At 39.2% G+C, this 68,728-nt stretch overlaps 8 protein-coding genes and 1 long non-coding RNA gene across 16 annotated transcripts; 4 read left to right on the top strand and 5 right to left on the bottom strand.

Annotated features, from left to right (window-relative positions):
- Window positions 1-10,167: 10,167 nt before the first annotated feature.
- On the bottom strand, window positions 10,168-14,885 carry LOC133735427 (uncharacterized). 5 transcript variants are annotated; one of them, XR_009859001.1, is made up of 5 exons: window positions 14,077-14,727; window positions 13,799-13,894; window positions 13,650-13,711; window positions 11,468-12,921; window positions 10,168-10,516 (listed from the first exon to the last, which is right to left on the bottom strand). It is a non-coding gene; the product is annotated as an uncharacterized LOC133735427 (long non-coding RNA). The 5 variants fall into 5 exon arrangements; XR_009859000.1 differs by lacking the exon at window positions 10,168-10,516 and adding an exon at window positions 14,734-14,885 and having other exon boundaries at window positions 11,057-12,921; window positions 14,077-14,537; XR_009859002.1 differs by lacking the exon at window positions 10,168-10,516 and having other exon boundaries at window positions 11,057-12,921; window positions 14,077-14,183; window positions 14,405-14,727.
- A 1,005-nt stretch (window positions 14,886-15,890) lies between these two features.
- Window positions 15,891-18,886, bottom strand: LOC133738547 (probable sodium/metabolite cotransporter BASS3, chloroplastic). The gene is made up of 5 exons (XM_062166106.1): window positions 18,270-18,886; window positions 17,722-17,817; window positions 17,305-17,611; window positions 16,957-17,204; window positions 15,891-16,382 (listed from the first exon to the last, which is right to left on the bottom strand). Exons 1-5 carry the CDS (start codon window positions 18,644-18,646, stop codon window positions 16,142-16,144), a joined length of 1,269 nt encoding a protein of 422 aa, XP_062022090.1. The 5' UTR covers window positions 18,647-18,886; the 3' UTR covers window positions 15,891-16,141.
- Window positions 18,887-23,065: 4,179 nt separating this feature from the next.
- Window positions 23,066-24,626, bottom strand: LOC133738258 (uncharacterized). Of its 4 annotated transcripts, none has more exons than XR_009860047.1 (3): window positions 23,879-24,626; window positions 23,265-23,787; window positions 23,066-23,151 (listed from the first exon to the last, which is right to left on the bottom strand). XR_009860047.1 is itself a non-coding variant. In XM_062165755.1 (2 exons), exons 1-2 carry the CDS (start codon window positions 24,386-24,388, stop codon window positions 23,722-23,724), a joined length of 576 nt encoding a protein of 191 aa, XP_062021739.1. In that variant the 5' UTR covers window positions 24,389-24,626; the 3' UTR covers window positions 23,066-23,721. The 4 variants fall into 4 exon arrangements, 1 of the variants encoding a protein (XP_062021739.1); XR_009860049.1 differs by having other exon boundaries at window positions 23,066-23,412; window positions 23,536-23,787; XR_009860048.1 differs by having other exon boundaries at window positions 23,066-23,264; window positions 23,536-23,787.
- Window positions 24,627-42,298: 17,672 nt separating this feature from the next.
- On the top strand, window positions 42,299-46,304 carry LOC133741023 (monocopper oxidase-like protein SKU5). The gene is made up of 9 exons (XM_062168955.1): window positions 42,299-42,643; window positions 43,086-43,195; window positions 43,269-43,539; window positions 43,626-43,764; window positions 44,078-44,441; window positions 44,798-45,163; window positions 45,252-45,330; window positions 45,674-45,870; window positions 46,004-46,304. The coding sequence occupies exons 1-9, from the start codon at window positions 42,509-42,511 to the stop codon at window positions 46,107-46,109; spliced, it is 1,767 nt and encodes a 588-aa protein (XP_062024939.1). The 5' UTR covers window positions 42,299-42,508; the 3' UTR covers window positions 46,110-46,304.
- Window positions 46,305-47,991: 1,687 nt separating this feature from the next.
- On the top strand, window positions 47,992-51,550 carry LOC133736579 (serine carboxypeptidase-like 20). The gene is made up of 14 exons (XM_062164119.1): window positions 47,992-48,330; window positions 48,414-48,559; window positions 48,831-48,907; window positions 49,030-49,152; window positions 49,260-49,362; window positions 49,443-49,480; window positions 49,557-49,658; window positions 49,748-49,828; window positions 49,915-50,157; window positions 50,315-50,380; window positions 50,478-50,599; window positions 50,960-51,073; window positions 51,180-51,225; window positions 51,337-51,550. Exons 1-14 carry the CDS (start codon window positions 48,170-48,172, stop codon window positions 51,418-51,420), a joined length of 1,506 nt encoding a protein of 501 aa, XP_062020103.1. The 5' UTR covers window positions 47,992-48,169; the 3' UTR covers window positions 51,421-51,550.
- A 183-nt stretch (window positions 51,551-51,733) lies between these two features.
- On the bottom strand, window positions 51,734-54,754 carry LOC133736578 (uncharacterized). The gene is made up of 2 exons (XM_062164118.1): window positions 54,588-54,754; window positions 51,734-54,195 (listed from the first exon to the last, which is right to left on the bottom strand). The coding sequence occupies exon 2, from the start codon at window positions 54,102-54,104 to the stop codon at window positions 52,134-52,136; it is 1,971 nt and encodes a 656-aa protein (XP_062020102.1). The 5' UTR covers window positions 54,105-54,195; window positions 54,588-54,754; the 3' UTR covers window positions 51,734-52,133.
- Window positions 54,755-54,883: 129 nt separating this feature from the next.
- Window positions 54,884-58,022, top strand: LOC133736577 (poly(A)-specific ribonuclease PARN-like). The gene is made up of 8 exons (XM_062164117.1): window positions 54,884-55,254; window positions 55,348-55,478; window positions 55,783-55,971; window positions 56,070-56,182; window positions 56,279-56,395; window positions 56,478-56,592; window positions 56,696-56,911; window positions 57,224-58,022. The coding sequence occupies exons 1-8, from the start codon at window positions 54,941-54,943 to the stop codon at window positions 57,865-57,867; spliced, it is 1,839 nt and encodes a 612-aa protein (XP_062020101.1). The 5' UTR covers window positions 54,884-54,940; the 3' UTR covers window positions 57,868-58,022.
- A 134-nt stretch (window positions 58,023-58,156) lies between these two features.
- LOC133736581 (uncharacterized) lies at window positions 58,157-61,374 on the top strand. Its single transcript, XM_062164120.1, has 9 exons — window positions 58,157-58,543; window positions 58,626-58,775; window positions 58,870-59,084; window positions 59,232-59,302; window positions 59,403-59,565; window positions 59,785-59,968; window positions 60,229-60,387; window positions 60,512-60,600; window positions 61,039-61,374. The coding sequence occupies exons 1-9, from the start codon at window positions 58,204-58,206 to the stop codon at window positions 61,129-61,131; spliced, it is 1,464 nt and encodes a 487-aa protein (XP_062020104.1). The 5' UTR covers window positions 58,157-58,203; the 3' UTR covers window positions 61,132-61,374.
- Window positions 61,375-61,495: 121 nt separating this feature from the next.
- On the bottom strand, window positions 61,496-65,176 carry LOC133736576 (linoleate 9S-lipoxygenase 5-like). Its single transcript, XM_062164116.1, has 9 exons — window positions 64,764-65,176; window positions 64,386-64,669; window positions 64,053-64,293; window positions 63,601-63,924; window positions 63,430-63,515; window positions 63,233-63,322; window positions 62,746-63,044; window positions 62,384-62,647; window positions 61,496-62,273 (listed from the first exon to the last, which is right to left on the bottom strand). The coding sequence occupies exons 1-9, from the start codon at window positions 64,942-64,944 to the stop codon at window positions 61,499-61,501; spliced, it is 2,544 nt and encodes an 847-aa protein (XP_062020100.1). The 5' UTR covers window positions 64,945-65,176; the 3' UTR covers window positions 61,496-61,498.
- Window positions 65,177-68,728: the final 3,552 nt, after the last annotated feature.

Genomic DNA, 68,728 nt, shown 5'->3' with positions numbered 1-68,728 from the left:
CTCTCTCTCTCTCTCTCAGATCTGCAAGCCCAAAAATCGAAATCAAAAGCCAACAAGATCGACTCCTCCGCAGCCCTAACCGGAGCCTCAACGACCTCCCATAAGAGATCCCCCTCCACATCCTGTCCTTCCTCCCCACCCTCAACGCCGTCAACACCTCTCTCATCTTCTGCAAATGGCGACCCCTCTGGTCCTTCATTCCTTCCTTGAACTTCTCCTACTACCTCTTCCCTCCGGCCCCCGAATCAGATCTCAACCCGACCCAGGCCTAGGCCCAATTCTTCTCCGACTTCGTCAATTGCGCTCTCTTTCTCCACCACGACTTTCCCATTCGAACCTTCCGCCTCTCCTTCATCTTCCACCAAGGCTACCACATCCACGTCGACTCTTGGATCCGCTGCGCCGTCACGCGCCTCAAGGCGCGTCAGCCCCACCTTGAGTTCTTCATCGATGATAACTACCATGAAGGAGACACTTGGTTTCATGATTTTCATTTCTCGTTGCTCAGAAGTGGATGTGTAGAAGTCTTGAGGCTCACGCATTGCTTCCTCACATTGCTGGCGAACATGTCCGCCATGAATCTCTGCTCGCTGAGATTTTTATCGAACGAATTGATCTGACGGATTAGATGGTCCGAGATTTGATTTCGGGGTGTCCGAATCTCGAGGACTTGGAGCTCCGGAGCTGTGTGGGATTGAATAATTTGAATATATGTAGCAGTAGGATTAAGAAGCTAGCGCTTGGGTATGATTATGATAGTGAATCCAAGCAGAGCATTGAGATTGATTGCCCAAATCTTTGTTCGTTGAGTTTTAGTGACCGTAATTTTGCTCAGTTTCTCCTTAAGGAAGCTCCTCAGGGGGGTGAGGAAGAAGAAAAGTTTTTTTTTTTTTTTTTTTTGCCATGGGGTTTTTTTTTTTAATGTTGAAATTACCCTTTTAGCCCTTGAAATGGGTTTGATCGTCAGAGTTAGGGGTCATCATGGGCCGGGCTAGGGCCGGCCCTACCCTAAATTTTAGGGCTTAGGGTCGGGCTGGGTCGGGCCTAGTCAAAGTCAACAAAATTTAGGGCCGGGTAGGGTCGAGCCGGGGCTTAAATATGTTAACTCTTACCCGCCCGAAAGGCCCGAGCCACTAGGGCCGAAAGGGCCGGCCTTCCGAATAGGGCCAAAATGGGCCTTAATTTGTTTAACAAAAAGAAATATATTATTTTTATTTTTTTATCTCAAAATGTTGCTCATGTTTAAGGAAAACTGAATTGGGAGAGAATTGAGTCGTGCTTTCATTGATAATAGGGACCTCTTTATATAGAGGATTACAAGCATAGAGATAGAGTTGTACATGGAAACATAATCGTACATTGATTGGATATCTCCTAAGATTCTCCGAGAATAACTCTAATATAAGCCCTATTTCAACTAGAGCAAGTAACCTCGAGTTTGGGCCAGACACATATTCTGGATTTAATTGAACACTCCCCCTTGTGTTGCCCAAACATGGTGCTCCTCTCGTTGCCTCATTAAAAACCTTGCTGAGTAACAAAAACCCAGTGGGACAAAAATAACCTCGGCCGAAGGGGAAAAAGAGCACAACACACCCTTCACGTTTCGAGACCATACATGTAGACACCTCCCATTGATGTCTGCATCTCCCCTTGACGACTACGGTCATTGGAGTTCGGATAACTTCAGCAAACGATGCTACCAACATGTTTCTCGAAAGTGGAATTTAGGCAATGACTTAGTGACCAAGCCTGCCGCACTGTCCTCATATTGAACCTAGTTCACTTTGATCTTAAGGAGAGATTGTTGTTGCTGATTATACTTGGTGTGGTCGCTTTTGATGTAGCTTTGCTTCAAAACAAGCAGCATTATCCTATATGCTTGTAGGCTCATCTGTGGTAGACTTCAAACCACAATTGTTTCGAACATGCATAATTATGGATCCAATCCATATACATTCACGAACCACTTTGTGAATAGCAATAATCTCTGCATTGTTCAAAGATATAGCAACTAGGGTCTGTTCTGCAGACCTCCAAGATATCACGGTCTTTACCCATGGTGAACACTTAACCAGTTTGAGAATGACCTTTGTATGGGTCAGAGAGATACCCAACATCAGCAAAACCTTCCAAAACACATGTCGTTTTGGGATGGGGATTGTGGACGCAGGCCAGTGTTGGCGGCGTTCCTGGTGTGTGATGGGTCCGAATCCATCATCTCTTTGTAGGGATAGAACAAGTCCATATCAATCATACATCTCAAGTATCAAAAGATATCTTTTACATCAATCCAATGGCGTCGCGTTGGCGCAGAGCTATATCTAGCTAACAAGTTCATGGCAAATGAGATGTCCGGTCTTGTGCATTGAGCTAAGTACAATAATGCGCCTATTGTACTCAAGTAAGGCACTCCTGCCTCTAGCACATCTTCATTATCATCCTTTCAACGAAGAGGATCATTTTCAGGATCAAGACTACGGACGATCATGGGGGTGCTTGAAGGCTTGACCTTGTCAAAATGCCTAAGCATCTATCGACACGATGCTAAAGTTCCAAACCGAGACATAATCGTGTTCTCCCATAATCCTTCATCTCAAAATAGGATTTCAAGTGTTCAGCGGTTTCCCTTAACTCTTTCAGGGCTTCTAATGAAGATCATGTCCAACATGAACCGCGATAGAATCCGAAACTTGTTATGGAAACGCGTGGGCATATCCCTTCCCAATCAAGTAGTCACTTTAGTGAGCTTTCCAACCTTATTATAAACGCGCTCCGTGGTCTAGAGCCACTTGACTTGGGTAAATGAAGTTCACCATGAACCTTCATGTATATTCCGTATCTAGATCCCCATATAGATACGTAGTGACCACATTTGTAAGCTGCATGTTCAGTTATTCGGAAACTACCAAACTGACAAGGTAGTGGAGTGCAATGACATCCACTACCATTACGAGGTAGTGGACCACATTTGTGAGAAGCCTTGCGCCATAAGGCGAGTGTAGATACCTCTCACTATGCATGGAGGATTGGTTACATCACCAAGCATAAGTAACACCCTCTTTGGGACACCCACAAGCCATGGTGAGGCCCAACCGAGACATGCATCCCATAGCCCTATGTTCAGGCTACGCCACGGTATCCGGAAGTGGCAAATATGTCGCCGGGAAGCCACATTTCCGGCCTTGCCAAGTTGCCCTCACAACATAGCTTTTCTATACTAGAATAGTGGGTTCTTGTCCCACATCTAAGAAAATGTAAAGGAGATGGCTTCCTTCACCTATAAAAGGAATGCCTCCTCCCACAACTCAACACACTCCATTACATCTCATGTAATCCCCTTGGGCCGCAAGGCCCAAACACACTAGTTAAACATTCAAGTGGACGTAGTTTCCCGTTAAGGCGGGAAACTAACCACTATACTTCTTGTCGTTCTCTCTCTCTCTCTTTACTTATCGTTAATTAGACCCCTCGGTCACAAACATTAACCGCGAGATTGCCATCTCTTTTTCTCATCACGCTTTCTAACGAAGACCCATTAGTCAATAGGTTTTATGTTAGGAGGTGTTGGCATCACTGGCTCAAAAACCTTCCTCTTCGTTAGAGAATCCAAATTAACCTGGATCGCATCTTTCCATATAGGCCAAATCTCTCTACGTTGGCATTCATTCATCAAAGGAGCGTGGTTCGATATCATCTGACTCAACAAACTCATGCGCAACGAAATACGCAACTACATCATCAATTATGATGGAGTTTCTATCCCATGTCTCATGTACACTAGTGTAAGTTTCATAGAGCTCTATATTCTCAGGAATAGGTTCTGATGTTGAGGCGTCCCCCAACGATAACCATAACCCGAAAGATTCTCATGAGACGGATTTTGAGTGTCGTTGATCAAAGGATTGGAGTGTGCCAAAACATTCTTCGAACCCACGGGCCTCCCACACATCCTAGCTGGGGCCATGGCCTATAACGCCAGAGTGCCACTCTCTTTGGCGTTGGCGCCATGCCTACCTCCGTGTAGAGTGGCGCTACGTCCTCTTGTAGGGACGTACTTCCTTGAATGCATATTTGCAGCAGATGTGTGATCTCGTCACTTTAGTAGGGATCGAGATGAGACATAGTGGGGACAGGCCACGACAATTCCTGTCGTTCCTGCTAAACATCCGTGTTCTTATCTCCCCCTAACGACGGGAAGACTGTCTCATCAAAGTGACAACCCACAAATCTAGCGGTTAGGAGATCGCCTTGCAAGGGCATTAAGTGCCGGACGATTATTGGAGTCTCAAATCCAACGTAGTTGCCCATTCGTCTGTACGAACCCATCATAGAGCGTTGTGGCGGCGCAATTGGCACATAAATGGCACACTCAAAGATGTGTAAGTACGATACTTGTACCCAGTCACTAGCTGTAACGCAGAGGTAGATTGAGTGGCGGTGGGTCGTAGACGAATTAGCATAGCTGCATGCGATATTGCATCACCCCAAGCGGATATAAGGAGATTGGTGCGCATTACCAATGTCCGGACTACCATCGTAGACATTTCCCCGATACCATTTGGGTGTGTTCATGGGAATGTGATGTCCAACATCAGTTCCAATGCAATAATCATCGAAAGTCTTCGATGTAAACTCGCTAGCATCGTCAAGTCCAATTGACGGAATAGGATGATCCGGGGAGTGAGCCCCTTGTCATACAATATTTGCTAGGATTGTAGCATAAGCAGCATTACAAGTGGACAATGGCAAAACACATGACCAGCGTGTTTGCGTATCAACCAATATCATGAGATATTTAAACGTCCGCAAGTTGGTTGAATCAATCCATAGAATCCCTATGGATTCTGTGTAAGAACATAATGAGTATTTTCATATCCTTTGCATAGAACGGTCATTCCTAATTTCTCTAAGGAACGGGCTTTGTAAAACAAGCGAGAGGCTTTAGAAGCAACCAATGAGAATTTTGGTTGGGCCTGAGCGTCTGAAACGCTATTTGAAGCAAGTTGGTGATTGCAACATCACCTAGGGCACCATCACCATGATGGACGCCATCCATGGCATCATGGATAGGGACTGCGCCAGCCCTAGGCTGGTGGTGGACGGAGGCGGTGCCCTAGGCAGCTGCATCGGTCACACTTAGTCCAGAAATCAACTTTTGATTCATGCTTCGTTTCGCTCGAAAGAAATGATGTCCATGTGAAGTCTTTAGTAGACGGATCATCATATCATGACTAGGATGATCTATCCTGTCGTGACAAAGCCAATATGTGTCTAAATCCAAGAGATCTTCTCTCATAACTTTATTGGATTAATAGCTCGAATAGTGACATAGAATCCACTAGAAAGACACATAAACTTCTCTAAGATGCGTATTTGTTCGCAATCATTAGAGGTATTGCAAAGGAACTCATTTCCTTCTCTACATGCGTTTTCGCATGGAATCCGTTGGCTATTCATAGGTGCGATTGGCCCTAGGAGCGTAGAAAGTTTTTGTGACAGTAATTAAGGTGCCATTTGTCAAGTGGAACTTGGGCTATTCCATGTCCTTGAATTAATACTGATGGCCCAACCATCGTAGTCACAAAAGTCATATGCTCAGAATCAAAATGGAGTCATAAAGAACTCGAAATTTTATTCATAAGCCAACGGAGTTACATCATTGTCTCTTTGACTAAACAAAATCTAATCCAAAATGATAGCTAATGCAAAACAATAGTAGTCGTCTAACTTCTTTCGGTAATTCCAAAATAAATGTGACCAGGTGAGTAGAGAGATGTCCGTGGAGCAAGGCTCGCTTAAGTACCACTAATCTCAGAACCTTCCTAGACATCACACTTACTTTGGGTGAGCCTACTTTGAAGAAAGACTAAACCATTGGCATTTACTACAAAAATATATGGCAATTGCCTATTACATCTCTTGGAAAAATAAAGGCTTAAACAGAATTGGCGATCTATTGATCCCAGCCATATTTGTAGTCTTCAATCCTTCACTCTAGATCATCTTCTTGATCTTCTTGTTTCATATAGTGAGCTTCTCTTGCTTCACAATATGCTTTGTAGGCGGTGACGATTTCTTCACGAGCTCTACAAATGTGTGCTCACTGATCAGACACTCCACATCGAGAACATACATCTCTTTGCTCAAACTCCATTGATTGAGGCGCTTTGAAAGCGTCATTTAGATGGCTCTTAGTGTTGGTGGCGCCACCAACATGGCCAGAGGCGTTTCCTCCCTCTCTCTTTCCACGTTTACCTCTTCGGTTCCGTGTTCGCCTATTTTGGCGGTTACCTTCCCAAGTAGAGCGATTATATAGACCAAAACGTCCAGAAGTATCCCTAAGATTAGGGTTTCGCTCTTGGCGCCTTCTCTTAGGGGGCGCGACTATAATTGGATTCCTGAATATGCTCTATTTCCATGGATCTCGAATTATAGTTCTTCACAAGGATGTTGTCATGCTTTTCAGCGACATTCATAGCTCCAATGAGCTCATGAAACCTTGTGATCCGTCCTGCAACAATATCGATTCGATAGTTCTTAGCAACCATCAATGCAGAGACGGGGAAGGTAGAGAGAGTCTTCTCAATCAACATCGCATCTGTGATCTCTTTACCACAGAATTCCATTAAGGATTTAATGCGAAGTGCTTCCGAGTTGTAGTCAAGAACTGACTTGAAATCACAGAAGCGGAGGCGATGCCATCTCACTTCTAGGTCAGGAAGCAGGGAGTCACGGACGTTGCCAAATCTTTCTTCGAGTGAGACCCACAGCCTTCTGGGGTCTTCTTCATTCATACACTCGTACTGGAACGAATCATCCAAATGACGAGTCATTAGGATGATGGCTTTCGCCTTATTTGCCTCTAAGGCTGCTCTATTTGCTTCCAAATCTTGAGCTTGCTCAACAGTTAGCACGTCCTGGCTAGGCTCGAGAATCGTATCCAGGATTCCATCGGCCTTGAGATGCTGGCGGACATCACGAACCCACCTGTGATATTCAGAGCCAGTTGTTCCCAATGGAGCAAAGTCCAATTTGTTCAGGTTACTCATCCTGAAAGAGAACAAGAAATTAGGGTTAGTTTCGGAGCGAAAAAGGCTACCACGAAAACAAATAAAATTTCTGAGCGTAGTCGCTTCCAAGAAATTCAATTCCAAGAGGGGTTGGATTAGATCGAAACAATGATGTTTGCGGTCGATCGTTTTATCTCAACAAACTCTAAGTTTGGAGAACTCTACAAGCTCCAAGCTTGGAGTGAGCACGAACCCCCACAGTTCGGCTTAATTTGGTCTCCCCTATGATAAAGAAATGGGGTAGAAGAAGGGAGGTTGCAAGTCCCCGAAAAGAAGAGAAATTAAATGTAAAAACTCTAAAAAAACGGAAACTTTTAGAAAAAAATACCTCGAAATAGGTCGCCTGAAAATTTGGCAGGAAAAAATGGTCGGAAAATTCCCCGGAAAACTGTCGGAAAGTTGCCGGAAAAGTGACCGGAAAGTCGCCGGAAAAGTCATTGACCTGGAGGTTGACCGGCGTTGACCGGAGAGTTGACGTGGCAGTGGTCCTGTGCTGACGTGACAGTGGTCCCTGTGCTGACGTGGCAGCGGGTCCTAGGGCTGACGTCAGCAGGCTTCTGGGCTTGGGTCGATGGGCTTCTGGGCCTGTTCCTTTCTTCTTCTGGGCTGGGCCTTCCTTTCTTCTCTCTTTTTTCTTCTTTTCTTTCTTTTCTGCCGGTTCAAGATGCAGCTGCTCAGGTGGCCGGTTCACGTCTTTTTAGGCCGGTTTTTGGACGTTTTATTCCGGTTCCTGAAACTTCAGATCAACGGGCTTCTGCTACCAAAATTTGGTGGAAATTGGAGGTCCGCAAGATGGTGAACCGGTGGAATATTTGCTGCGAGTTGTATGGAGCTTCCGGTGGCCAGTTCGGTAGGTTTCCGACAGGATCTTGGGGTGCCGCCGCCGGTTCTGGACTCCTGGAATCGAGTTCTTCAAGGTGTGAGGTGGAGGCAGAAAAGGCTTCAAGGTTTTGTATTCGGATTCAAGGTTTTTAGCTTCTTGAATCAGGATTTGGCTATTTGTTTCAGGGTTAGGGCTTCGTGCTGATAACGTGTTTAAGGAAAACTGAATTGGGAGAGAATTGAGTCGTGCTTTCATTGATAATAGGAGCCTCTTTATATAGAGGATTACAAGCATAGAGATAGAGTTGTACATGGAAACATAATCGTACATTGATTGAATATCTCCTAAGATTCTCCGAAAATATCTCTAATATAAACCCTATTTGAACTAGAGCAAGTAACCTCGAGTTTGGGCCAGACACATATTCTGGATTTACTTGAACAGCTCAATGGTTATATAGGTAATACAAGACTCATTGTTTTTTGTTGATCATATTTAATATAAATATATATATTGGAATTAACTTATAAGTTATAACATTTATAAATATTTGTTAAGATGGTTATATTCAATTAACTATCTCTCTAAATCTCCCAAAATTAATTGTTGTTTAACAAAGGAAACAAAAATTAAAGAAAATAAAGATTAGGAAATCAATTACAAAAATGAGATAAGTTGGATGTTATAGACTAAAGAGAAACATATTTAAAAAATAGAAAATTGTTAGGGCTTAATTGGGCGGGCTTAAAGGGTCGGGCCGGGCTTGGCCCTAACAGGCTTAAACGGGTCGGGCCGTAGGGTAGGGTCGGGTTTCATTTGCATGACCCTTACCCTACCCTATTTGAGAAAGGGTAGGGCCAGCCCGCCCTAATGCAAGGGCCGGGTAGGGCTTCGGCCCTACGGGCCGGGCGGACCTAGGGCGGGTTTAGGGCCGAAGGGCTAAATGATGAGGCCTAGTCAGAGTTAACGTCCAATTTAGACGAAATCTGAGAAATATGACACGGCTGACTGAAATTGGAAAGCTTGGGGGGTAAAATTTCAAAATTGAGAGTAGAAGGGTGAAAGGATGACACCCTCAAACCTCATGGGGGTAAAATGAAATTAATCCTTATAATTTCGAGATTGATGCGTGCGTGGGAACTTTTAGATGATAATGTTACTGCGATGCAATGAACGTTAATTGACAAGATCTATCTTTTAGAATGTAATCTATTGATATTGCTTTAATAACTTGATTGACTTGAAAAAAAAAAAAGCCCTTTCTCCGACTTAAATTCTATACATGCTGCATGACAATCTCCTCGGAGACGTGTGTATATAGCATGCAAATGTGTATATAGAATGGTGCATGTGTACTCCTATATAGCAAGTCATGTCATCTACTATTTTCTTGGAATGTATACTCAGAATTCATCATCTCGTCTGCGAAATTGTGAATTCCTTTCTACGAGAACCATGATCGACTATGTAACTCGATGCCCCTAAAAGGCTTAATGAATGATGATAAGACAAATTTCTTTGGAAGTTAACCATCACAAAACACTTTCCTCTCTGCGAAATAAAGCTTCCTTGCAGGACCTTTATAGATCTTATTAAAATCTGGCAACTTAATATCTGAGCATAATTTAAAGGATTGAACAGATTAACTGTAAAATTTTGTTTCTGTTGAGGTACAGTAATGAGCCAACCTAGAGAGGAATAACATAGCTTTCCCTTAGCTTCTGGCAGATCAAGATGGTAAGTCTTCTCTTTTTGAAGTTGTAAAACTCACGGATGCCATCCTTGTTGTTCCCTGGAAGTCTAAGGAATGGAACTTGATGTGTTAATCGACTAGTCTTTATAGTTGCTAATCTCCATTGTTTTCGTACGCCAGCAAGAGCAATAAAATCTTCCAAGCTAGGTAACCTCCAATCGTTTTACAAGAGAGCTAATAAGATCTTGAGCAATATCTGACCAGTCAGCTTCCATGACGCTGCTCCTTTCTTTTTTGGATCATGAAAATAAAGAAAGATAGTTAATTTGCCTTTCTATTTTGATATATACAAGCTAATGATGTAATACTTTGTATAGCAAATTACCACTACCTACACTTTTAGTCCATAAATTACCATTAGCAGGCCTGTTTTTTCATGGCCCATGCGGTACTGTTCATGACCCTTTTTGAATTATTTCTATTAGTAAGTAATTTACGAATCTGCCCTTGTGAGTTTGATAATGTGAATTAACACTGCTGAATGTCAGTAGTATTGTGAAGAAATAATATTTCTATATTCCATCTTTGTTTTTCTTAGAAACAACTCATTTATTTAATAATTCCAAAAACTATTTATAAATATTACAATATGAAACTTGAACAATATATCATTTATTTCTGGCTTTGCTGCTTGCACATACAAGTTGCATTGAATTTCACCTCTTCTCATGGTGAAGAAGTTTCTCCAGCAGGATTTCCTGGAGTACTGACCCTCAGTAGTATATTGACCTCCAGTAGTATACTAGCCCCAGTAGTATACTGACCCTCAGTAGTGTATTGATCCCCAGTAGTATACTGACCCCAGTAGTATATTAGCCTGGCCTTCTTGCGTTTGCTCACATCAGCATTGCTTTCATTAGCTCCATCCTGCAAGTCAATCGGCAACACAGAGCATAAGGGATGACAAAGTGTGCCCAAAAATGCTTTGGCGATTACAACTGTAATCATTTCACTTCAAAAATCACAACATTCAAACACATAAAAACTGTCACTAAACTTAGAGCCTAATCTCTATAGTTTCTTCTATTTCTTTCCAAGACAAAAATTGGAAAAGAAAAAAACGAAAGGAAGTAGAAGATACAAGCAGCAAAATTTGCAACTGATCCATGAACTTGCAAGAACAAAGAACCATAAGAAACTAACATAAACACAAACTAAAGCTACTAACCCTCAATACAAAACTAATAATCATACTATAAAGGGTAATAGGCACATTACTCATAAAGGGTAAAATGCACTGCAATTTTCAACCCAACATGAATATACAGAATAATGCAAGTCGACCACTACTTGTTTATGCAGTAATTTCTCATAACGCATTTTATACAAAAACCCTTTTATATAATATAGTATAATTCCATAGCTCAGTATCATATGGAGAGAACAGAACATGCGAGCTGAAACAAAGAAGAAAGAGAAGCACCCTACTCAAGTAATCAAAATCTAAGGTGCCACCTTTTGTTCCAAACGATTTAGCTGCAAAGCTATTAATATACCAAACAAGTTCGTATGATGGAAAAACAAAACTTTAGGCAGGTTCAACCGAAGTGATCATTTCATACAACTACTTGTGCATAGAATCTAACAGTTTGAGAGCTCAAACTGTTGGGATGGTTTTCCACAGAAAATCCAAACAAAATCAAGCTAAAAAAAACAAGAGCAGCACAGAAACCAAATCCGCAGCCATAAAACCAATCAAATTCAATAGATCTCATCAAATTCAACGTCAAAAATCACAAAACCATGCACAAAATCCAAAACGAAGATAAACCGAAATCAATCCCAAAGCCAAGTGAAAGATCCGAAGCGGAGCAATACCTTTTTGCACCAAATCGAAGGGATCCATGAGCTGGTATAAGCCAAGCTTAGAAATATAGTGAAAGGAAAGCGAAAGAGAATCAGAGATTTGATGCTCCCTTCGCAGCCTCCTTTCGCTGGCTTTGTAGCCTCGTCTCGCCGGCTTCGCAGCCTCCCTTCGCCGGTTGCTTCGCCGCCTCAATCCGCCAGCTGCTTCGTCCTCTACCTTCGTCGGAGCCCTAGATCGATTTAGGGAGGATTTGGATTTTGGGATGGTTTCGATTTCGGATCCGTTCTGATTTTGGGAGAAATAGGTTATGTGACAGTGGCATGTTTCGTAATTTTCTTAATATTTGAGTGTTTTTTCTATAAAATGGGCTGACGGCTGACAGCTTGTTTCAATTATTGGCCGCATGAGCTATTGATTTTGGAGTCTGCTATTGGTAAATAGTAGTGTCGATCATTTTGTAGTTATTGGTAAAAAGCTATTACGGTAGATTGGTAGGGCGGGTTTGGTTTCCTTAATTTGGCATAGGTTTTTTTTTTTTTTTTTTTTTTTTTAAAGGGGTTTGGAACCTAGCCTTGCTGGGAGGCTCAGCCCCACGCCCGGTTCCATTTATTATATTAATATTAGAGTTTTGCATCGAGGGGGACATAAAACCTGAACTCCGAGCTACATAGAAACAGTTACATTGATCCTCGTAAAGAATATCCTGAATAATTGCAGGCATCTCATCTAACCACAAATCATCAATATCACATCCACTAGCAAGGTGAGCAAGCCTATCCGCTATACCGTTTGCTTCACGGTAAATATGTCGAACTCTAACTGATTGAAAATCACACATATACTCTTTACAATCATCTAAAACTCGACTTACCTCATACAAGAAGTAATGACCCAAAAGTATAAATGTGGCAATTATGTTTGACAATTGACATGTTTGATGTTGAATACATTGTTACATGAATCACGTAGTGCATGTTGGAGTGAATTGATAAGGTGAAAAAGATATGTGAATATATCAATTGTTGTAGACTATTAATGGTGGTAGTATTATTTTTTTTTTCTCTTTTTTTTTTTTTTTTATTGAAAAAAGAGGATCAAATGATTTCACTCCTACTCCCATGGTGACTCGAACTCATGACTTCGTCATTAGGTAATGGGCCACGTTATTCACAATATGGGAAGCTAATAAATTATAAATAAGAACTTCCCTGAAAGCTCACATCGTCGAACATGTGAGTCAACTTTTCGAAGATCAAATCATCTTGAATATCTCAAGAGTTTCCTTCATCTGAGAAAATTAGAATAACATAATTTTGTGGCAAATGCCCTTGCCTCCATAGGCCATGGATCCGACGAGCTCATTTCTTGGACCAGTCACTTTCCCTCATTTCTTGGACAATTACTATACAAAATTGTAATTTGCCTTTTGGAGTTTTGCAAGCTTCACTTCATCCAAATACAAAGACTGCAAATTGATATCTAAATTAGATAGACATTGATCTCTAAATCAGTAATAAAACATGGATATGTTAGGCCTCCAAATATTGAATAATCACCAAACTTATGCATTGCAGGTCCTTCTCTAATTAATTCTTCTACATAAATCAGTTGCCAAAAACAGAGTTTTTAGCACAGAAGTAATTAGTCCATGATTACTATTTGCTATCAGTTAATAATCACTGTCATAGTAATATTCAAAGAGTGGAATTACTATACAAACTGATTCCAACGTCAAAAACTATACACGAGTATGTAACTTACAAATCTTTACATCAATATCAATGAAAAAGTGCAGCTGCCTTGAAGAATTGATATGTACAATACCACTTTACACATCTGCTTTCAAGTAACCAAATATGCATAACCATATATGCTTTTAGTCCAAAAATTCATCTAACAAATCTCAACACAAATCCATGGTGGTCATACGGTTCAAAAAGATTGCTATACTTCCATGTTTGGCTAGCAATTCTCTCAATAGCATATCCTATAGTTGAAATTAGCTCTAGAAAATCTTGACTTCTACTTTTGGAAAGGTAAAGAATATATGATTCTTGATTGATTTGGTACAATCAAATATAGTAGCACAGGTATTATCCAAAAAAATAAAATTATATATATATATATATATATATATATATATATATATATATATATATATATATATATAGTAGCACAGGTATTACAAATTACCAACGATGCAAGTTATCCATCAAGCCAATGCACAAATTTTAGAACGTCCTCAATATCATATCCTGCTATTAAAGGAAACTCGTGTTTAGTGTGAGATTAATAGCACATAAATGTAATAGCACAGTGTATACGAAATCAATGCCCTTTACCTTGTAGACTGTGGGATCAAGGATGTTTCAATGTGAAACAAACCTTCTCTCATTCAATGAACCCTGTTTGTCTCATATCATACCGTCTAAACGCAGCTGCAAAAGGATTTCCACCATAAATTAGCAGATGATTGTAGATTTAATAGGATAGTCTCAACTCTCAAAGTTCATTTTTTTCAACTTTCCAACAAAAGACATTGCAGTTTGACATAGAGAGGAAACTAAAACTGGAAAAACATAAGTATCATTACCCCATTGTAAGAAAAAAGTAAACTTACATGCAATTGTTTTGTACAGGTGCATTGGGGTGATAGATACCTAATGATCGAACAAATTCTCCAAACTCAATAACCCTATTGCGCTTGACATCAAGTAAGTCAAAAATCTAACATAAATCGAATTCAGTATGTAAACTATTTTGTAAAAAAAAAAAAAAAAGATGGATATGGAACACAACATATAGCTTGGATGCAGATTGAATTAATAGACCAAACTATTGCTTTAAGAGATCCTGCACTATAGTAGTATTTGTTTGTCAATTTATTCCAAGTTACATCTAAGAACCATTGATTAAGAAAACAAAAGCAAAACTACAAAACCAATTACCCAGATTTCTCTTCTCCTGCCTCAGCCCAAAACACATTAATGAAGAACGAAGCTCTTCCTCCTCACATCAAAAACCCAATAAACCAGAATCGCTTCCCTCCTCCTTGCTGATGACAAACCCAATATCACAACCCTAAACCCCCGCATCATCGAAACCCCAAATCAGTCACATAACCAAGATATCTACATAACTTGAAAATCTAGATAGAAATTGAACACAGCAGCGCACACAATCACCCACAAAACCAAATTCAAATGCCAAAAAAATCCAGATACATTCATATGCACCACCCAGAATTGCATGCACCGAAATTCAAAACCCAATCAACCTTCCCTTTTCTGTCTTCTTTCCCTTCTTCCTCTGCTCTCTTCGCTCTCTCTGTCTGTCAAAACTCCACAGAGCAGTACGGCAGGTGTCGAGGCAAGAGACGGGAAGGAAGGGGCAAAATCGTCTTTTCACAATGTCGGCTCGGCTTGAGCTGGCACTCCATGAACAGTTAACTGAGAATTAGTATATAGTAAATTTTGGCTATGTAAAAATATTTTTTAATCTAATTAATTACCTTTCTCATTTTCAACCACAAGATGGTCAGGACTTGAGACTGATAAGAATTCTAGATCTGAGTTTGCAAAGCACACAAGTTTGCTTTGAACTCTGCTATTGTTCTTACTGCTTCATTTGCTACTCCAAATTAAAAAAAAAGCATGTATGTTGTGTTGTTGAAGCTCAAATTCTAACACAAACTTGTTGCAGTAAGTTCTTTCAATTCCACAACTTTGTCTGACATCTCTGAAATACTCTTTTCAAGAAAAAGTTTCCCTACAATTCAGTGATCCATTGACCTACAAATACAAACAAAATGTATTTATAACATAATTATGATACTCAAAATTTTTACAATCCCTTCAAAGTAATTAACAAGGAAATAAGTACTCGAGGATTTTGACTGATTATGAGTGCAGTTATGAAGACTGAATTTTAGTTTTTTACTGTTTTGGGACTGAGAGATGCTGTTGACAGAGGCATATACATAACCATGCATTATTATCTTCTTTAAGTGAACATAAATCAGTTAAAAGTAACTTCACATGCTTTGAAAAATTCGGCTATACAAATGCTTGTTTCATGAGGAACTTCAAGCTGCAGAGTTATGCCGTTTACGGTAAAGACTAGTCGACTAGATGCAATGCTTAATTGATTAAGTCCAGGCAAGCAGAGTATGGAAGGGGTCAAATATGCTATGTTGAACAGAAATAAAAATGTGGTTTAATAGACAAGTAATTGAATTATCTAGTTTGTCGCTGGTTTGTTCCTTCTTGTGGGAAGGCTGTTTGCTTTGTTCTTGTTCCTGCTGTTACAGAAAACAATTGAAAACCATAAAGCATTCATGTGCTCAGGTTAGGTTGGATTGGGTGTAATCATGTGATTCTGCGAAGTGTCAAACTCAAAAGCACTGCAAGCTATTGTGAAATTAATGGAAGTGGATGAGAGTTGCAAACCTTTATATATACCTTAATGAGGGCCTATACAAAGTAGCAACATCAACATGTAGCTGTAGTGTAGAAAGCTTTACAACTTTACAAGTAGTCTACGCCTAAACTATGTTTCCCGTTGTCTATTTGGTTCCTTATCCTCTGTATGCACTATTCTTTCCAACCCAGTTGAGGTGTGTTCCACACAAACACCCCGGATCTCTTTCTATTGCACTGAATTAACTTTCTCTGGTTGTTGCTTCACTACGAAGCCTTCATGGTAGAACTGGTTTGAGGCATTAGTAGGGAAGAAAGGTCTCGAATTCGAGCACCCGTGCCCCAGAAAGAGGCAAGAAAAAGGCCCATGATGGCCATGGCAACAACCGAACATGCTGGAGGAACGGCTTGACTGCTCCCAAGGAACTGGCTTGCAAGGAGACCCGCCAGGGTGGAGCTTTGCATTCCTGTGCATAATGAAAGTGTTCTGCTAACTTCTTCTTCTTGCCTGTCACAGCAATAAAATTGTCTATTAAGCGGATTTGGGTTTATCAAATCACCTAACTTCTTACACAATTTAAACTGGCTTGATTGGACTCCACAAAATTTGTTATATTCTTTCACACGCTGGCTTGCAAGACTTGAATGATATCTGAGGTTAACACTAAGGGATTCAAAGCTGGTATATAGGGAAAGAATAATACCCTGCTAAGAATTTAAGCTGCAGCAAGGAAACTAAATAACTCTGTTATAATGATTCTAGAAGCTCTTTATAATAACAGAACCACAATAATAAACAAAGCTGAGTTACTAGATAACTATGTAATTGCAAGGTGGTCGGGCATGGAAGTAAAAGATAGATGTTTGCTGCATCAAACATGCGTGCTATTCACTATTGGAGGGACAAAAGAGAGACATTACTTGAGTAATCAAACATTAAAATATGATCATGAAGGAATCAAAGTCCAGAAACTAGGGGAATGACAAGGATTGGAGGATTGCTCAGGCCAAAGCCCCAGAACTAAATGAAAGGCATGACTTCAGAACATAAATTTAACATTCCAGGGTAAAGAAAGATTTACCTTACACTTGGAATTTTGGATACCCAGTATCCAACAGTAAAGGCCACTGCATGAAATGCTAAAACAGGAAATATCAATCGGAGACCATCCATAGAGAGAATTTGTCTTTGATTAATTGCAAGAGGACTGCCAATGCACAATGAAGTACAGATCATAGCAACAAATGGCATCACTGGTTGAAGGATGGTGACAACTGGTTTGGCATAAGTATTCAGCGCAAGGCCAATAGTGACTGGAACAAGAACAACCTAACCACCAAATCACAATGTCGATAAAATTAAAACCAGATCAATGAATGTCAACTAAATGTATGACCAGTATAGCAAATGTATCCCAACTCCCAATTACCTGCAATATTGACTTTGCCATGGCAACAGCATCGACCGGAACAACAGAACCAATTAAAAGGCCTGTCAGTAGAGGGGTAACGATCACCGAGGCAATTGTGGTGGAGCTAGTGAGGAGGATACTCAAGGCCACATCTCCTTTGCTCAAGAAACTAGCATAACTAGACAGCTGTGCCCCTGCAACACAAGCGGTGAGGACAAACCCAGCGTAAAATATTCTAGGCACCCCAAATGCCATTGCAATTAACACCCCTAGAGCCGGTTTCAGCACATACTGTGCGATAAACCCCATAGAGAGTGGTAAAGGTCTGCAAGAGATGAGAAGTAAAGAATATTGGGAGCACACTCAAAAACTCACAAACAAATTGGAATAATGACAATAAGGAGAATATATACACAGTGGTGAATCAAGACATACCTTTTGACAGCAAGAGCAAAATCATCGACCGAAAGTTTGATTCCAATGGAGAGCATGATCCCACCAAGAGCAGGGGCGTATAAATCCTTGGATACCCTGCATCAATTCTGAATTAGGACATCTCTAATCTCAAGCCTTACAAAAATACAGTCTTTTTGGCAACATCAACTTGAACCAGAAAAACTAATCCCTCATGCGCCTTTTATCAAACACAACCAAGCAGTCCCAGCTTCAAAGTTCTACTTCTCAAAAACCAAACAGGTACTATAAACTTCAGTGACTAAGAGTTCAATGAAATGATCTAGGACTACAGAAAAATACATGACAATTAAAAAATATAGAAAAGGGCATCTGAAAATTGCATTATTTAATGAAACTCAGTTCATGGTCTTCAGAACCACATACACAGATAACAAAAAAAAGGGAGTAAAATAATCCAACTTGGACTCACAATAAACTTCAAAAACAGAATCCCAGTTCTCAAATCCACAACACTTCAACATGCAAGTACTGAAAAGCTAGTAACCCAAATCAAAGCAGTCCCTTACCAAGTAAACGTGGCAGGCTGAGCCAAAGCAGCAATAGCAGTGGCAGCAACCACAAATGGAAGCATTGCGGATAAGACCTGAGACGAGTCCTCACCACTCTGTTCGGCTCCTTTGGACATAGCCGTTGGTGGGTTTATCCCAAACGAAAGCAACGAAGAGTTCCCTTCCCTCCGCTGCGACCCAACTCTTCCTATAAACGGCGACGTCGAGCAACCCTTTATCGACAGACCCCCATTTCTGAACCCCCTCTTCGAAAACGAACCACACGAAAATGAAGAGCTTGATAGTCTCAGTCTCGGTGTGCATGTACTTGGCTTTAGCAGAAGTTTTGAGCTGTTGGGTGTGAGAGAAATGAAGGGTATGGAAGAAGTGGACATGGCTGTGGCGGGTCGGTTGGTGATTGAAAGTGGAGTTGTCCGCCGGAGAACGGTGGTTTCCGGCGGGTTTAGGAGGGGAATCCAAAGGAGAGGTGGTGGGAGAGATTAGGGGGAGTGAGTGTGTGTTAGGAAAGCGTTGGGATGGTTTTTTAATGGACGGTGGTGATGGTGGCCACAGGTTGGGGATGTGAAGCTTTCATGTGATTTTGCAAGAGCGTCCTTGGTTTATTGCATTTTTTTGTGTCATAGTGTTTGTCATTGTCTTTAATTAACGTTCTACATTTTCAGTCAGGGACCCGATGTTGTTTTGTACATACGTCTCCTCCAAATATGTGACTGAGAAGAAAGGAAGGAAACCATGGAGGAAGACCAAAGACGAGTCTTATCGATTTGACCAACGCAATCTGTCCAATGATAAATGGTAAGTTTCAAATGAGATCTCGTTGTACGCTATTACAAATTGTTTGGCTTTCAATCGAAGATATTGAGTTACAAACTTACAATAATTTAGATTCAAAAATAATACGTGATTGTATAATTAATGAAATTAGAAAACGATTGTCTTAAAAGCCGTTTGAAATTAGTTAGGAAGACTAAAACATAACAAATTTATGTAAAATGAAGCGAATAGAGAAAACATTGACTGCAATAAATAATGAAGCGTGACAAAGGTAAACGTACAGACTACAGAGGTTGAGTAAGATATTGACTGCGATAGATATTGCTTGATACATACTACTTATCGATTGGTTAGTATTCCTATTTGTATTTGAAATTACCCTAAAAACCTCGTCAGATTGGAAAGGGAGTTTTACCAAAATATTGGAAGTACATAGAATTGTAGGTAATAAGTAATAACCACGAAACGCAAGCACCAAGTAGAAATAAAACCAGCCTTGTTGTATCGATCTGAAAATGTTTTGAGAAGCCATGCAAATGGGACAGGGGTGTTCTACAAGTGTTTGAAGTAGAAGCAAGCACGGTGATCAAGGGCGTGCATGTCCATGCATTGCAAACAACTCTCTGCCGCGTTTGGGCGCGTGTTGGTGGTTCTTTCTGGTTCATGTTTAATATTTGTGTGATTTGCTAAAGAAAAATCCAATGCCAGTTGTGAAATTTGTGAAGGAAAAGAATGATGCCAAGGACTCAATTGAAGATACTCTTTAGCTGTTGTCATTTTCTGATGCTGACTTTGATTTTTGAAACAAATTGGAGGAGGCCTTCGCTTCTTCAAGTTTGGATTAGTATACCGACCAAAAAAAAAAAAAAAAAATTGGATTAGTATTATATCTTGGCCAGTTTGAATGTGATGGTCCATATGGAATTAGATTGGCAAAAGTAAGGTCTTGCCTTGGTTGGCACCCCCATTCGAATCCGAGAGTTGTCAATTTATCCCTTACTTGTAAGTTGTTGAGTGCCGGGGTCTTGGTTGGCAAAATGTTCCACTATGAGTGTAGATCATCCTGACAAAGTTTCGGAGCTTTATTCCATGCGGTTGGGCCGGAAATTCTGCTGGACCTCTTACAGGTCCAGTTCTCCAGTTTTGCTTCTGTAGAAAATTGGACTGATTGTTTGAAGGCCTTCCACTCAAAACTAGCTCTGTCACTCTTCATAAGAAATTATCCTTGGGATGTCTAGTATTAATCTGCAGAGTTTCAGCTCATTTAGAGTTCATTTGGTCAGTCTGCCACCCCTCCTTCCTTGTTTAGCTCGGTTTCTCCTAGCCGAAGTAGGAAAATGTGCTAAAGTTGACTTTTCATTTCCATGCTTCCATCATTTCCTTTTCTTGCAGCTCGCATAATCTTCCATAGTAGGCTTTATTTAGCCTCTAAATAATATATTTCGAACTTGTCGACAATATATAGCTTGAGCCACTGACTTTGGCTCAATTTCTCCAAGACGTGCCTTGTCAGGCCAAAATACTCATTTTGGGTCCAAACACTAACACCACCATGGTGGCCCACTTGACCACCCTCAAGGTCACTTGAGAGTGAAAACTACCATAATTGAGCTTCCTTGAAAACTCTTTTAATTTCTATAACTGTCTCGGGCTCCTATAACCTATCTTATATTATACTAATACCTAACTCATGTTTGGTGCTATAAATGACTAAGGAGCAGAATAATATATAACTAAATATCTAGATATAAACATCAGGCTTGCAATTGAAATTCTTCATCCTTGCGAAAGCCTCCACTGCCTTCTTGACAATACCCAACTTACCATACCCTTTGATCAACACAAAAAATGCATCAGAGCCGATTCGAATCTCACAATCTCTGAACTCCTCTAGATTTCTCCAATAGATACAAAAGCATTATTGTCCCTCAGGAGCATGTCAATCACTGTCAAATAACACATTTGGGTGAAAAACTTCGATCTTTGGGTGGCCTAGATAAAGAGTCGAAGAGCCAATTGTGGGTTGGTATGATGTTCTTGGATTACAGAGATGATTTGGTTATCGAAGAACTGTGAGACAAAGGATTCAATGCCATCCGATTTGCCAACAATGGTTAGGAGGTCATTGGCGGTGGGAATTGGGTCTGGTTAGGTTTGGGAGTAACGGCGCTGTTATGGGGGTAAGGGGTTTGCGAATGAAGTAATAGATGGACAGAGTTGAATTGCAGGTTTAAGGAGGTGAGAATGATGAATTGAAGTGAAGAATAGAACCAGTGAGAGAGGCTTCTACAGTCCCATGGTTTTTGGTGTCGCTATGGTAGAAGGTGTTGAAGTGTTTTTGGGACTGTAGAGTCTCATTTATTAGAGTTCTTATTGATGCCAAGCATGAGCTAGCTTGTGTTACACTAGATAAGGATGTCCAATATCATCCTATCGCTCGTAACAAACAAAACTTGAAAGTGTTATGGAATCTCTTCCCTAAGCCCTTGAACTAGTAAGTCCCCTGTATTTATATTTGAGGCCCACCGCCATGGAAAATTCTACACTTTCACTAGTGTTAAGCATCTTTAAGACTAAATTTGTCATTAGAGATGACATGGCTCGCCTCTTCTCAGTATCACTAAAAATCTAGAGTGGACCAACATCCTCTTTGCTAAACCTTTTGTTCTTCGAGAAGATTTATCTTGAGATCTAAAAATATGCTACATTAAGTTTCTCATTGGAGGAGACTCGAAGATCCTAATTGAGAGTATCATCAGAAAGTGCAACACTCCTGGAAGTAACTAAAACTCTACTCAAAGTCATTTTAGGGCTAGCTCAATCATTTGAAGACATCTCTTTCAAGCATGTTCATCAAGAAACAAACTTCATAATAGATGCTTTAGCTGAGCTTGGATAGTTCATTTTAGGAAGTCGCTATTGGAACACAGGGTTCCCTCTATCTATCCTTTATGCTTTTAGTTTTGATTTATTTGGTTTTGCCCTCTATATAGTTTTTCCTTAAAAAAATATATATATTATTACAAAAGAAAATTACTTGGGGTGCAATAGGATCTTATATAGAGGGCAACAAAGATAGGGGTGACCACTGACCACATGAAAGGAGACGAAAAATGGTTGCTATGATGGGTAAGTGAACCAAATTTCGTTGTCATATCAATTTTTCAGCTTGAATCGATCCATAGTAATGATGGTGTTGCTACATTATGGGTTCCAAAGTCCAAACATGATATGGGCAAGGACCACGACCCACAGAAGAAGTGCTAATCTACACAACAGTTTGGGTACCACTACATGTGAGATGTCTAATGTCTCTATGCATGCGGCCTGCCTACCCAAAATGCTTTATAGTTGATTAGAAAGTCTAAATAATCCCTCCTATTTCTTCTCTCCTAATGTGCTAAAACTGTGGGGGATCATGCTCTCAGAGAAGAAATGTCCCATACTTTCATCATTGAGTTTCGTGGAAGGTGATTAGAAGTTGTTCGCTAACACAATCAAGCAGGCTTGTTTTATCATTGAAACATTTTTCTGGCATATCGTAAGCAAAATTGACTAGTTGAAGAGCATTGTGAGAGGGGGTCAATCTCTATCAAATATGTCCTTATCTACTTATGGTGGTGTAAATTGAGATATTACTTAATCTGTGTCCGTCGCCCTGGATTCGGTGTTACAGGAAACACCCTTGATTTTGTTATTGTGCAGTGAATAAGAAATGGGCATCGACATATAAACTCAGATCCGCAAAAAGCCAGGTTATATTGCTCCCTAATCGTGAAACCTTCGGTGTTTTAGGTCTAGATTTTTCATAACTCGGGATCACTATGGACATAAAATGAAGTGTGCATATTCCCCAACATCTCAGCACAATGTTTGACCAGTCTTTGAGTGTGTGGTCCAGAATCCAATTCACACATTTCAGCCTGAAGCTTAGGCATTGGTTAAGTTGCAGTGGACATGAATCCCTCTACACTGTTAGTCTCCAACTCTACCCCTAGATAATAGGATCAAGAACAGAATCAAACAAACAAAAACGTGGATAGTAAATAAGAACAAGCCTCTGACGAGAAGAAAAAACAGAAGCGAAAACCCAAAACCCCAGAACCTGTCAGAGTTAACCAGAAAAACAAAGCAAAGCAAAATTTGGTAAGAACTTGTGGAACAAAACCTCTGCTCAAACTCTCTGACAATGGAAACAGAGCCCTTCAAGGTTTATACCTGAGCATAACAATGCAAATATAAGTCCTCTATGAAAATTCAAAATTGGTTAGTTTCAGAACAGAAAAAACGAACTGGGTTAGCATTCTTCATCTGTTCCATTCCACGCACAACTCAAAAACATCAATAAGAAATTACTCGAGCATTGCTACAAAAAAAAGTAGAGTTCTTTTTTATTGGAAGCTTTTATGTTATCAATGATTTTCATGATACCATATAGACTTAATAATAATACACAAAATACAACATAAACCTGTTGCGGATTCATCACCTGATTTGGTCTTCAAATCTTTTGTAATAGCTCTCTCTCTCTCTCTCTGCCTCGTCCAATCTCTGGTTCGAATCGAATTCACCGGCCATTAAAAACTTAAAACAACGCAAGTAACCACACTAACCCATACCCCAGACTCTCTGTGTATAACCCACAATTCTAACTCACATTTCTCCCCCAAAATTCCTACTCAAAACCTCTCCCAAAATGTTGCTCCTGATCGAGACCATACCGCAGTTTTCCCGATTTACTCTGCACGTACATTAATCAATTCAAGTCCTATCAGTCTCTCTATTCTTTTTTTCAAATGACAATAGTTAGTGAAAGAATTTCAAAGACTGACCTTGGAAACAGTGTCAACGATGAGCCTGCCGCCGTCGACATCAGCCTGGTCGGCGGGGGTGGCAGCAGTACAATCCGGCGGTGTTTCGAATAGCGAAAGCGAGAATTGCTTAAAAACAACGCCGACATCGAAGTAAATGATGCCGGAGCTGGGGACATCGACCCGAATACCCTTGACCGGAAACCAGAGAAAGAGCTCCTGGGCCGAAATACCCGACAACGCTCCGATCCGGCCGTAACTGAGAGTCCCAGACACGTTCCTGTCGTAATGCAATTCACTCTCGAACTTGGCATTGCAGGCCTGATCCAGGTACACCTGGAACCGGCCGCCCTCGTCGATTTCGAACTGAGTCACACCCTTAGGCAGCAGCCCCATCGGAAGGCCGTGGGCCAGGAGGACGTCGTAGACCGACGGGGGTGGCTCTGAATCGGAGCTAATGGTCATGATCGGGAGCAATAAGAGGAAGCAGAGAAAGGGTATGGAGTTGGAAGTGAACTGTAGTAGCAACATGGTGTTTGGGATTGGATGAGTGAGGTTGGGAGAGTGATCAGTGAAGTGAATTTTGGTGTTGTACGTGTTTATATATATATATATATATATATATATATATATATATATATATATATATATAAGGAAGAAAATGGAAAACAGGGTATTGGGTATTTACAAGTGGAGGAAAGTAGGGTTAGGGTTTTAGGATTTATTGGAGAAAAGGGGGAAGGGGATTGTAACTTGTAAGGAGTAGCGATGAGTAGAAGTGTAGAAGGAAGAGAAGGAGACAGAGTGGTGCCAGCTTGAGGACAGAGAGGATTCGGAGAATGATCAATTATTGGTGGTGGAAGGTGGGGCCTTACAACACACAGTCACAGCTCTACTCCTCTGCGTAAAAATGTTTTGTTTTGTCAAGGACGAATGAAACACGGCCATGTGTCCAAGCGGTGGGTGGATGTGTCATTTTGGCGGGTATTGTCTTGTGGGGGGTGGAGGATTTGGAATCTGATAAACACGAGGAGGAACTCGGAAGTGGAGGAGGAGATTGGAGGAAGTAGAGACGGCTGTACGGCACTTAATGTTTTTTCTTTTTTTTTTGGTTAAACGACAGGCGGTGACCGGAGCAGATGGAGATGGACAGGTTTTGCGTTGCGTTATAGGGTTTTTTTTTTTTTTTTCGTTATAGGGGTTTGCTCACGGGGAACTTGGAGTTATTGTTTTTGTAATTATAACTCATGATGACCAAAGTTACAAAAACCATTGTGGTCTTCACATCTATTGATAGATTTGGTTAGATTCCTCAACATCCTCATATTGCCTACGAATCCAAACACATTGCTTACAAAAGTTTATTTTGGAATTAAGAAACACTATCATTATTTATGTTGATGAAATGAATTTCGATTCAATTGCAAAAATTATATAAAATGTATTTCAAACTTATGTCATGTACGGAATAATGTATATCTTGTAGTCTAAAAAAGGTTGTTTACAATAGAACAACTCTAAATAGAAACCAATACATGCGCATGAAATGATTATAACACAAAAAGTGAAAAGCTACATGGAGACCTAAGTAAGAGTGGTTTTTTTTGGCACTGGATACACTGACACCGATCGATAACAATGGTATTAGTGCGGTTTGGTGATCGCCAAAGCCAAAGTTCCTTCTTTTCCTCTCTTCTTCCACAGTTTCCCTTCTTCCTTGTTGATCTTAGTTATCATTGCAATCATTAATGCATTCATCTGATTTGCAACCTGATTTGTCAATCAACGACATCGATATTTTACTTGATCGTATTTACATGTACACTGCAAAATATTAACTGATCTCACTTCTCAATTTAGAATGCAGAATATAAATATAAAAATTGAAATAATTGGTACGAGCATTAATTTCGACGAGTCCATGCATCATGTGTTAATATCGGGTCTTTCACTATACCTAGGTTACCATAGCCTTTTCAAACCTTCATGCACCTTTTAATTTATTAAGAAAATACACTTGATAAAAATTAGGGAAATTATCATATTCCCTTCATGCGCATTTTGATTGGTTAGAAAATACATATAATTAATAACTGTGGAAATACACATTGTCTTAACCGCTGGTGTGTGTAAAGATTGTGAAGTATACAATTAATATACATTAGTCACCATCCAATTGACAAATAACAATAGCTGACATGAAGTTATTGGTCATTAACATTTATTTCATGTTTTAATTATAGTCTCTTGGACAAAATATCTTGGATTTGACACATGAATTATTGGTTTCGACTAAAAAATAGACACATGAATTATTGGCCGGTCAATTTTATATACCTAGCTAATACTTGTAGTATTGGATAGGCATGTGGAATCTTAGGCATTAGCTAAGGAATCTTGTAATGGGGTACAATTTTCTTGTCATCTTGCTGCATGTATTTTGGCTTGTATTCATAATTTCTAATAATGCTTCTAATAAATTATATGAAAAATCCTTGGAATGAGTCTTAAATTCAATTACATCTCAATGTGTATGTATGATAATGTAGATGATTTTGTCCCATAGAGAGGAGGAAGAGGTGAGAAGGGAGAGGGAGCATGCGAAAGGTAAACAATACACTTCATTAGTTGGGGGCTTGAGTGAATATGATTTTGTCTTAACGTAAATTATGTATGATTATTTCAATAATCAATTGAAGACAAGTCTGCTAACCAAATCTTTATGAGGTTTCATTTGGAGATTAGCAGTGTAACAAACGTATATTTATTCAATTATTTAGTTCAACTACTTTCTACTTATTTTTAAAGATTCCGTACATTCAATCATGTTAAGAAAACGTCATAGTATGATTAGTGTTGTATATGTATTAATGGTTTCTTTCTTCTTCTTTTTGGATAATAATGAAAACTTAATTAAAACATTTATGAGGCCTAAATCATACATATTCAAAAAAGGAGGAACCTCTCTGCCTTCTTAATAAGTAAAAAATGTGATTTGGAGCAAAATTGAGTGAAAAATGTGTTTTGGTGATACACGTGAGATACAACTTTGATACATATGTGATACAGTTATGATACAACATGACGTGGCAGACCTGGACACTACAGGTAAATAAGGAAAAAATTGAGTGAAATTGTGTTTTAGTGATACGGCAAATACTTAGGTGGGGGTTTCCCCACCACGTGGCCTTACGGCCACCCAATCAGAAAAAAGGAAATTTTCCATCTCTTTTGAAACTGCCCCTGCTCCCTAAAGTGAAATACCCAAAACACCCCCCCTGCTGGGCAGTGATTGGCCCTCCCCACCACGTGTCCCTACGGGTGCCCCACGCAAGATCTTCTCTAGTGATACAAGTGTGATACAGTGACGTGGCAGACTCGAGCTCGAGAGTGATTTTGGTCAAAATTTGAGTGAAAATGTGTTTTTATGATATAACGTGACGTGATGGTATGAGTGAAATCCTTTAATCCTCTTAAAAAAAAAAAAAAGTAAAAATGTGTTTTATGGTGGACCCCGATCCTAAATTAATAGATATGTGTTATAAAGAAAAATGGTATTTTAGGTAAGTAAAATTTATATTTTAAGAACAAAAGGGCTTAAAAATAAATATAAAAAAAAAGGCTTAAGAGGAACAATCTTATAAAAAAATGGCCTTAGAGAAAGTGCCCCTATAACTCTATAAGATACTTATTTCATAAAATTGAGCCGATTTATAAAATGTTGAGTCTTTCCCTTTTGTAGACACAAATGGAGAATAAAACTTAAATGAGTGAAATTTGCACTCCTCAAATTGTAATTTGCACTCCCACTATCTTAATATTTTATGACTTTATGTGTTGCACTTCCTCTTTTGCCCTTGTATTCCATCCAAAAATCAAAATGTGATACACCAAATGACCAAATTGCTCTCTTACCCATAGACCACATGTCATCTTCATCTTCAACCCCAGCTCGATTGCTAAAGCAAAAGAGTACTGGTAGTGCGAGATGGGATGAATGCAGAATAATGAGCAGATTGAAGACCAAGTGCGAGATGTCATCTTCATCTTCAACCCCAACTCAAGCGGAAGCCTTATTGCTCCTTTGTCCAAGCACGCAATCACCAGATTGTTGTAAAGGAGCTCATTCTGAATCTCCCTTGTCCAAGCACGCAAGCATCCAAGAGTTGTTTAACTTGTGATATCCCATGAAACTTGGTTGTAAATTCCAAAAGATAAGAGTAGTCTAGCTTCTTTGGCCTGTAGGGCCTTTCTCTGATCACCCATTCCATCACTTGTCAAAAGCAATAGCTCAGCTTCCATGCTAAAATTGATTCAAATTTAAAGTCCATAAGATTAATGGTATTTTCTAATCCAAACAAAACAAGATTGATTGTTCTATACTTCTATTAATTAATGGGGTGTACAAATTGGGTTACTAGTCAAAACGAAACTGTGTAAGATATTACCTCTTTACATTTGTAACATATGGAATTGGTTAGAAGGTGATCTCCCAGCAAACCTATTAAGAAAATGGAGTAAGAGAGAGAGTACCTGAAGAGTGCATTGGTTAGAGATGAGGTTTCTGAGGCGTTAATGGCGTGGAAGATGTCACCACTGTGAATGGAGAAGCCATCTACGTACCATCCAAGTCTGGAAAGCAGACCCAACTGGTTCATTTTTGGGCAGCTTCTTGATTCTAAAAGATCAGCAGCTTCTGGGTTCTACTTTACTTGAGCTTCTTGCAGTTTTTAGCCTCTATAAACTCAAGAAATTAAGTAGTATTTGTTTGGCTCCAATTTTGTTGCAGCTGGTCAACAGTCTCTTTTCTGCGCGGGCGTGCCAGCACCGTTCGGGTGCGGTCGTCGGGGGTGTCCCTTGACCTGACTTCTTTCAAGCAATTGTAGACAAGGAGAGCACCAACCTCGTCGTGGAATTCTTTATGCCTCGTGGTGAGGACTTTTGCTAATCTTCTTGAAAATCACAATCGATACTCGATGTTGTAGATCGAGCAGAGCGAGAACCACTGGGAAGTAGAGAGAACTTGCTAAAGCGTGACTTTAGCTTGGCTGGTTTGCGAGGGCGTTACCCTTTCTTGGCTGGTTCCATAACCGTTGTGGTCGTGGTACTACAATCGGCTCCCGAGGAGAGTAGGACCGAAGTACGTTGACAGAGGGTTTGGTGGCACTGAAAGTCGGCTTCTGAGAAGACTAGGACTAGGAGTGTGATCACCGGTAAGAGAAAGAGAAGGTGAGGAGTTGCTCTTAGAAAGGTTTGCTCTAGAGAGACTTAGATCATCTTAATTAGAGATGTATTGATGAGTGAATTGTGTGTTTAAGTGTTTCATTGTAACCTCTATTTATAGGCTACCATGCCAAGGTGTTTAGCATTAAACAAATGATAGTGGAGCATTAATTGGAGATAAGAAATGATGAATTTTGGAGATAAGGAAGCATAATTGGAGATAAAGCATGATGAATTTCGGAGATAAGGAGATAAGGAGGCATAATTGGAGATAAGGAATGATGAATTTTGGAGATAAGGAAGCACTTTCTGCTCCTTTATTCCTTCAATTTTATCTCCATCAAGCACTCAGATTTTGACAGTGACTTCTTCATAAGAAATGTTCCACTATGAGTGTAGATCACCATGGTAAAATTCCAGAGCTTTTGATATAGTGGTTGGTTCGTAAACGCTGCTGGACCTCTTATAGGTCCAGTTTTCCAAGCCTCTCTAGACAAGGAAATTGGACTGATTGTTTGAAGGCCTTACACTCAAAACTAGCTCTGGCACTCTTCATAAGAAATGATCCTTGGGATTTCTAGATTTAATCTGGAAAGTTTCAGCTCATTTGAATTTCGTTTGGTTAGTCTGCCGCCCCTCCTTCCTTGTTTAGCTCGGTTTCTCCTAGCCGAAGTAGGAAAATGTGCTAAAGTTGACTTTTCATGCTTTCATGCTTCCATGCTTCCATAGTAGGCTTTATTTAGCCTCTAAATATATATTTCGAACTTGTCGACAATATATAGCTTGAGCCACTGACATTGGCTCAATTTCTCCAAGACGTGTCTTGTCAGGCCAAAATGCTCATTTTGGGTCCAAACAGTATTATTACTTTGATTACTGGAACCTTAGAGAGCTTGGTAAGTTCTAAAAATTAACCAAATTATTTTGGACCAATTTCTATGTCAATGCTTTCTTCCATGAATTACATGTACAGTTTTGCTTTAGAGCAATCTAGCTGGGGTTAAAGATGAAGAGAACAAGTGGGGTATGTGGGGTGAAAACAATTTGGAATATCATTTTGATTTTTGGATGGAGGACAAGGGCAAAAGAGGAAATGCAGCACATAAAGTTATAAAATATATTAAATTTAGAAAGTGGGAGTGCAGATTACAATTTGGAGAGTTTTATCATCCTTCCAACATTGGCAGATGATGATGACAAGGATAGTGACAATAACACACTTCAAATCCACCACGGATTAGTTTACAACGTGCAACATCAATTGTATATATAGTTGCACAAGTCTTAATGCAATAGTCTATATTGCAGCTAGCATCGCATTTACCCTGTGCAGAGTTGCATATTTCAAAAAATGGTGGTGTTGTCGCCAATGATGAGTTTGTTTTTTCAGGACAAGAGTAATAGCAGTTGCAAGTGTTTGTTTCATCACATTTTTAGGCACCACTAGGATGATTACTGCGACAAACTGTGTTGCAGTCAAGGCCGTTGCAATAACCTATTGGTTTGGTGCGTATAGATGTATCTGCCTTCATAAACATCCGCATGATTGCAACTGCATGTCATCACCATTTGTAGTGCAAGCTAATGTTAGTTACCATATCTTGGCTCTATTGCGCGAGTCGATCTAGAAGTAGATTGCTTCAAAATTTCTAATAAATTATTGATTCATCGGATCATCCAATTGGAAATGATAACCGAATGCATAGGCTCGCACACATTGAGTATACTCTATACACATATCATAAATCTTTATTGAGTGTGACATTGGATCTAATAGAGCTTTTCCAGACATTTGTAATTCGTGGTTTAATTAGACAGCATTTTTCCTCAAATATAGGAGTGGCTAAGAGTTATTTGCTCATTCTTCATCGAATCATAGAGATCGAGAGCCTAGCAATGATGGAATTGTAAACATGAATAAATCGAGAGGCAACACCAATACATTGTTTTTCAAATCTTCACCATGCAACTAAGATAAAAACTCGATAAATTCAATGGTCAGTGAAACATAAATTCGACGATTGTAACTCGAATATGTTAGAAGTTAGGATGATATATCTACCTAATGCAAAAACGAGTAGAGCAAGTTGAGTGCAAGATATGATGGCCATGGGATAGAGCTTGACATTACTCTTTTCTCTATATTTGTTGTCTGTTTCAATTTCTACTAAAATTTTGATGGATATGTGGCTTGTAATTACGATTCTATTTATATGGTGGTCATGAAAATAATATGGAAGTTGTGTGTTCTAAAGAAAAAAATTTATAGGTGGAGGCTGATGGAGTGCTGATGACGGCGGCGACCCGAAATAGGTGGAGGTGCCAGGATATCGGCGGTGGCTAAAATAGTATTGGGTCGGGCTTGTCATGTTGGCTCTGATCCTCTAGCTATATGGGCTTGGGCTTGGGCTCAGTTTCTGGGCCCTGCCATAGGTCTAAGTTTATTTTATGTTTTAGTTTATTTATGTTGGTTAGCTATATGTCGCTTTATGCGAGCAATAAATCCCTACATTAGTTGTGTAGGACTAATCGGGTTTTGTGCCTGTGTATGCACTCTACGTGCCTTGTCTGCTCTAGGTCGGCGGCGAGTTATTTGCTTCATCAAATGGGCGCTGCCGCCTAGTGGCAGGGTGAGACTAAGTGTCGTTGGAGTTCTTTTTCGGCGGCAACATAGGAGGAAAGCTGTGCTAAAGCTGATAATTATGCTATGTTGTAATCGGGTTACATTTCGAGTTATCTTTCCGCTATGTCACTGCTATGTTAAAGCAAATGGAGTAGCTAATTGTGCACTCTTTGCTAGTTGGTGCTTCTTCGAATACATGTCTTATGTAGAGATTCCTGATATTATTTCAGGACATACTTTAGATGTTTATTGTAATAAGGGGTTTAGGCTTAATGTCCCCCCGTTGTATTCGACAGTTTCATTAATCGAGGCTTGAGGGCAGCCGCACCAGCCCTTTATTCAAAAAATAATAATAATAATTATAGGTGGAAATGTAATTTATTACATTTTTCTTCTTGTAGAAGAATATTGTATTGAATTCTATTTTCCTATTCGGGTAGATTACTTACCAATTTGAAAAAATAATATATAACTATATTTACATTAGAATGAATAATATAAGCATGGAAGTAATTTCATCACGGGTGCCCTTATACTTATCAATTTCACTCAATCTTGACCAACTCTTAGCTATTTTGCCAACTATTGTGATATATATTTTGAAATTTCGTCACTTATGATATAATTTTGCGTATCACCTTCATTATGATACAAGAAAGCCCACTAGATAGAGCTATGTATTCAAATTTCAAAATATTGGACAAAAGAGCTAATGATTGGACAAAGTTGATTAAAAGTGGAGAACACAGAGGTACATCTGATCAAACTAAAAGTGCAGAAGTACAATTGATTTTTTTTTTTTTAAATACGGGCCAGTTCGGTTGCCCTCAAACTTTGATTAAGGAAATTGTAGAATACGTACATTAGGGCGGGGACATAGCGCCTAAACCCCAGATTACAATCAACGTCAAGAGAATATCCTGAATAATAACTGGAGCCTCGACTATAGCTATGTATTCAAACATACACCAACTAGCAAAAAGTGCAATACCAATAACTCCCTTTACTTGACAATAACGGTGACATATCAGAAAGCTAATGCAATGCTGTAAAACAGTTAATCCACCTTTTCCAATATGTTGACAAGCTTAATCCAATGACACTTAATTTTATCTTGCCACTAGGAGATTGCATCCACTTGATGAAGGTGCGTCATCTCTCCAAGGAAAAACAAGGCACATGAGGTGCCCAAACCAGCATAAGGCCACATAGACTCAACCAAAACCTGGTAGGTAATTATTAACAGTAAGAAATATTAAAACAAGAAAACAAACTAAAAACATGGGATAAGCCCAGTTTATGAGCCCAGACCCAATATCCATTCATGATAGCAAAGGGACTGCACCAGCCTACTAATACAGCCCAACCCATTCCTTGCATCAACACCACCGCCACCGCAACACCACCTCGGACTCACCCCTCCAATAGTCATAGATAAAAGTGAATTCACCACACATAACATTACACATGCATATGTCTGATCGCTCAAAAACACAAAATAATGATAAAGAGTACATAGCAATAATTACAAAAAATCAACCCTATACCCAATTTTAACTATATGGTTACGGAAACTCCTAAATAAAGCCATATGTGCCACCTTCATAGGACCAGGATGGGTGCGTATGGTTAAAAGACTAAGACAAAAATGAATAAACTAGTGGAACTCCTAGGTCCAAATTCAATAAGTGACAAACTTCAAGACCAAAGACGAAACCTTAACCACCCTAACAAATATTCAGTAGTAGGGGTCATCATGGGTCGGGCTAGGGCCAGCCCTACCCTAAATTTTAGGGCTTAGGGTCGGGCAGGGTTGGGCCTAGTCAAAGTCAACAAAATTTAGGGTCGGTAGGGTCTGCCGAGGCTTAAATATGTTAACCCTTACCCGCCCGAAAGGCCCGAGCCACTAGGGCCGGCCTTCCAAATAGGGCCGAAATGGGCCTTAATTTGTTTAACAAAAAGAACTACATTATTTTTATTTCTTATCTCAAAATGTGGCTCAATGGTTATATAGGTAATACAAGACTCATTGTTTTTTGTTGATCATATATATATATATATATATATATATATATATATATATATATTGGAATTAACTTATAAGTTATAACATTTATAAATATTAATTAAGGTGGTTGTATTCAATTAATTATCTCTCTAAATCTCTCAAAATTAATTATTGTTTAACAAAGGAAACAAAAATTACAGAAAATAAAGTTCAAGAAATCAATTACAAAAAAAGAGATAAAGTAGTATGTTATAGAAAAAAGAGAAATATATTTTAAAAATAGAAAAAATATAAAATTATTAGGGCTTAAAAGGCCGGGCTGGACTTGGCCCTAACGGGCTCAAACGGGCCGGGCTTTATTTGCATGGCTCATACCCTACCCTATTTGAAAAAGGGTTGGGTGCCCCCCCCTAATGCAAGGGCTTGGTCGAGCAGGCTTAGGGCTGAAGAGCCAAATGATGACCCCTATCCAATAGCCATCAACACTGTTGAAGTCGTCATATGTGACTAATTATTATCTTGCCAAAAACTTTTCCAAATGTCAGTTTTATCCAAAAATGACTAATTTTAATTTACTATCCTGAACTTTTTGACCCAAAATCTCTCTCTCTCCCCCTCTCTCTCTCACTCACTCACTCACACTCTCTCTCCCCGTCTAGTTTTTGTGGTTGATCTCAGTTGCATAGATGGTTTGAGATCTTTGCTTCTTGATTTTGTATCAAGAATGAAGAAGTTGGTTGCTTTTTGATCGAAACCCTAATCAGTCCCTCCCAAGTTCTCATTATCTCGTCGAATCATGAAATTGATTGCAACTTTCTTTGCAGCGGCGCAAGTGATGCTACTGCATTCTATTCGTTCCTTGGTTGCTACTTGGATGGCCAAGTTTTTGCCTCGCTTGGTTTAAGCCTACTAAGTTTGCTTTCAATTTCTTCATTGGGCCTTTATTGTTCTTTTTTCTTTTCATGTTTGTTTGTCTTGAATAGTTTAGTTGGGTCCTCATTCTATGTAATGTTTACTGTTTTTCTTAACATAAGTTTATTTAAAAAAAAAAAAAAAACTTGCATTTTATATGAAAATAATCCACTTTTTTTTTTTTTTTGAGTAAAGGGCTGGTGCGGCTGCCCTCAAGTCTTGATAAATGAAACAGCCGAATATAAGGGGGGGGGGACATTGAGCCTAAACCCCTGATTACAATAAGCACCTAGAGTACATCCTGAAATGATATCAAGAGTCCCTACCAAATACATGTATTCAAACAAGCACCAATTAGCAAATAGTGCATCATTGGCTACTCCACTTTTTTTTTTTTTAGAAGATGAAAATAATCCACTTGAATAAATTTATAAATTTAAGTTTTCTTTGTTCAATTATTATGGGGCAGCATATTCCTTTTCTTTTGGTGAGACTACATAACAAGTGTTGTATAGTATATTGATCTGGGTCTAAGTCTAGAGGTGAAAATAAGTGAATAATATCAATAAAGTGAGGTTCTAAAGAGAACCTATTCAAACTTGAAATTCCAGAACCCTCACTTTTTGAGCAAGTAGTTTAATAATCTGAACCAATCATTCTCTAGCTACATATACACATATAAAATCTATAATAAATTAACTAAATCGGAAAGCGTTTAATCATTTGATTGACACTATGTTAGTTCTAATTTTATCTGATAAACTACAATTGTTTACACATTTTCAATGAACAAAGTAAAAAGGGTTGTCATATTTACTTTGTTGCTTCTATCAATCTGCAACCGAAGATGGAAAACAAAATTTTATGAATTTTATTACTATTAGCTCCTTATGAGATCACAACCCTTTTTACTTACGTGATAGACGGAGCCCAGCTCTATCTTTATATAATTGGGTGTTGGACTTTAATGACTCCCTGCCTAAGCATCAGATTGAGGTATTTTTCATGTTATTATGGGGGGTGCGGCTATTTCCATCCTGCTAAACACTTTGTTCACCCTATGGCCAATTTTTTTTTTTAAATCCCAAAATTTTCCTTAATTATAATTATTAACAAAAATAAAATAAAATATCAATAAATAAAATTTTACCCAACAGACATCCCAATTATCATCTCAGTTATCTATACCAAGAAAAAAAAATTATCAACTCAGCTTCTTTATCGCTAGCCTACCAAACAATTAGTTAGACGAAATTTTCAAGCTATAGCAATAAGTGAAAAAAACTTTTGGTTAGTATTATCTTGTTCTACTTCATGTGACTCGTGTTTGATTCTAGTCACAATAGCTAATGAAGGGAGAAGATAATAGAGAGGAAAAAAAACAAAAGAGTAAAAAGAAACTAGAGGGCATGGGGTTGCAGCACGATGGTATGCTTATTTTCTTTTTCTTTTTCAGATTCACATTTTCAATGGTGATATTTTTTTTTTCTAAATTCTTTGAGGGTGAAATTGGAAGTTTTATGTTTAAAATTTAATTGTAGGGTGTAGGGTGGAAATAGCCTCACCCTATTGTGGGTTATTTCGAGGAAAAAAATAGAATAATGCTAGGTGAATTGCGGGTGATTTTAATCCCATCAATATGTCGATCTGGATATTGAAGTTGTTAAGGTATCGAACTAGATTAAATCAATGGAAAAACCAAATATGTCCAACCTGAACCGTTCGTGTTCATAATTGTAAATCGTAGTAATGAATGTCTTAATGATTATCAATTTGGCTGAAAATTTGCAGAGGTGATCTACTCATATATATCTAAAAACTGAACGATTGAGATGTGGATATGTGATCGAAAAGTGAATCTAATAAGTGATCCCTTAAAATGGTCAAAAAAAGGGATCTCTTACTAGAAGGGCTATATATATATATATCCTATCCAGAGCGAGGTCTCACTCTGAAATTAAAGTGCACTTTTAGAGTTTAGGGTCACTTTTCGGTCGCATATCCACATCTTTACCGTTTGATTTTTAGGTACTAATGTATAGATCATAGGCCTGAGACTTTAGCACCGAGAACCGGTAGAACCGGACCGAATCGAACCGGAACCGGCGGTTCGGTTCGGTTTTTCGTATTAAAAACATGTTATTTTTCAAGAGCTGAACCGTTTTCATGTGTCCGGTTCAGTTCCGGTTCTCTTGTTTTTGAACATATCAGAACCGTAGGAACCGAGATATGTAGGCTTAGGCAAATAAAAGCCCATATATTCAACTAATTCAAGCCCTATTGCCCTAAGCCCAGGCCTGTTTCGTTTGTAACTTGACCTAATGTTCCATGACTTCAATGAAACACGACCTCAGTCCTCAGCTCGACAGCTCCTGCTCCTCAGTTCATCTCCAATTCCCGATTTAGCTTTCGAAGTCAAAATTGTTCTCCCCCAATTCAAAAACGCAAAACTCAAATCATCCCAGTTCATCTTTGCTTCAAAATCCTAAATCCCAAATCCAAACCATCCTAGTTCATCTTCATCCCAAATCATCAGCATATGGCTTCGAATTCGATTTCTTTGAATTCAAGTACCCGTATTTCTGGAGATGGAACTTTGAAGATCATCAGTTGATTGACTTGATTCAGCATATTTGTTCTGTGCTGCGGTCTGTAACCTCAAGATCAGTTCATCAATTTATTACTTCATTGAGTTTATTCAGTTGTAATACGTTCTGTTACTTTTTGTATATGACTATATGTGGATTATGTGCTGTGCTGCAGTCTTGAGTAGCTGGGAAACTATAAAACTCTCAAAGATTGTTGTTCTGTATAGGAACCGAAAACAGGTCAAAACCAAACCGAACTGAACGGTTCGGTCCCAGAACGGTTCCTAATATAAATAACATCGTAACCGAACCGAAAAAAGCTTAACGGTTCCGGTTCCTACAAAAAATGATGTTTTCAGAACCGATCCCAGGCCTAATAGATTATCTCTGTAAAATTTTAGCCAAATTGATAGTCGTTAAGGCATTGATAACTGCCTTAAAGCTAGTACGGTTCAGATTGGACAGATTCAGTTCGTCCATTGGTTTAAGCAAGTTAGATACCTTAAAGATTATCAATTTGGCTGAAAATTTGCAGAGATGATCTATACATTAGTACCTAAAAACTGAACGGTCGAGATGTGAATATAAGACTAAAAAGTGACCTTAAACTCTAACCTCGAACTTTAATTTCATAGCAAGGCCTTACTCTGGATAAATATTATATATATATATATATATATATATATATATATATATATATATATATTTATGTATTTTTTGAATTAACTTAGTAACATCTATAAATATTAGTTAAGGTGGTTATCTTTAACCAACTATCTCTCTAAATCTTCCAAAATTAATTGTTGTTTATCAATGAATATAAAGATTAAAGAAAATAAAACTGACGAAATCAATTACAAAGAAAGAGATAAGTTGTATGTTATAGAAAAAGAGAAACATATCTAAAAAATAGAAAATTATTAGGGCTCGATTGGGCGGGTTTAAAGGGTCGAGCTAGATTTGGCTCTAATGGGCACAAACGGGTCGGGCCGGGCCGGACTTTATTTGCGTGGCCCATACCCTATCCTATTTGAGAATGGTTGGGCCGACTCGTTCTAATGCAAGGGCCAGGCTTAGGGCCCAAAAGCCAAATGATGACCCTTACGTGAACCTAGATGTGGGACACTTCTGAGAATGTAATTGGGCTATAGCTGCTGATGGGTCCACCACTCCACCCCACATGCATCTCATTCTAATTTTCTCTCTACATAATAATTCATGCATAATTTTTTTTTTGGCCGAAACTCGTGCATAGTTTCATAATTTTGTTGTTATTGTCAATATTTATTTTTCCTTTGGTACAATATTTAATAAAGTTTCAACCAAATATTCTGACCAAAGAAAACTTAAATACAGTTTTCTTGCCGACCTATTTTGTTATCAAAGAAAAATAAGATTTCATTTCTTCTTAAAGAGTTTTATCACAACAATCATTGATGGATTGCAACAAAAAAAAAGAAAAAGAAAAAAAAAAAGAGTTTTATCACAAAGCCGCTCTTTGGACTAGAGTAGCCTAAGATCAGAAAAGGTCATCTGCGAAAGCTTGCGCGTTCGGTGGTAACCCGATGTCTGTGAAGGTCTCTGGCCTCGCCGACGTTAGTGGTCTGCTGCCGGACGGGTGTTTTTTGGTGATAGTGCTCTGTGGTGGCTCAGATTGGAAGTCTTGTGCTCGATTGTTTTGACAGGATTGATCAACTTCGGACTCTAGTGTGACTTCTGAGGCATGGTGGTCGTCAATACAGTGTCTAGGTTCTCAGCCTTCATCAACTCCTTGTGCTTCACTGACTCTGGTTGGTTTTGTGGCGTCTCGTTGATAGGTTGGTTGACGGAGTCCTAGATCAGCGGCGACAACGGGGGTTTTGGTTTTGACGATGGTGGCAGAGCTCTAGTTTGGCGGTGGCGGAGACGTGACTGTACTAGGGAGTCGTGGCTCGGCCTGAAATTTGGATCAATTTTTGTTGGGGCTTTCCTTGCTGGTTTATCACTGGGCTTAGACTATTTGAATTAGGTTTTTTTTTTTTTAGTTTCAATAATTTCCTAATTTTTTAGGGAACTATGCTTGTTAATTTTTAATGAGTGCTAATTAGTTGTAGTTTTTACTTTGCCTATTTGCTAGTTCTAGCCTATAGGCTCGCTTTATTAAGTGAGCACTGATTGTATACTGAATGGTTTATACCTATGTACTATCATGGTACCCCCACAACCTCTTGTTTGTCTCGCAATTGGCTAATGACAGGGGATGAGTATGTAATGGCCATTCTGGCTTGAGTAATGACAATCATTGATGAGTTGATTCAAAAAAGAGTTTTATCACAATATATAAACAGACATTATTAACATTTCGTCAAACAAATTAAAAACAAAAGAAGAGAATTTTTCGAACAGTACATGAACTAAAGGTCACTGTGAATTAACGTTCCTCACTTTACACTAATTATACTTTGGTACCTGAACTATAAAACCTGATCCACTTTTGGTATATGCCTATAGACCTGTAAATGGACCGGATCGACCTAAATCCAAATCCGTTTACTTAAAAAAAAAATCGATCCAAACCCACTCCGTTAACCCGGCGGATTGTTGATAGCTCGATCCAAATCCGTATCCGCCGGATTAACGGATACCCGATCCGCTAATCCGACCCGTTATAATTTCAAATATTTTAAATAGTAATATTAAATTTATATCATGATACCTTATAAGATATTAATAAAATATGAAGACAACATGAAAAGTATCACCAAAAGTAGAATTACATTATCAAAATTCTTAATGCTTCTTGGAATCTTGGGTGATAGACTGTCCCTTAGATTTCTGAAAAAAAAAATTGTATTAGAAATTCTTCATATTTTTTTAAAATAATATTATATTAATAAAAAAAAAAAATTTATTATTACAAAAACGGGGCGGATCATTAACGGATCGGATCGACCTAGATCCGTATTTGATCCGTTAAATAAACGGGTTAACCGATTCGGATCATTAACGGATCAAAACTTTTGATCCAAACCCGTCCAATAGTCACGGATTTGGAGCGGGTCCGGATCAAAATCAGGTCCATTTACAGGTCTATATAAGCCGTCAATAACTCCGTTAGTTGGCATGCCACCTGGCATATTTTCAAGGGTAAAGTTGTCACTTGACTATCCACCTTTAGAAAGTCAATTTTTTTTAATAAAAAGAAAAAGAAAATTGGTGTTGCGATCTTGACCGTAGATCCACCCTTGGAAAGTCTTTTTTTCTTTTAAATAAAAAAGAAAAGAAAATTTCTTGGGGTTGGTTTTCTGGGTCGGGAAACCATGGATCGAAGATGAGAAGGTGAAGAAATCCAAATTGGAACAGTAACAAAAAGGGCTTGTGCAGGGTGGTGAGGGTGAAGTGGACATGGCTGGCCCCAGATGTTTTCGACGGTGTCGACCAGGTACTTGACCAGGAAGGCAATTACGTAAATGCGGATGGAGGAGTCGGAGGACTTGGAATTGGAATCAGAATAGAAAAAAAGAGAGAGGGAGTGGTTGATGGCGTGGTGGATGGAGGAGAGATTATGGGAGGAGTGCTTCATGAGGACGATGGAGTTAGCGGAGTAAATGAGGTCCGTCGCCATCGCCGCCGCGAGTTCAAGGGTCGAGTCCGTTCACGGTAGCGGGGAAGAGCAGAAGCAAAGCGGTGAGGATCGAGGCGGTTCCAGTGTGAAATTAGCTTACCGGCCTTCTGAAATTCCGGCTCACTGAATAATTAAGGAGAGTCCTCTTCTCCTACCTCTGTGTTGATTGCAGCGGGGGCTGGAATCAACAATCCCAATCCAATCACACCTTGTTGTTGCAATTTTGTGTGTTTAAGCAAATGTGCATAAGAAGAAGGTGTATGGAATTTGGAATTTGGGTTTTGGGGTGAATTTGCTTGATCAGGAGTTCCATGGATGGAGGATGAGCACAAGCTATTTCTGCTTGGATTGAAGTTGAGATTAAGAGAGACCAAGTGTTATGGGTTCTCCATTTCTCTCTTTCATTCTTAATTCTCATTTGATATTTGGTTTGTTGGTTGCAATTCAATTCTTTTCCAATCTGAATTCATGAAATATGTGATTTTGTATTTAAATCTTGTTTGCCGAATTCATGAAATATATATGGCTTAATATGTAGTTCTGTTGAGGAGATTGACTTGGGACATATGATCAAATAGGTGTTAATTTTAGGCTGGTTAATTTTATATTTCTTTGGTTTGAATTCCTGTTTTGTTTTCTGGGTTGCGGCTGCTGGTATGGCGTGGATGGAGAGAGAGAGAGAGAGAGAGAGAGAGAGAGAGAGACAGAGAGAGAGAGAGAGAGAGAGAGACAGAGAGAGAGAGAGAGAGAGAGAGAGAGAATACCAAACTACCTTTAGAAATTGAATAATGACATAAGGTTAACAGTGTTATTAACGGCATATATTTAAATGTAGTCGGGTTTTATAGTTCAGGTACCAAAATGTAATTAGTGTAAAGTGAGGAACGTTAATTCACAGTGACTTTTAGTTCATGTACTGTTCGAAAAATTCTCCCAAACAAAAAACTCATTTAAATTTGATATAAAATATATCTCTAGAATGAAAACCTTTCTAATGAGGACCTCTAAAATGAGAGCAGCGGTGTTTGCTCGGTCAGTTGCTTGCTGACCAAATAGATTGTGCTCAATCACCGTTGAATGTAAATCTAATGGTGGAAAACAAAATAACTTAACTTAATAATAATTTTCTCTAATATTGAACTAACATCCAATATGGTTTAGCACAATTTATTTAGTGTAACTCACCAGTTTATGTGATTGTAACTCGCAAGTCTTTTTTGTACACTATTCAAACGAGCTTATATCACTACCCCAATTAAATTGAACCCAGATTTGCGTCTAAAAGTTATGTCCCCACTCCTGTTGAGGTCTTGTCTCCTGATCCCAAACTCCCAAAGCCAATCGGTCAAAAAAGATTTGCCTCAGCCACTCAGCTACCTTTCTCTTTAATCCCTTATGCCCCACACGGTGAATTCATCTGTAAAATCACGGTGGGTGTGGCTCTATAGTCTATAGCCTCCGTTCTTTACCCTTTAATGGAGAAAATGGGACCCAAGAAACATCAGGCTCCCCCAAGCTCTGTACTCGATCTTTTCCCACACTCCCATGTGACTCTCTCACTGCAACTCTGCCACCCGGTTTTGGCTTCGCTTCCAAATCCAGCAAGTAACCACCCAACTCTCTCTCACTTTTCTCTCTGTGAAAGTAGAGAGCTACCCAGAAGAGATAGGATAGGCTAGAGAGAGATCATCCAATGCCCTCCTTTTGTTTCTTCAACTTGGCCATCCTCGTCTGCTCATTGCCTGCTGCTTTGGGTGCCGACCCGTACGTGTTCTATGATTGGACCGTCTCCTACATCACTGCTGCTCCACTTGGAGTTAAGCAAAAGGTTCTTTCTTTCACTTACTCTCTGGTTTTCGAGTTTTGGGTCGTCAAGTTTGAACTTTACTTAGTTCTTGTGCTGTTCTAGTATCTAGTTCTGATTTGTGAGTATACCTGCTCCTGTTTGGAGTTGAATTAATTACTTTTGTCATTCAATGCTTATAAATAGTTGCCTTCCTCTAATGAGTTCTCATACAGGGCGTAGGAAACAGTACAAGTATCATAATTGGTTTAACCCATAAAATTGGCCAACTTTTTAGGAGGTTAGGCTTAGAGCTGCTAAGAAGTGGTTAGCAACTTATATATAGGGACATGTGGGGAGAGAAATGGCAAGGAGATCTGCTATTAACTCATAACTAAAATTTACTTAGAACAGCGAGAAAGTATAGAGGTGCTATAGTGGTTTTAGCTGATTCTATCTGAGCCATCGTTTCGTTAATACTTTTCAGGTTATTGGGATTAATGGAGAGTTTCCAGGACCGTTGCTTAATGTGACTACAAATTGGAATGTTGTTGTCAATGTGAAGAATGACCTGGATGAGCCATTGCTTCTCACATGGTAAAGTACATGTGTGCTATCAGTAACAAATGGCAGCAAGTATTTCATTGCTAATATTGTTAGTTAAATGCAGGAATGGAATACAGCATAGGAAAAACTGTTGGCAAGATGGTGTTTCGGGGACTAATTGTCCAATTCAGGCTGGTTGGAATTGGACATATGACTTTCAGGTTAAAGATCAGATAGGGAGTTTCTTTTATTTCCCTTCCCTAAGCTTCCAGAGAGCTGCAGGTGGATATGGGGGAATCATCATAAATAACAGAGCTATTATTCCGCTACCTTTTGCGGTGCCAGATGCAGATGTTACTCTCTTTATTACAGACTGGTATACAAAGAGTCATAAGGTGAACATAAACTGTTTTTGTCGTGTTATGTATGTTTCAAAGAACCTTTCAACTTGGTTTCTTAGGCGTGAATGATACTTAAACAGGAACTACGGAAACATGTTGAAAGTGGAACTAACCTAGGAATTCCTGACGGCATCCTCATCAACGGATTAGGTCCCTTTCGCTTTGATGAGGCAATTGTTCCAGACGGCTTTCCTTTCCTTACAATAAATGTTGAACCAGGTATATATCTGGGAAATGTTTTGCTTGTTTTTGTATATGAATTTGATTCGTCTTATAAATCTACCAGAATCATATATACATGTATGGTATTCAGTTTCTGAGAAAAATAATGATTCTTCTTTGGAGGGAGTGGTGAGTGAGTGGTCTTCTTTTTAGGTTGGCAACTTGGCATTTCATTGAATTGTTAAACACCCTTTTGGGTTTAGTTCTACTTTGGGTTTTACTAGTTCACTATTCTACTGCTATATTTTCATATGCACTTTTATTACCTTCCAGTTTTAATGGGAGCCAATACTGTAATTGCCTGGAACAGGAAAGACATACCGCTTCCGGGTGCACAACGTTGGCATCTCAACTAGCTTGAATTTCAGGATACAAAATCATAACTTACTCCTTGTGGAGACTGAAGGATCGTACACGGTTCAGCAGAACTATGCTAATATGGATATTCATGTTGGTCAGTCATTTTCATTCTTGGTTACAATGGATCAAAATGCCAGCAGTGATTACTACGTTGTTGCCAGCCCTCGTTTTGTGAATTCATCTTCATGGGCTAAAGCTACTGGAGTTGCCATCTTACACTACTCCAATTCTCAAGGACCTGCATCAGGTCCTCTCCCTGATCCTCCTAATGATTTCGACACATATTTCTCAATGAATCAAGCAAGATCTATAAGGTTGTAGTTAACTATGAGTCTTTTTTATTTAATAACATATTGCACTGATGAAAACAAAAAGGCTCATTAACTTCCGCTAAAAGCTTTTATGATAATCATTTTCAAATGGACAGACTGCTTAACAACTGCTAACCCCTTATTTCAATATCACTGGCAGGCCAAATAATTCTTGTCCACCAGCTTTTGTTTTATATTCATATGAGAAGGTTAAATGATGCTAATCCAAAAAAATTAGGGAAAGATTTTACTTGCCTACCAGACCATCGGTTATCTTAATTTCATTTTTATCCTTTCTTTTATGGATATTTTAGTTCTCATATGCTGGGCTTACTCTCATGATCGTTTCTAAACTGTAGGTGGAATGTCTCTGCTGGTGCTGCTCGTCCAAACCCACAAGGTTCTTTTAAATATGGTGAAATTACCGTTACAGATTTCTATGTAATCCTAAACAGACCTGCAGAGCTTATAAATGGGAAGTGGCGCACAACCCTCAATGGTATTTCATATTTCACACCTTCGACACCGCTTAAGCTCGCCCAGCAATTCAACATTTCAGGAGTTTACAAGCTTGACTTTCCAAATAAACTGATGAACAGACCGGCAAAACTTGACACATCTTTAATAAATGGTACTTTCAAAGGTTTCATGGAAATCATCTTTCAGAACAATGATACCACTGTTCAGAACTACCATATGGATGGCTATGCATTTTTTGTCGTGGGGTGAGCTCTTATTTTGAAAATCATTCTGCCTTTATTTCTACTTGTTGAACTGGAAACTTATAAACATTATTGAATGATTGCCCTGTAGTATGGATTTTGGAGTGTGGACAGAGAATAGCAGAGGCACTTACAACAAATGGGATGGCGTTGCTCGCTGCACTACACAGGTACCTTGGATCAAATGCTTTACTATTAAGAGCCAACTGGTTAGGACATTTTTCGTAGCCAACTGGTTAGGACATTTTTCGTAGGAGACTTATAGCTTCAAAACAGATACTTAATCAAAACAGTATATCATGATTTTTCTCAATTGATTAATCTGGGAGTTGAACCATTAATTCCATTATGTTATAGGTTTTTGCATTACCTAGTTGTCATTGCACATTGCAGTCTTTAGTCTCTTACTCTCTTATATTTTACTCATACTGAATGAATGGAAGTATTTTTTGTTGATTCTACTATGTTGATTGTGTATTGTTAACAGACTGCTTCATGCTCATATGTATACAGGTCTTTCCGGGAGCTTGGACAGCCATATTGATTTCTCTTGATAGCGCCGGCATTTGGAACCTTCGTGCAGAGAATCTGGACTCACGGTATCTAGGCCAAGAACTTTATGTCAGCGTTGTTAATCCTGAGAGTGATGGATCTGAAGCTGGTTTGCCTGATAATGCCATTTACTGTGGAGTACTTTCCTCTTTACAGAAGTAAGACATCAGAAATTTGGCCGATACTTTTGATTCAGATTATTTATACCATGTGCCTTGAAACTTATATTCACACAAAATTCCTGTAAAACCACTTTGCTAATGCATAGTTTCATTTGGTTATCTTTCCCAGGGACCAAGCTCAGCGAGTCAAGTTTTCCAGTTCACCTTCAATGTCCTGTTCGAGCACAACAATTTTGGTTCTATTACTCGTAGCATTTGGGGCTTTTATTGGGTAATCAAGATGGATAAGGTAGCCAAAGCATTGTGATTATTGCCACTGAAAATGGGCAGTTTGAGTAAGATAAGAGTACTAGTAGAATGTTAGTGGGCAAATCCATGTAACACTAGAACTGTAAGATGTATCATGTACTGTGATTTTACATTGTAAACAATGTAAAATTATAATTTTAATGCAATTGTATGATTTGTAACTGCAAAGTTATTAATAAAAAATATTTGATCAGTAATTGGACTTGGAGAATCACTGCACAAAGGCAAACCTGCTTGCATCAAAATAAAGAAGAAAACAAAACCAACAGACCATGAAAATCAGATTTCTTCTCAAGTTACAACCTGAGGGATTGCTTGCTCCCTTGTACATGCATCCAATCAAGAACACAGAGATAATCAGGACAAGGACGGATATTGATCAAATCTGGAACAACCTTCAACTCTACTCACAGATAAATTAGGGGTTGCTTCTTGCATTTGGGCTTTATGAAATTTCTGGTCCACCAAAAACATGTAACAAAAATTGGCCGAAGATTTTATTGTTTGAAAAATAAGAATTTTCAAACAAGAATTGGGAGGGAATTGGCTAAAATATATGCAACTCGGTAAAATGGCACATGATTGGTCATGGTTTTCTGCTCCTGGCTTCCTGTTGTTTTACCTACTTGTTTGTTTTTATGTTCTTGCTTCTGGTTTTTTGTTGGGCTGTTCTTTCTGTTTAGAAAAGGAGAAATAAGTTGTGGCCAACATTTGTTTAACTTATCTGAACATTTGCAAACACAAATGTAGAACCCAAGGACACCTTTTGCTTATATCACATGCAAGGATCTAAAATCCAAAGGAAAGAAGCACCCTCGTGATCAATGCTTGTGGCAGCATCTCATTCATTAATTTGCATGAACCAAACAATACTTTGCATCTCGCTCTCAACTCATGACGTCCTATTTTTGGTCAGCTTGCTATTGTGGAGTTCAATTAAATTTTTCAGAGCTGAATTTAATTTTCATAAAACTTCCTGTGGAGTTGTATTATGTTTTAAAAATACCGTTGGTACAAATAAAATAAGTTTCAAAAAAAAATAATTATTCTATAGTTCCGGACTATCACGTGACATTGTCATGTGGTGGTCTGGACTAATATTTCATTCGAATTTAGTGGGGGTGAAAAAAAATTATATTAAGAGAATCAATCAGCAACATGTACATGTTACGTGAACCAATAACATTAACACGTACCATAAGACCATAGATTATCCGTTAGTATTAGTGTATCACTTCATGCGATTGTTTATTACTCTGCAAATATACTCATTAACTACTTTTTTTTTTTTTCATATATAAATTAAACATTTAGCAGAGTTACTAATGTTAATCCCATTGATTTCATGCTGAACTAGTCAAATTTAATCAAAAGTCTGGGTCTTATGATCTTATCAAACCAGATGGTCTTTTTTCTTCTTGAAAAAAATAATAATAATAATGAAAATCTTGTTCCAACTGCATCATCATCACACACATTTCAGGCCTTGTTTGTTTCCCGGAAAATGGGCCTTGGGAAAGGAAAGTGTTTCCTTTCCTGTGTTTGGGACAGCCATTGGAAGGGAAACACTTTCCCAAATGAAGGGAAAAAGTGGAGGAAATCCATTCCCTCCCCCCCCCCCCCCTCGGATTCACTTTCCCATGGGAAAGGAAATTGATTCCTTTCCTTTCCCACCAACCAAACATAGCCTTCGTGTGCGAATTAATCCTTTTTACCAAAGACAACAATGGACCCCAAATTTTACGGGGTTACTTTTCTCTTTCAGTTGCCTCCCATTCCCATTGGCTTAGACTCAAACTCAACACGTTGTCGTGTAACAATTGGTCCTTAGAATCCATGTACATATGACTGTTTTCCCACTCCTCCATTTTCCTGTCAGGTTCTTCTTCCCAAGTTGAGAGCTCAGTTTATCTCTTGGCTTGGAAGCAACGAAAATCAGCAACTTGCAGAGTTATAATCCTCTGCGTCTATAAATATATATATTCTTGTGTTACAGTCTTTGATATAGCCCTGTAACGCTTTAGACATGGCCAGGACTAGTATTATTGTCTCCTACACAGTAGTATTATATTCACTGTTATCGTTCACGTTCTTGAGCTTGGTGCCAATCCAGTCAGCTCCTGAGGCAGCTCTCATAACCCAGATTCCTGGATTCAACGGCACTCTTCCTTCAAAGCACCGTTCTGGGTATGCGAAGGTTTTGGTAGATATGAATTTTTGGATGCGTTTCTGAATTTTAGTTGCTAATTTTTGTTTTGTGGGGTTTGAAGGTATGTGACAATTGATGAGAGTCATGGGAGGAACCTGTTTTACTATTTTGTGGAATCGGAGAGGAAACCGTCGGAGGATCCGGTGGTGCTGTGGCTGAATGGTGGACCTGGTTGCTCCAGTTTTGATGGCTTTGTTTATGAGCATGGTATTGTTTCTCACCTGATGTCATGTTTGGTTTTATTAGCCAAAGAGGAGAGGTCATATTTTTCTCAATTCCATTGCTGGTTTTGTATTCATCCCAAGATAACAAAATTGGTAGCTTCGTCTCATAACTTATAGAATCCAATTGTTTCAATGAAAGAAAGTTTCTTGTTTGAATTAGACCACACCATTTTAGTTATTCAGCTTCAAATGGGCAAAATTGGTTCTTGAATTAGCACTCTAGAATTTTATTAGTTCCATTCATATCTTTTCAGGGCCATTCAATTTTGAAGCAGCAAACACCAAGGGAGGTCTGCCCAAATTGCACCTTAATCCATACAGCTGGTCAAAGGTTGTACCCTTGATAGCAATCTTATGTTTCATAGATATTGTGAATTTGATTACATTCTATTGGGTTTTTCCATATTTATGCGAAAGCTAACCCCTCATTGTTTGTGCTTCTTCTCATGTTAGGTTTCCAACATTTTATATTTGGATTCTCCTGCTGGTGTTGGGCTCTCTTACTCCAAAAACAAAAGTGACTATATTACTGGTGATCTAAAGACTGCATCTGATAGCCACACATTTCTCCTAAAGGTGATAATGGAAATAACTTGAAATGCTTTCATACTTATTTGGCCCGATATTTATTTTTATGTTCCAGTACACTAGTAACGCATTTACTGCTTTTTTCCTGCAACTAGTGGTTTGAACTTTACCCAGAGTTCCTCTCCAACCCGTTTTTCATTTCGGGAGAGTCATATGCTGGTGTCTACGTGCCAACACTTGCTTTTGAAGTGGCCAAAGGTACATCAGCCTAAATTTCTAACTGTTGCATCTGTTAAACGTTGAAATCTTTTTAAGATGGAGCTGTGGAATTTTGACAGGAATTGATGCTGGTACAAAGCCCATCATGAACTTCAAGGTATTTTATCTGTGCATATTCCTTTTGTTAATTTCAAACATGTATGGATTCAATGTCAAATAACTGCATAACACAGGGGTATCTTGTGGGAAATGGAGTCACGGATGAGGAAATCGATGGGAATGCCCTTGTTCCATTTGCTCATGGGATGGGACTTATATCAGATGATTTATTTGAGGTTTGTGCTGGATGCCCAATTTGATTATTAGAGCATTGTAATGCTAATTTCGAATGACAGGTTCTGAATATGCATCTAACTTGCTCCAGGAGGTTATCGAGGAGTGCAATGGAAACTACTATCAGCCGAATAGTGATACTTGTGCGAACAAGCTTGGAAAAGTTGACAAGGTATGAGAAATCTTCATGGTTTACAATATGAAGTATAAACTGCAATTTTCGATTTTAACTGAACTTATGATTTCTGTCAATTCCAGGCCATAGAAGGTTTGAACATTTATGACATTCTAGAACCATGCTATCACAGCACAGATTCTAAGAAAATTTCAACCGTAACCAGTAACTTACCATCTAGCTTTCGGAAGTTGGGTGAAACTGAAAGGCCTCTTGCTGTGAGAAAAAGGATGTTTGGCCGCGCATGGCCTCTTAGAGCTCCTGTGAGAGCTGGACTTGTTCCAACTTGGCCGCAGCTTATGAATAGTGAGGAAGTTCCATGCACTGTAAGTTTCTTAGATTAATATATACCACTTCGATCTTTTGGAATTGTGACTTGATTTTCTAAAGTTGGTAGTAAGCATACTTGTACTTTTACAGTAACATCCTGTGGTGACTGCTTAACGTGTCAAGATGGTCTTAGCTTTTATATGTCACTTGCAGGATGATGAGGTTGCAACTGCATGGTTGAACAATGCGGCAGTTAGGAAGGCAATCCATGCAGAAGATGTGAGCTTTCTCAGTCCTAGTGTTGTTAAACTAGAATCTGAAATATGAAATTGGGTCGTAAAGCATTAACTTGTTTGAACTCCTATTTACACAACAGGAAAGCGTGATTCCCAGTTGGGAATTATGTACAGACAACATTCGTTTTTACCATGATGCTGGGAGTATGATCCAGTACCATAAGAATCTGACTTCGAAGGGATACCGTGCGCTTATATATAGGTAAATCCAATTTTGCCCGTGACATTTATACCTTTGCTTCATGTTCCATTTGATTGCGCTGAAATGCAAGAAGGTAAATGGAAATTAAGAAAGGGAAGTAGGTAATGTTATATAGTTGATGTGTTACTGCAATGGACTGAAATTTGAGTCAAGTCTCAGAACTAGACTATGTAACTTAGCTATTTCTGATTGCATAAAGGAAGTTCCAAACTAATCCCCAGGTCTCTGTAAGTAATAGACTTCCTGCTGAAAATGCTACTCTGGAACGTGTACAGGCTTTCACCTGGTTATTCAGATTTCAATTTGCATCTGCAGTAGGACTCAATACTGATATGCTAAAATGTCTACTTTTCCTGGCAGTGGTGATCATGATCTGTGTGTTCCATTCACCGGGAGTGAAGCATGGACTAGATCAGTTGGTTACAAGATTGTGGATGAATGGAGGCCATGGATTTCCCAGGGACAAATTGCTGGGCACGTTTTCTGTTTTCCCTTCATTGCACCATGTCAAACGGTCTTTAATCAACTTCACAATAACTATAAAAATTAAAAACTAATTAATCTAATGTATTTGTTGCAGGTATACACAAGGGTATGAAAACAACCTCACGTTTCTAACCATAAAGGTCAGCACATGGCCACATGAAATGTTGTCATTCTATCTTGCAGTTTTTAGTATCCATTTTTCTTTTGATCAGAATCATTATTGATACTCGTACTTGAATTTGATGGTGCAGGGAGCTGGTCATACGGTTCCAGAATACAAACCTCAAGAGGCATTAGATTTGTATAGCCGATTCTTGGCTGGACAACCACTCTAGGAAGAACAAATTGGGAGAAACAGAGCAGTGTTGCTATTTATTGCCTACCTTGTATGATTCATAGAAGAAGGAAATAATATGATGAAAAGGAACAGTCCTTGATTTCAATAACTTCAAACTTTCTCTTTTACTACGAGCTTAATATTTGCATTACTTAATTGGGAGTTGTGGTTGCATTACTTTTGGATCAAAGCAGCCATCCAGTATTATCTCGAGCATATGATCTGAGAACTGGTGGCTCCATCGATGTATAAGGAAATAAGGATGGGAATTGAAATCCATAACCCATATGCACCCAAGACACTTAACAACATTTGAGTTGAAGTAAATATATAAATCTGGTTATCAATAAAATCATGCTAATGAGATTTCTCCATCCCTAAAACGAAACCTCAGCTAATCTCATCATAATGCTCTTCCTATATTCATGCATCTTGAGATCTCAGATCTCGCAATGCAGTGAACCCCGAATACAGTAAATAAAACATGCTCTGAAAAATAATACAAAACATAATCCCTCTTCCAAATAGCTATTAGACCTGTATGGCAAAATCCAGACGGCAGAAACCAGAACCAGTAGTGCTCTCAATCTTTACCTAAAATAAAGCTTGAAAGATCTCTGCCTAGAAAGAATTAGATGTGTGAGATACTCTAAACGATTTCCCCATGCATCTTAGTAAATCTGCATCATCATCAAAAAAAATCCCAGCAGATTATGCAGAGCTCTTCTTGTTTCTGAAGCTCTCCTTCAGCAATGAAAACTTCTTCTTGCATTGGTTCACACTTTTCCCAGGAACAGCAGCGGCAACTCTCTCCCACCGCTGACTGGCTTCCTTTGGAAAGGTTTTCAGGGCCTGAACTAGTGCCCTTTCTTGTACAGCTGACCACACATCTTGCTCTGAACTCGAGGATACTCCATTTGCAGCATTTGGATCATTAGGACTCTGCTCTTTTGCACTTCCACTTGACGACTCTCCAGACTTATCTTCTGCCTTGGCACTCTTGTCAGCACTGTTTTCAGTTTCCTGAGGAGTTGATGATACCCCTTCTACTTCCACTCTAGTTGTAAGTGGTGAGTCAATAGATGGTGCAGGTTTCCTCTTTTCAAGAAAAGAATCAAAAGCTTTGCTAGAATCAGGTTTCTGGAGGAGAACTGTTTTAGTTGCCTTCAGAATTTCTTCCACAGATCTTCCAGTACCAATGAAATCTGATACAACTTCCCACCTTCGAGATGTTCCTTTTGGAAATTTCACAATTGCTTTTCTCAAAAGCTCAATCTCTTCTTTGCTCCACGGTTTCTCCTTCTTCTCATAGCTACTTAACAGAACAGTACCATTACTCACCACAGAACCATTCAGTTGTGGAGTTTTCTTCTCCTCTTCTTTCTTTCCCTCTACATCATTGTTATCTCCACCATGTGCACCTCTAAGAACTTTTGCTCGCTCTACCCCCTCTTTGCCCTCCATCCTGTCACATATATTCCTAAGCTGCTCAATATTAAGAGACATACAAAGGCTTTCCACATCATCCTCAGCAAGATTGAGCACACGCTGCGATATAACAGGCCCAGAAAGTGTTCGCAGACGACTCCGCTCCTTGCGCAACAGTTTCTTCTCTTTCTCTCTTAGTTTCTTCTGCTGTGACGCTGCTTCTGCAGCTCGCTTCTCCTCCTCCTCTTTCCGTCGCTTCTCCTCTTCAGCTGCCCTGGCTGCTTCCTCCTCCTGTAATTTCTTGGCCAAATACTTGGCCTGCTTTTTCTTCTGCTTCTCAGCTTTCTCTGCTTCCTTTCTCTTCACGATTCTAGGGTCTCTTTTATAGGCATTGTCAACAAGAGTACGTATCCTTGCATACTCCTCCTTTCTAGCCTTTTCTGTAAGTTTTGCATTTTGCCTCTCCATCCACCTCTTATGATCACGAGATTCAGCTTGCTCAAGATCAAACTCCTCCTCATGGGGGAACTCTCTCCAGCTCTTGAAGCTGTACCAGAAGTTATAAAACTCATCTACTTCCTTCAATGAAGTATTCTCATCACCTAAAAATGGGATTGGTTGGGTAACTGACCACCGCCCATTCCTCATAAAAGCAGGACCAAACACCTTGAAAAAATCCTGTGGGGCACATTCAGTGGGGATCTCATCATCAAACTCATCAGTGGAGTCGTAGATTCTTCTCTTCACAGGATCAATTAAGACCTCATACGCTTCTTGAATGGACTTGAAGTGGGTCTCTATCTCATCCTTCTTTGTCTCTTTGGCAGCTTCACTTTCCTCAGCAAGCAGAAGCGAAGCCTGCTTGTCAGGATGATATTTCAAGGCAGTCTCACGGTAGCTTTTCCTTATCTGCTCCTCAGTGGCGAGATACCTTAAATGACTCAAACCTAGCAACGCATAGTGATCCTGTTGTTTCCCTTCACCACCCGACTTCTTTTTACCTTTGCTGCTGCTATACGAATCAAACGACGGCAGAGAAGTCTGCTCCTTGCTGTCAACCGCCTTCGGCGCGTCAGCACTCGCAACTTCCTCTACCCAACCACGGAACTTAAGAGCCACCGCATGGAAAGAATGCCCAGCCGGTTCTTTCCCCACAGCCTTCACAGGAAGACCGTTTGAAGAAACATAGATCGGTTGCCCATCTACTATCTCTTCCGAATACGTGATCAAACGAAGCTTGCTTTCGACACCCATAACGTCTGTAATAAAAATCAACACTGCCGAAATTCAAAAGCTTCAATGAGCTTCAGAACCCTCTTTAACACAACTCAAAACAACCTCCACACTGCATTGACAATCAATCTTCAATCAGAACACCTCAAAATACAGAACCAAAAGCCAAAACAACTCAACACGATCAAAATAAAGCAACCAAACCTACTTTATCACACACAAAAAAAGTAGTCCTTTTTCCAGATAAAATCTAATCAAAACTAACCAATATGAACTACTCAACAGTTCCCCAAATATATGGAATAAAACATTTTCATTATATAATCATCCAAAAATGAAAAACGAAAACGAAACTCAATACTTCAAACAAACTCAAAACCTCTCACAAGACTCGAACTTCATACAAGAGGAACCAATAGATGAACAAACACAACAAAGCCATTCAACCAGAAATTCACACACAGAAAGAATAAAAAAAACGTCTATAAAGAACAAAACCCTAACCTCGAGCTGCGAAGACGAAGCCGATGAAGGTAAGGGAGTCTAAAGCGGAAAAGCTGGAGTCTTGTACGAGGATCGAAGCTGTACCGGAGTTGAATGGAGTCGCCGTCGCTCAGCTCGTCCCAGGTTTTCTCGTGGTTTACATATATAAAGCTCCAAAATGCCCTAATCGATTGCGAATTGGGGGTGTTAACGAGCCTACTACGCGCACGTGTCACGCCCCAGCTTTCTTCTTTACTATTACCTGGGCCCAACTGGGCCGACTCGGCCACCGCTTCTTTTTCTCGCTTGGGCCTGAAGCCCAGGCCCATTGTTTTGTCAATGAAAGCGTTTCTCCACTCTCTGGAGCTGAAGCCATGGCGACTCTGATACGGCGGCGTTTGCTCTGCACGAGCGCCAAGGCGGGGAAGAAATGGGCGGTGAAGGAGGTGACGAAGGCGAATTTTTCGGAGGCGGTGGAGGAGTTCAAGGACGACCTGGCCGGGTCGGACTTTGTGGCCGTGTCGCTGCAGAAAACGGGGTCGTTTTCGGCGGGATGGCACCGCGCGCTGCCGTTCGACACGAACGACACGGCGTATTTGAAGGCGAAGTACGCGGCGGAGCGTTTCCAGGTGCTTCAGTTCGCCGCCTGCCCTTTCAGTCTTAGAGCCTCCAAGCTCACCGCTCACCCGTCAGTGCTTTATTGCTTCTACTATACCTGTTGCATACGAATACGTATGCGTATGTTTGTACATGGATGATAGTGTGTGTCTGTTTGGTGCAGATATAACTTTATATTGTTCCCTAGAGATGAACTGAAGGTGGGGATGCCGTCTTATAGTTTTTCGGTTCAAACATCACATTTGACATACATGGCTCAAGAGGGTTTTGATTTTAATGCCTGCATATATGATGGTAAGCATTGCTATGTGAATGTCATTCATTTAAAGTTTGAAACTTTAAAACCAAGTTAATGTGTTTAGGGGTTAGGAGAAATAAGAAAAGTTATGAACAACCTATAGAGCCTTGTCGAAATGTATGTTGCAATTGTATTCACGCTTTGTGCTTGCTGATGCATTTGTTGCGTGTGAATTTTGGGAGTTGTACTGGGGTAGACCAACCAAAAACAATGAGTGCTTGTTGTATTCAATTTGGGATTTAGCGAATTTGTATCTATTTGGTGATGTTTTGAGAGTTCTTTATCTCTGTCTTGTGACAGGTATATCGTACTTGTCTAAAGCACAAGAATCTGCAGCTAAAGTGCGGATAGGGAATCCGACGCCCGGAAACTATGTAGTAGATTCTTCCTTAACGCATACTGTTGCTGATACGATTTTTATTGAGAGAATTAAATCACGAGTTAAGCATTGGAAAAATGCGTGCAAGAAATCAGGCTCAAGGACAGATGGTAAGAAAAATGCTGTAGGTTTATTATCCGTTCTTTTTCCTTTTACTTTCTCCATTTTATCTTATAATTAGAAGCTCTGTTCACTTTTCATTTTGCAGATGCTCTGCTGAGTTCCTTGAGAAAACTTGTGATGGGGACTGAAATTTATGGATCGAGACCATGCATGAATATAGATGTTTGCAGCGAGCGTCAAGTACAGCTTGCACTGGAGGTACATTGCTTGGACATAGTTTTAATCCTTTAGTTTTGAGGTGGTAAACTTTATCAGAGTTGTATTTCATTAAATGCTGTTGGTCTTTGGTTGCAGATGCTAAAAGAGTTCAGTGATGAACTTGTTCCTTTAATAATCCCAGCAAATGGTGGAGGTACTCAGTCTGTTCGAGTTGTTTTGACAAGTTCTAAAGAGGACAAGGACTTGTTTGAGGTTAGGAAGAGAATTTTAATTTTTGGTTTGTGCCACATCAACATCAAGCTTGCGTAAATTAATTTTTGGTTTGAATATACAGAGAGAGCTTCAAAACGTTGTGGAGGAACAAAACAAGAGGGTTCGTGGATTTCGAGAGGTGATCGATTTGATTTCTGCTTCACAGAAACCTGTTGTCTCCCACAATTCCCTTAATGGTGTATCTCTATTTAATAAATATCTATGACCTTTTGATCCCCCTAAATTGACCTTGCTCTTTCTTTAGTTTCTCAACTTAAATTTCAATTTTGGTTTCTGCAGATTTCACGTTTATTCATTCAAAATTTCTCTCTCCCCTGCCGGCTAACGTAGATGAGTTCACAGGCTCCTTGAGCTTGGTTTTTCCCCACATACTTGATATCAACCATCTGATGAAGAATATTGGCCCTTTAAGGAAGGTGACCAATAGACCTGCAGCTATTTCCTACCTGAATAATCATTACTTTGCACCTATTGATTTGGAAACTTTACCTCAAGGTATAGTCAATTTTCCTAGTTTTCATTTAGCACAGAGAGTGAGAGAGCGTACAGTAATGCCCCATGATTGTTACTCTGGTAGATTTTATAGTTGTATTAAGGTCTGATATGGGACAGGAAGAAAATGAAGAATAGTTCTGCATTTTGTTTGACAAGTATTTGATATATGCAAGCATGCCAGATTGAATCTTTGAAACATCACTACTCGGAAGACTTATCCTCATTTTTTCATCATGTCATGATCTTTTACTTCATCAGATGCAATGCCTAACTTCTATTACTAAATACAATGTTTGTGGTTGTCATTTACAGAAAATGAAGGGAAAATTCATAGGCATAATGTCGTGAAGATGTGTTATTTGTTTGCGAAGCTCTGCACCATTCTGAAAATTCCGGAGAATGCTAAGCTATCTAACAATCACCTATTAGCTCCAGCCCTTGACGTGTACACTAACATATCCAATCCCTTCTCTGACATTCCCCAGGAATCAATCAATGAGGATATCAGAATCTGGAGAAATAATATGAGAAAAATCAGCTGTGATAATTTGGTATTCTTATGGGGATTTAGAAGTGGGTTGACCGCTGGAATGCTGAAGAGCATGTTGCACAAGTCACATGATGTTTTCTCTGAAGACTTTGATGTTCGGTTAGTAGATAAGAGCTGTGCCATTGTTGTTTTCTGGCAACCTGGTTTATCGGGAACTTTCCTTGATGTTGTGAGTGACGAAGCCATCTGTGGATCATTGAGGGAGATGGTCTCAGAGGGCCTAAGAGCAACGAGTTATAGAACTTACAAGAGAGTCTGTAAGTTGGGCTTATGGGAGGCAGATTTAGCAGAGTCCTTGGACAAAGCTTTAGAAGATCCAGACTACAGTATGGAAGCTGATTCAACAACAAACGGCAGAGAAATTCTTTGGTCTACTGACTCTATGATTAATTTTGATGACCTCTAATATGACTGTGTAACTCACTACCCCACTCCTAATGTCAGTGAGATTTGAATATGTGACCTCCACGGTATTAGTTAGGCTAACTAACTAGTAGGTGACCGCTCACCGACATGACATAGAATTGTTAGAGATTCGAGTAGGGTGTAATGTATTCGAATTTTGTATCGTAAACTATTCAGTTCATTCAATGAAAATACTCCAATTGAAGTGTGAGAATGAAATTGAAATTATTCAACGACGAGTCGTATATGAATAAGGCAACATGCCGCCAGGTTCAAACGGTATTCAAAGTTTCAATCTTTCACAGGTGAAAGTCAACACTCAAAGGCACCCACTATAATGGCTTCAGCTTCGACCTTTCTCTCACACCCAAACCCTTACACAAACGACGCCGTATTCTCTTCTTCACGAAGTCGGTTCCAATCCTTCAGCTCTCGATCAAACTTCTATGGCTCCAAATTCACATCCAAACCGATTTCCTTGTCCACCTCCGGAACCCGACCCGTCCGACCCAAACCCGCTAGTTCTTCGGCCTCGGAACCGCACCAAACGTTCGATGTTTTGATTATCGGAGCTGGAATCATCGGGTTGACCATAGCCCGGCAGTTCCTGATCGGGTCGGACCTATCCGTTGCCGTGATTGACAAGGCTGTCCCCTGCTCTGGTGCCACCGGCGCCGGTAAATTTTTTTTTTTTTTCCTCCATAGAAAATTAAGTGTTTGAGTCAATTGTGATGAAAATGAAATGTTGACTTTTTTCAGGGCAGGGGTATATATGGATGGCACACAAAACACCAAGCAGCGACCTGTGGGAGCTGGGACTCAGAAGCCAGAGACTTTGGGAGGAATTGGCTGAGAGCCTAATTGAGCAGGGGTTGGACCCTCTAGAACATTTGGGGTGGAAGAAAACAGGTATTGTCGAAATTTAAGGGAACAAATATACTCTAAGGAAGTGGCTTTATTGGTTTTGGGTGTGTTTTAAGTGGTTCTGTCATTTTTTTTATAGGGAGCTTGCTAGTTGGTAGAACTCCTGAGGAGTTGGAGGTGTTAAAAAAGATGGTGAAGCAGCAATGTGAAGCTGGGGTAAGATCAGAGTACTTGTCGGCTACTGACTTGCGTGTTAAGGAACCTGAATTGAGGGTTGATAAAGATACTGGGGCTGCTTTTCTGCCTGATGATTCCCAACTGGATGCTCATCGTGCCGTGGAGTTTCTTGAAAAGGTTATTTTTCTATTTCTGAGAAAAAGCTAGTTAGGTTGTCGTTTTGGTCACCAAATTTGTTCACCTAGAACCTTTATTTATTTCTAAACAGTTAGCACAATTGGTGAAATAATGATTTTTCACTAGTGTGTTTGTATACTTGTGTAGGGAAATAGGCTTTATTCATCAGAGGGTAGATATGCGGAGTTTTATAACGATCCAGTGATGAGTTTACTGAGGTCTGCAATCATACTTTTCTGGGACAAAGTTGGAAATTTTGGTTTTTATAGGTGGGGTAAATTTTTAAGCTAATGCCATTATAATTCTTCATATGCTCAGATCTGGTGGCAGTGGGGAGGTTGAGGCTATTAAGACTTCCAGGACTATCTTACACTGTAGAAAGGCCATTGTGGTGGCAGCTGGTTGTTGGAGTGGATCATTGATGCAGGACCTGATTAGAGAATCAGAAATTGTACTGGACGTCCCTGTGAAACCACGAAAGGTACTTTGGTTTTTTGATGCAGAATCTGATTAAAATATGACCGGACTTGTTCTTGAATATATTATGATACTATGGTTTCTTTTCTCGAGGCATGATGTCATTATTGTTTCTTTGATTAAGGATGACTAAAGTTTTAAGCTCTCCCACCTTCTGAATGAGTAGCTTTAATTTTTCTAGCTTTTATGTTAACACCGGCCTAATACTTAATCTTTATGGCAGGGTCACCTTCTAGTGCTTGAGAATTTTAATTCCTTTCAACTCAATCATGGTCTGATGGAGGTGGGATATGTTGATCATCAAACTACAGTTCAGCTTCCTAACATGTTGGCTCCTAGCTTGCTTGATCAGAGCTTGTCTGTTTCAATGACAGCCACTATGGATACAGTAGGGAACATTGTTCTCGGTAAATTTTACAATCATGACTCGTGTTTTGTTCTTTTCTTCAGAGAACATGAAACATAAGTATAAGTTTCTCTCTCACAATCTCAGATTCAGACTAGATTGTGGTTTCATGCTAATTAACTAATACATGTATCTAACTAATATAGCAAGTCTCTAGAAAGCTTTACATATCACATTGCTATATGACAAGCCTCACTTTTCATATATTTTACAAATCCGAGAGTGTCTCACTACCGGTTCCTTTCATATATTTTGCTATAGGGAGCAGCCGCCAATTTGCTGGGTTCGGCACTGAAGTGGAAGAAACCATCATCAGTCGTATATGGGATCGAGCTGGAGAATTCTTTCCAAAATTAAGAGAGAAGCCTCTTTCAGATATCAGTAAGAGCAGAGAAGTGAGAGTAGGATTACGACCTTACAGTAAGTCCTGAATCCTGATATCTCTTGGAACCTTTTGAAAGTGAACAATAGCAATTTCAAATTTATACTAGTTCTCAAAAGTCTGGCTGTGAAATTGATTACTGAAATAACCTTACTATTTCAGTGCCTGATGGGAAGCCAGTGATTGGGCCTGTGCCAGGTTTGCCAAACTTGTTCCTTGCCACTGGGCATGAAGGGAATGGACTTTCTATGGTAATACTCATACATTGTGATTCTGCTGATTATATATAAATTTAACGACAAAGATATTCCCAAGATTCTGGCTTGCTACAACATTTGTGCATGTCATGCTGGGCTAAAGTTGAGTGGACGATGACAAATAATTTATGTATAGAGTGGGTCCTAATTGTAATTGACACTTATAAAACTGGTCTAAACTGGGAGAACAGGCAAAAGCAGAGTCTGGAACTGAAACTTGGAAAATTAAGCCCAAGTAATACAGAAAAAATACTTCACAAAATAAGAGAAGTACTTTTAGTGCTCAATTATCTGTGGGATTCGTTCCACAGATTTATAATATATTTCCTAGCACCAAGTTCCCACAGATTTTGCATATGTCTAGTCATTACTGGTTCTGTTACTTGTATTTCATTTAACGGAAGAATCATCCACCATTTGGTCCATTTTCAGTCTCTAGGAACTGCTGAAATGCTTGCACATATGGTGCTAGGCAATGCTGAGAAGATTAGTTCTGCACCTTTTGCTGCTCATGGTCGATGTTGAGGATAAAGCAGACCGTGCTAATCAAGTTTAATCCATCAGTTTTCTTGATCATTTCATCTATGGATCACAAATTCACAATCTTCCCGCGGGCAATCTAGAAAGCTTAATGTCTAAAGTCATGCCTCGGAGCACCTTCGTTTCTGCAGTGTTGGTATGGTGCCTTCAGCTTGCTGCTCATTCTCTGTACTCCATATGTTGTTAATTCCATTATTAGCTTTCAGTACATATACTTCTTTTGTCTTATTTAGCAATATGTGCGGAGGAATGCCCTGAACATATATATAGAGGTTTTCCTGCCATGTAAATTACATTTGTGTTATTCCTTCTGTGCTTGAAAAGTTGCATATCATGTGTACTACGAAACATCTCAAATGGATATACTATTAGGAATCCCCTTCCCCGTGCTGCCCCCCTTGGATTCAACATTGGAGGTATCAGGGTACAAAAGCATGTAAGGCATCTTGGCACAGCCCTGTCTGTTTTTAAGCTTGGTATCGGCATTCTTGTCCTCAATTCTTTTCTCTATATTTTGAAGTTCTCTGTTGAACTTTTCAAACTTCTGGCCAATCTCTTCATTCTTTATTGATAATGATGATAACCTCTGGCCCAAATACACTTCATCAGATGTGTGTTTTGAGAGTACCTCTGCTATTGCTATACCCAAGATCATCTTATCTCTTTCAGGCAACATGTTGAGATAGTATTTGTCTGGATCCCCTAAGAACTCAGCATACTCAAATGTTCCTTCCTGTGGAATGAACCTTCGGCATAGTGTGGTACGATTTAGAGGATAACCATTATATGCATATTGCCCAAAGTTCACTGAAGCATGAAGGGCAGATGCAATCCATATCAAAGTTGTCAAAGCTTGGATTAGGTCCTTCCGTGATGTCATTTCATACCACCATGTCTCATTGCGCTTATCACCGTGGCCAACATTTCGAATTTCTGACCACCATGCTTGGACTTCTTCATCAGATCTTACAGAAGCATCATCAGCATAGAAGAGCATGCAAAAATCTGTAACCCATGCCTGGATGGCTATCCATATCTCAAGTCCATCTGCACCATAGGGATAGTCCTGGAACAGGAGCTGAATCCCAGTAGGGTTATCTGGATCAGGGTCTTGTAGGGCCATACCTCTGAAAAGTGTTTTCAAAAGGAATGAGTTCATAAATCATAATATATGAGTTTGTGAAAATTCCTGGTAGTACATTTTCCCAGTTCTGTCCCACCGTCTAATATGAAATACCTTTTAAGTAGATCAGCAGGAAGGGCTTGCTCATCAAATCTCCACTCTTTGTATAGCTCAGCTGATAGCTGCATGGAGATTTCAGCCGAAAACAGTATCTTCTCAAAGATTCCTCCAGAGTTAATGAGTTTGCTTCGGGCCAGTGCATTCGCGTGCATGGTGTCTTTGAAATGAGGATCTAGTAGCCAATGGATTGGATGCATCAAACTTAGCTGTCTTCTAGTAGCAATGATGAACGGCTCGACCACTGCATGTGTATGCAACCTAAATAGCATAGCATGATCAGGTCCTTGCGGTGGGAATTCAATGAACAATGAGAACGAACGTGTATTATTTTGGGTTCAAGAAACTGTTTAACTCACCAATGACTGACCAGTTGATGATAAACAGAGTCATTAACTGCAACATGAGCCTTAGCATAGTGCCACAGTGCTGCTGCTTCACCCTGACTAGCTGGAACAAGTACCCGATTGATCTCATTACCTCTAGGTGAGCCTGGCAAACTAAGTTCAATTGCTAGTGGCCTTAGCGTGGAATCACTCTTCAAAAAAAGTAGTGTGCGGGATGCATAGATACAAACGTCGTTTGTGTTGATTCTGCTCAAGAAGGGCATGAGATAGTCATGGTGATCCAAGATGAGTATCCTCCAGTAGTTCATTGCCTGTGAATTTTATGAAAATCAGAAAGGAAAGAATAATGTTGCCGAGAAAATGCATTTGCTCTGGAATACAATATTTGTCGACTTTACAACTGGGCTGTGTTGATTGATGATATACCAACTTTTCAATTTGGGAGGCAACTCAGGCAAGATGGATGATGTTCTGTTGGCGTGTTTTATTTCGTTTTTACCTGGGCAACAGTCAGGCCATCAAGGTTGTGCTCTATGTGTGATGACTGTATTGAGCTCACAGCTCCATGTTTGCTTTGCGGAGGAAATACCTGCAAGTCAAAGTTATACAAGTGATTAGTGCAGCATTTTTTGGTTAATCAGTTGGATAAACTAGTAGCCATGCCCTTCTGCTCTAGTTCAAATGGTTAAATAGTACCTCCAGGGATTGTATTCGTGCTGGATTAACTCCTGCAAGCATTTGGCGCCCAAACTCTTCGTCATCCTTCCATGCAAATTCATTTTCTGGAAAGTGGAAGACAACAATTGTAAATGTGAAATGAACCATCTTTCATACAAGCTGCAGAGGCGTAATAGTCAGATGTGTCACCTGCTAGTATTTGAGGAAGTGGAAATTTCAAGGTTTTCTTGATTGCATGTGTAGTATCTTTATAAAGCTCGTTTGGTACCATAGCTTTCAGTTTCTCTTTGAGCGACCCCTCAATCACTAGGCTCTCGTTTGCAGAAAACATGGCGTGTATCTCATCAAATGACTCAAGATGCTTGGAACCCTTTCCCTCAAGGATCAGGAAATGCAGAGCTGCCTGGATTGAATTGGATATGAACTCAGATTTTTTCTTGGGGCTGAACCTCTCATCCGGGGGAACATATATATCCAGGTTAGTGGTACATGGCCGGCTCTCAGTCAAAGGATCTTACATGATCATGTTTGCAGAGAAATTGAGAGTGCAGAACTTTTATTGTATATAAAAGGAAAAACTAATATCCAATTGTGGACATGATTTTGTTGTCATAAAAACTTAAAAGATGTACTGTATATACCTGCATTGCTAGAAGGGCGACCAGTTCTTCCTCTGCGAGGATAGGGAAGTAATGCAGACCCACCCAAGACAGGTCTCTTGTGTTCTGGACCTTTATCAGGATCACCAAGATCATTGTAGTAGTCATAGTCGTAAATTCGATCCCATTCTTTCCTCTCCCCACTTCCATTTCCTCTCAAGCTACCAAGTTCTTCCTTTCTCAGTTTCATGAGAGCTTGGGGTGTTTGGCTTGGAAGATATTTCTGTGATGACACGACCAAGCTGTGTTGCTAAATTTCATTCTTAAGTTCTTGCATCAAATAAATCAGGCAGAACTAGTATTCAGTAAACTTACAGTGTTTGAGAAGAAAATCCGATCAAAATTCTTGGTCTTTTTGAATGAGTATACCCATGAGTAACAGTCGAACTGGATAATTTGACTGTTCTGAATTTGGACAGCTGCATATTTGAGGAAAAATCTGTTGTTCTTTGGGTTTCTTACGACCAGAGCTCCTGGAGTCCCGAAGTTTGGCTCAACATGGAACTTGACATTATATGTTGTAGTTCTTTCACCACAACTTGTTTTGGTTTTTCCACGTTTGAGGTATGCTTGCTCACTCAACTTTCCTTTTCCAGTTTCTGTTGAAGCAAAACATAGAAGAGAAAAGTATTTTGAGTAAAATCTCATTAGGCTTTCAATGAAACAACGCTAGTTATTCGTGACTGAACTTACTTGGATCGACTTCTGTACAGCTATATATCCGAATAGAAGCTGATCTCCCCGAACCTGATTTTTTATCACTTTGGACAATGATGATTTCTCCTTTGATGATGTTATGTCTGCTTTGTGGGTTAGAAGTACTCGAGCAATCTCGGAGGCTAGATCGACCCTGGTGGTGCTGCTGGTGTTGCATTTTTGGCTGCCTTGCATGGAAAAAGCAACTTCTAAATTCAACTTTGGCGATTGAATTTATGCTAATTATCGAACAGCGATTGTGTTATTATACAATATTACTGAACTTAATCAATATTAATGAACTTGATTAAGTTCAATATTAAAGGGAAAGACCTTATTCTTGGCTTCTATTCTTAGTCATGCATCTGATTCATTGCTTGCACATAGGTTCTCTAGCTTGGTGTTTGGAATTCAACTTAGACACACAACTTGGTAAGATTCTGTCACTGCTTGTTAAATAATACAGAACTTACCTTCAATTCTGAAGTTACATTGTTTTGGATCTTAAGCTATTGAACATTCATGATTTTCTATTTTTATTTTTTATAATTGAACATACATATGATTTTTCCAATCATCGCAAGTTTTATTACAAGAGCTAAATAACTAGAGCTAGACTTCATAATCATTATGAAGTGCCCAAGAAAACCATCACCTTGAGGCGTGAGCCGCAGGATGGTGGAGAATATGGTATATAATATATTGATACGTTAAGTAGATCAGTTTGAGAGAGAGGTACAGTGGCTCATTGCATATCAATGTTCAGTCATGAGAATTTGTGGTCTCAAGACGAAATAAATTCACATCACCCAAGACCCTTCAATACATTGATCTATTCTTTTAACTAACCGATAAAAATATATATATAGGAACAATGACTTACTAAATTATTGTCAAGATTATACTCCAATTCTTGTCCACTAAATTAGTGGCTGAGATCAGACATATTTTGCTTTTTCTTTTCAATTTTGAAATATAAAATCATTTAACTTCTCTTTCCTTCTTAATCTAATTCATTTATTGCAGAAAAAAAAAAATAAAAAAAAAATATATATATATATATATATATTTTTTAATCGAAAGAGGTCATCCCGATTATATAATTCAGCAAGCAATATCAAACGACACACCCTTATGGGGTCGACGGAAAGAGTCAGCTTTTAGGACATACAAAATCTTATTCTAAAACAAATAGAACCCAGTATACTCAGAGTACACCAGAAACAGTTTTAAAATGTTCCAACCAAACATCTGGTCTTTGCGACCTAAACAAAATTTAAATAGTACAATGGGCCCTAGAGCCCCAATCCAGCCAACCCCACACCAAAGGTGTAGACCAAATCAAGCAGCCCACAGCCCAGTTGGAGTCCCAGATAGCCCAACCTGTCAGACCTTCAAAGGCCAACCCACATTCACCTCCACCCCTGTGAAGCCCTAACTCGGAGAGCCCAAAGCAAGGAGCCCCAAAAACAGTCTGCCCAGTAGGAAGACAAAGCTGGCCAATTAGATCGAACGCCATCTTTGACCTCCTTCACCACCAATCTCCAGCCACCTAAGCCAACACTGCCGCGGGTGTCTCTATCAAGTGCAACCCATGCCCAGGGCCGAAACTCTGCAAGCACTGTCAACTGAACCTCAGCACAATCCGCCATCACGCTCCTCGCTCCGAAGCCGTCTCAAACACCCGAAATCAGGTCTTGCCAACATACCAGCCCTGACGACCCCCGTCGGTTCATAATCAAATCCATCATCCACCAGACTGTCTCCTAAACGGGATGAGGCCACGAGCAGCCAATGTCCAACATCCAGCACGATCATTGGACCGAGAAGAAAAGCGCAAGGAAAAAACAAATTTAGTCTCTTCTTTTCTAGTATTTGTGTCTTTCTTTTAGGTTCCTTCCAACACCAATGATGAACTTGAGCTTAATATATATGTGGGCTAGAAAGCATGTTTGGATCTAATGAGCTTTATTTTTAAAAATAAACCATTATGGATCAAGTGTTTGATTTCATTTATATCCATATTTGTCATATCAATATATTGAGCTAGGGAAGCATAGTGAGACTTGTGGAAGCTATTACATGCCATATAGTGAGATTTGAGCTTAATTGAAGTGCATGCATAGTTCTAAGCACTAATTTCTTCATAAGTGGACATCTCATTTGCTTTTCATTTTTATTTTTTTTGATACTATTATTATTATTTTTTTTTTTTTTTTTTTTTTTTGTGTGTGCGTAAATGTGTGTTAGCATGCTCTTTCTCTCCATGCTTAGACTTTTCATTGAAATTTCTTTCAAGGAAACACTTTATAACATTAGGGACAATGTTAAGTTCAAGTGTAGGGGGGAATGTGGAATGTGTGTTAGTGTTTAATTTTGAAATAAATTAAAAAAAAAAAAATTTGTTTTAGTCTCTTCTTTTCTAGTATTTGTGTCTTTCTTTTAGGTTCCTTCCAACACCAATGATGAACTTGAGCTTAATATATATGTGGGCTAGAAAGCATGTTTGGGTCTAATGAGCTTTATTTTTAAAAATAAACCATTATGGATCAAGTGTTCGATTTCATTTATATCCATATTTGTCATATCAATATATTGAGCTAGAGAAGCATAGTGAGACTTGTGGGAGCTATTACATGCCATATAGTGAGATTTGAGCTTAATTGAAGTGCATGCATAGTTCTAAGCACTAATTTCTTCATGAGTGGACATCTCATTTGCTTTGCATCTCTAGAACTTGCTCCATATCTTTCGAAACTCTTTCTCTCAATTTTACATCTTGAAAATGATTTAGGCAACTAGGAATCCACCATGGCCAAATGAGTATGTCCCAAAAGATTGAATACCCTTAAATTGCCATTTTGAGCCTTTGTATAATTAGCATTTCAATTCTTCACACCATAAATGTCTACCCTTAACTTAAACACTTGCCTTACCCTTTCAAGTTTTCTTAATGAGCAATACGAGATTGTTTGTGTCATGATGCTAAAAGAAACAAGTTTGGGGGTACTCGGAAAAGAATAAGTGTGGGGGTGCTCTTTGTTTTGCAATTTTACTTTAAATTAGTGAAAAAAAAAAATAGTATCAAAAAAAAAATGAAAAGAAAGAAAAAAGAGGAGAAAACAAACGAAAATCTCAAAAAAAAAAAAAAATGTTATTTCAATTCAATAATTAGTTTTTGTTTAAGTTTGGGGGAGTGGTTTGAGAAAGTGGAAATTTTGAGCATCTTTAGTTCTTAAGTTTTTAATCTCAAAAGGATTGTTGCTTATTAAGTTGCTTGAAAATTGTTATTCCATTCCATTTCATTTCTTTAACCCCTCACCCTAAGCCTCATTATATCCAATAAAAGCCCTTCTTTATCCAAGATGTGATTTTGTTGATAAGTGGAGATAAGATTGAAGAGCAAGCATATGACAATATTGCACGAGATTGTTTTGAGTGTAGAATAGTTAACCCCTAAACATTTGTGTGAAAACTAGAGTGAATATCTTGTGAGTCTATGGTTAACATGGTTTGACATGCATTCTCAATTTTGGTATGTTGAAATGACAAATTAGAGACATGCTACACATTTCAAAACGCAAGCATTTGATCCATGATCCGTGATCCATGAAGCTTTAAGACTTAACTTTATTTCCATGCCCTATCTATATTGTGTTCTTTGAGGAAATTATTGGAAGGATTAGGTAGTTGTTGTAGTGTCGGATTTGGGTTAGTTTGCTTGAGGACAAGCAAAGTTCAAGTTTGGGGGTATTTGTTGGATCATAATTCATATACATATTTGTGCCCTAAAACATGAAAATTACTTGTTCTAAAGTCCAATTTAATGTTGACTAATCCAATTTCATTATTTTCCTAATCTTGTACTTTACTTAATCTTTGTGTTTATTTATATATATTTATTTTCCTTATCATGTTAGGAAATAATGGAGAAGAGAAAGTGAGCTAGACATTTTCCTACT

This window comes from Rosa rugosa, chromosome 3, assembly GCF_958449725.1.
Source record: "Rosa rugosa chromosome 3, drRosRugo1.1, whole genome shotgun sequence".
NCBI classification, from domain to species: domain Eukaryota; kingdom Viridiplantae; phylum Streptophyta; class Magnoliopsida; order Rosales; family Rosaceae; genus Rosa; species Rosa rugosa.
The sequence above is the reverse complement of the archived record's forward strand: the minus strand, read 5'-3'. Positions and strand labels throughout refer to the sequence as shown.

Excerpts from the sequence above, each read along its gene's own strand:
- LOC133738547 (XM_062166106.1), bottom strand. The coding sequence starts at position 18,646 with ATGTCCACTTCTTCCATACCCTTCATTTCTCTCACACCCAACAGCTCA. Across the intron at positions 17,818-18,269 it reads CAGCCTGCCACGTTTACTTG|GGTATCCAAGGATTTATACG; the intron begins GTAAGGGACTGC and ends GAATTGATGCAG. Across the intron at positions 17,205-17,304 it reads TGGCAAAGTCAATATTGCAG|GTTGTTCTTGTTCCAGTCAC; the intron begins GTAATTGGGAGT and ends TTTGGTGGTTAG.
- LOC133738258 (XM_062165755.1), bottom strand. The coding sequence starts at position 24,388 with ATGTTGCTACTACAGTTCACTTCCAACTCCATACCCTTTCTCTGCTTC. Across the intron at positions 23,788-23,878 it reads TCGTTGACACTGTTTCCAAG|AGTAAATCGGGAAAACTGCG; the intron begins GTCAGTCTTTGA and ends ATGTACGTGCAG.
- LOC133741023 (XM_062168955.1), top strand. The coding sequence starts at position 42,509 with ATGCCCTCCTTTTGTTTCTTCAACTTGGCCATCCTCGTCTGCTCATTG. Across the intron at positions 43,196-43,268 it reads GAGCCATTGCTTCTCACATG|GAATGGAATACAGCATAGGA; the intron begins GTAAAGTACATG and ends AGTTAAATGCAG. Across the intron at positions 43,765-44,077 it reads TACAATAAATGTTGAACCAG|GAAAGACATACCGCTTCCGG; the intron begins GTATATATCTGG and ends TGCCTGGAACAG.
- LOC133736579 (XM_062164119.1), top strand. The coding sequence starts at position 48,170 with ATGGCCAGGACTAGTATTATTGTCTCCTACACAGTAGTATTATATTCA. Across the intron at positions 48,331-48,413 it reads CCTTCAAAGCACCGTTCTGG|GTATGTGACAATTGATGAGA; the intron begins GTATGCGAAGGT and ends TGGGGTTTGAAG. Across the intron at positions 49,153-49,259 it reads GCCACACATTTCTCCTAAAG|TGGTTTGAACTTTACCCAGA; the intron begins GTGATAATGGAA and ends TCCTGCAACTAG.
- LOC133736578 (XM_062164118.1), bottom strand. The coding sequence starts at position 54,104 with ATGGGTGTCGAAAGCAAGCTTCGTTTGATCACGTATTCGGAAGAGATA.
- LOC133736577 (XM_062164117.1), top strand. The coding sequence starts at position 54,941 with ATGGCGACTCTGATACGGCGGCGTTTGCTCTGCACGAGCGCCAAGGCG. Across the intron at positions 55,479-55,782 it reads TAATGCCTGCATATATGATG|GTATATCGTACTTGTCTAAA; the intron begins GTAAGCATTGCT and ends GTCTTGTGACAG. Across the intron at positions 55,972-56,069 it reads ATCAGGCTCAAGGACAGATG|ATGCTCTGCTGAGTTCCTTG; the intron begins GTAAGAAAAATG and ends TTCATTTTGCAG.
- LOC133736581 (XM_062164120.1), top strand. The coding sequence starts at position 58,204 with ATGGCTTCAGCTTCGACCTTTCTCTCACACCCAAACCCTTACACAAAC. Across the intron at positions 58,544-58,625 it reads CTCTGGTGCCACCGGCGCCG|GGCAGGGGTATATATGGATG; the intron begins GTAAATTTTTTT and ends GACTTTTTTCAG. Across the intron at positions 59,303-59,402 it reads CCAGTGATGAGTTTACTGAG|ATCTGGTGGCAGTGGGGAGG; the intron begins GTCTGCAATCAT and ends TCATATGCTCAG.
- LOC133736576 (XM_062164116.1), bottom strand. The coding sequence starts at position 64,944 with ATGCAACACCAGCAGCACCACCAGGGTCGATCTAGCCTCCGAGATTGC. Across the intron at positions 62,648-62,745 it reads CATCAACTGGTCAGTCATTG|GTTGCATACACATGCAGTGG; the intron begins GTGAGTTAAACA and ends TATGCTATTTAG. Across the intron at positions 62,274-62,383 it reads CCTGCTGATCTACTTAAAAG|AGGTATGGCCCTACAAGACC; the intron begins GTATTTCATATT and ends AACACTTTTCAG.